This window comes from Cyrtonyx montezumae, unplaced genomic scaffold (genome assembly GCF_038088225.1).
Source record: "Cyrtonyx montezumae isolate F1298 unplaced genomic scaffold, pur_monq_1.0 scaffold_3, whole genome shotgun sequence".
NCBI lineage: Eukaryota > Metazoa > Chordata > Aves > Galliformes > Odontophoridae > Cyrtonyx > Cyrtonyx montezumae.
The window spans coordinates 126,717,390-126,782,308 of NW_027072034.1; the positions used below are offsets into that span (position 1 = coordinate 126,717,390).

Genomic DNA, 64,919 nt, shown 5'->3' on the forward strand with positions numbered 1-64,919 from the left:
CTTCTCTCAGCTCCTTGCCTCATGAGACACCCCACTGAATCCTCCCAGTTGCCTTATCTGGACAACAATGTCCATAATACTTTCATCTTCTCACCCATCTTTCCAGGCTCCAGTCTTCCCACATCCTCAAAACCCCTGTGGAACGTACCTTCCCTTTTTTTTCCTATTTAGTTCCCAGAAACCCATCAGTTCCCAACCCACTGAACTTCCCACCAAACCCTCTCAGCATTCCCCATTGTTATTCCTGTGTACCCAATATACTACAAGTTCTAAATTAAATTCTGCCATTCCAGAAGTAATTTATTTTCAAATTAGGTCTAATTTTGTGCATTACTGAAAGGGCAGGTATAATAACCCAGTTTAAGAGGAGAAAGATAAGTCCAGAACATTTTACAACCGTACTACAGTACCCAACACATAACACCGAAGAACTTTGCCTTGAACAAGGTCATGTTCCCACGCTTTCTGTATCTAAACAAATAAATGCTTTAACCTACTGTGGAGCAGAACTGACCTGTTCCACCATAGCACATGACAGTGTGCGTTGTCATACAGTAGCTCAAAATCTCTGCCATATGCAGATTTTGCTGTTTGCAAGATTGGAGAAGTGAGAGGCTTGTCAAACAGCTAGTTGTGGTTCCAGATTCTCTTGCTAATTCAGTGCTCGTCTGGACAGCTCTAAACTATACCAGCTGCTAACAGTCCCCCTTGGGATCATTTTCTAACTGCAGATTACCAGACACAGCAGGGCATCCCTTTCTTCTCCAGGGGTAATCCTTGTTCTGGGATAGAGGGAATGAGATTTATGAACCAGCCTCAGCTCAGAATTGTCTGCATAGTAGGGACAACTAATGAGCTGGTGAATGCTTGAGTGACTTCTGGTGCTTTTGTTCTCTTTCATACAGGGAAAATAACTTTTGCCAGGCTAAGAAGCAGCCTGTTAATTCAGCACAGTGGGTGTTGTATACCAGAAGGGCTTCATCACAGTTTATTCCAGTGATTGGTATCTGGATTTACACTAATTCAGGACTGAGAAGTTGTACCAAGTTCGTGCTTCTGTGTCATCACTTGTACTGAACTCACCCATCTGATCCTTCTCACTTGAGAAAGACTTTATCTCATGCCTTTTCCCACACCACAGATCTGATTGTGAGGTTCTTGTTGCTACCTGGACTCAGACTCAAAGAACCTGAAGCTCCAGTCTGTAAGCCTACGACATTATTTCAGATGGGAAAGTTTTAAAAGCAGCAGCAACCCTTTATATATACATATATTGCTATTGTCTTCTTTCATTTCTCACCAAAGATATTTTGAAGTTTCCATTATGTGTGGGACGCTAATTTTTCTTACCGATCTCTAGAAAGTGAAGAAATCCTGTATGACAGATGACAAAACACTGAGCAAGATTTCAAAAGCCAGGGTTTGTTTTGTGACTGGCTCTCAGAAACCACGGAGCTTCCAGAAATTCTTCCCTCTGAGACCCATCTTAAATGTATTTCTGTAGAGAGTCCTAGAGCACACAAAGAATTTTTCCCACCTGTCGCTTGTGACAGGATTTTCCTAACCTGTCACTAGAGGGCAACACAGCTACTCACATCGTTACACTATTTCCATCTACTTTCAAGTAACTGCTGGGATTCACAGGTGAGAATTTCACTTCAAAAATTTTATTTTCTTCCTTCAAAACTCATGCTCAAATGTTAGTATTAATAGTTGCTTGTCAAATAGATTTCATTGGATGATTCTGAACGTTTCTGAGAGGACAGCAGTTAATGCTTTTGTAGCAAAAGAGCTTTGCTTATCTTGCTTCATTATAGGGATCATTGTCCACTGCAGTGCTGGGACTGATACTGCCATCAGTTTTAGCCTTGACACATGGGGCTCCTGATTCTGACTACGTGAGATTTATCACTGACAATTTTACATGGTATTTGGTCTTTAGCACTGACTCTTAACAAGAACCTTGTAAACTGGTATATCACCTGCTAAGTTTGGATTCAACTGACCTTCTGAAGAGTGGTTCAGAAGCAACAGGTATCTTCAAGCTTTTCATTTCCTGTTACAATGCAGGCTGAAAGCAAACAAATAAACAAACAAAAATGGATTGTTACACCTAACTCATATAACACCCCAAAGGCTGACTTGTCTTATCTTGCAAGCACCTGGCATGGAAACAATCTATCATTTTGAAGTGTTTTTGAAATACCTAAAAACTGCAATGCTCTCATTAAACCCATGACTGTGTTGGCTACAGTAAAAAGTGGTGTGATTTCAAAAGGAGATAAGGCTGTGCAATTATCAAAGGTGGTTTTAGTAATTTCACTGAGATTAGTTTTTACAGCCCCCTGTCATTTCACAATGCTGCCAACACCCTACTCAGAGTCATAGTTCTCTGATTTCACATGATTACAATGGGATGGTTTCCAAGTGTGTATATGTTGGGTTACCAGTGGGATATATTTTCTTCCTGCTTACTCAAATGGTGTCTCCAGATCATCTTTCAAAGTGCCTATAAATAAATATATATATATATATATATATACACACATACACATTCAAGTCTCACATGTTGAAATGTAAAACTCATGTACTTGGCTCCTTCCTGCTGCTTTTCTGAACACATTCAGTGTAACCCAACAGCTTCTCTTCCATGCCATGTAGCAAATGCAAGTAACTGCTACCAACTATTAACATCTTATAAGTAAATACTATAAAGATACCCACATTTATGTCCTGCAAGAATGTTCTTTGACAAAAGGTGAGGGAAGGTCTTGTCAACTTGTGACTGTTAGAAGATGGTGGAGTTTGAGTACAGAAGAAGAGTTATGGGGCTGCCACCTCCTGCAAAAAGACAAGCTAGAAGTAACATCATTCAGCAGAAATCTAATGTTATGTATTCTGTTAAATCAAGTAGCCTTAAACACTGTATGCTTCCCCTGTCATATGTCATATGGTGGTTCTTCCTGTGAACTAAGACTGCTTAAGATGTTTGAACTCAGATCTCTCATCACTATTTTTAGTTGTATATGCTTTTGGTACATTGGGATACTACAAATACTTGCACCAAAATATAGTTTGATTTTTTTTTCTTAAAGCTTCTGGGTTAAAAAAAAAAGAATAAAAAAGAACAAACTGTTCTTTTTTTAGAGCCTTCTATCCAGAGTGCTGGATCAGTTGTTTTGGATAGGATCATACACTGGTGTGCTTTTGTAAAATCAGAAGGTGGCAGAGGACATCCTGCTGTGAGCTGTAAAGAAAACTGCCCTTTAGCTTGCTCGAAGTTCTCCAGAACGTATGAACACTTGTATTCCAGCATACAGCTAGAGCTACACTATATTTTAAAAGAAATCTTGATGCCATCCTGTCTTTTGCTGCAGTTTTTTCTTTTTCTTTCTCCCAGTCCTTTTCAGTCCTGGCAGACACAATAAAAAGTGATGAAAATAAGCCTGTGGTGAATCCCAACAACAGGATATCCCCAAGGCAAGCAGCTTCACTCTGAAGAGGCCGCGACACCTCCGCGCTGAGGGCAGCCGGCCACCGCTCAGGTGAGAGCCGGCGTCGGGGCGGGCGGGGAGCTCCCCCCTCCGCCGCCATCCTCCTCCCCTCCTCCCTCTGCCCCTGGGCGGGCCGGGGGGACCTGAATGGATGGGGCCGGCGTCAGTCAGGGGCAGGGCGAGGCCGGGCGGAGGGGATGGCGGCCCCCGCCTCGCTGCGGGGCTGCAGTTGTGAGGAGCGGTGGCAGCATGCGGACGGCCGCCGCGGTAAGGAGCGCTGAGGAGAGGCACCTGCTCCTGAGAGGGGCGGGCGGGTTCGCCCAGCGAGTCGGGCACGGCTCCGCCGGGCTGGGACGAGACTTACGAGCCTTCATCCGGCTCACTTTTGGTTCGTCCGCTTCTTTCTTAGGTGGGCGTCCTCTGCCTGGTCTCCCTGGTGGCCGCGCTGGACTACAAGTACCACCACAGCGAGGAGCTGGAGGCGTACCTGAAGGAGGTGCACGCCGCTCACCCGGCCCTCACCCACCTGCACAGCATCGGCCGCTCGGTGGAAGGTGGGTGCGGCGGGGAAGCGCCGGCTGGGCTGGCTTTGCTTGGGTCGGAGCAGCGCTCCTCTGCCGAGGAGGGGCCGCGGGGCGGGGGGTCCTGCGCTGTCCGCGGGCGCCGGGTGCTCTGTGCTTCGGTCTCTCCTGAGTTTCCTCCGCCTCTTGCTTGAACGCGAGTAACCAGCTCTGATGTCACTGCAGCTTGGGTGGAAGTCCTCCCGGCACCTCTCTCTGTCCCGATTAGGAACTACTGAGTGGCAATTTCAGAAGCGGGGCTGTTGTTTAGGAGCTTAAAACGTGTTCAGCCCGTGGGCTGAGTGCCCGACCCAGGTGGGGCTGTGAGGGAGTGTGTCTTTGTACCTGCGGGTACCTTCAAAACGCCCTCTCTCGGCCTTAGCTATTGCCTGAGTCAATCAGGACTGAAAAGAAAAAGGGTATCAAATACCATACAGAAATGAGATTATAAGTAAAGGTTTAGGTTTTCAGTCTTGAACCACACGAGAAAAGTCTCACTGAATAACTACCTTACCGATCTTACATATTTTAACTTTTTTTTTCCCGTCTATTTATGCTTCACTGCAATGGTTTTGGTGTTATCTTGTTTGTTTATTTTTGTCTGGGGGAAAGCTTTTTGTGTTCTTTAAATAATACTAATCTTTCTAATATCTTTATTAGAATACTTAATAAACACTTGCTTAACTTTGAGGAAAAAGCTGGGGGGGAGGCTAAGGAGATCAATTCAGAAAACAAATGTGAGTTATAAAACTAGATAGTTCTTTGGAAACATCTAATCCTACTTCATAATACTAGAATTAATGTATTTGAAGTAGGTTTTGGTTCAAATCTATTTTCTAGGTAGGTAACAGTGAAGAACACTGGCAGTTTATTTCTGCACATCCTTCCTTGTGTTATTGTAAATTCTGGTTGAAAAGAGTCTGGTCTGTTTCAGCAGGATAGCAAACAGATGTCAGGTAGCTATGGGCATGTGATCTCATCTCTGTGCATGTCTATGCTCATTTCTAAGGAAGTCTTTTTATGGGAAGGCTCAGACTAGACAAGGAATCTTGAAGTTAGTTACGTTGTCATGTCCTTGTTGCTTTCATCGAAGGCAGAATTACATTGGATTGTGTTATTCACTCAAGAAGTCTGTATGGTTCTTCATGTACAAACTAATTATCGACATCTTTGTATCCCTACCTTGTGGGGACTTTGGTTATTTTTTTATTATTTTTTTAGTGATAGAACTTGATTCTGACTTGTCTGGCACGATCTCTGCTGGTTTATCTTTCTGCTGCTGGGACAAAAATCCTCATTCAACCAGAGTCTGAAATTTTGGCTCTTTTGTATCTAGGCATCTGAGAGCAGATAACATGAAGTGTTCTGCTTGTTTGGCTGTCATTAGCATGAAAACAACCTGGAGCTGCATCACCTTTTGATTGTGAATGAGTGGTGCCCAGAAACTTTATTCATACTTAAGTATTTTGCCTTCTGCTTGCCAAAATGTGTGAGAGCCCACATAATTCTCCTCCCTCCCTTGCTCTGTCAGCAGTGCTTTGTGATTCCCAAAAAGATTATCAGTTACACTTCTTGCATTCCTTGCACACCTGCTGTATTCCTCTGAATGGAATAGATGGGCAGTAGAAGCATTCTCAATATCAGCTACAGTAAAGTGGCAATGGAAAATTAAAAAAAAAAGAAGAAATGAAGGAAAACAAATCAGAGAAGTTCTGAATATTTTTCTAAGCTTTAAAAAGATTCTTACCTCTGCTAAGAAATTTGCATTTAGAGTCCTGTGAAACACTGTAGAGGATGGAACTGAATTAGGATCTTTCATTTCTCTTGCTCATGCTAAAAGAAAGTTTTGTGACAGCAGTGGTTGTACAATTTTGGTTAAAATGAAATTTCAAGTTTTGGTCAACAAGATGAAATTCCATTCCTTTCTGTTCTGTTAAGCTGATGAAAGCAAGAATTCATATATGCATGTGCATGCATATGCACATGATGTATAGATATAATGCTGTTGTCCCGCTAATCAGCTAACTAAACTAGGAGTGCAAAGTCATAGATAAGAAACAGAATGTAAATGTTAGGAAACTGAGAACGTAGTCTCTTGTTATGGGTAATAAATATGAAATATTATGAATTGGAGTGGTGACAATAAAGCCAATAGACATAATATTACTGTTGCCATGAATGGCTATTGTTTTTATATTGTTACTTATTTAATAACATCATAATAAAGCCTAGATTATCTAGTATTATATACTGCCATTTAGATTTGAACTATAATGAATGTGAAGAGAAACTTTTTTTTTAATTATATATATTTTAAAATTAGTATTATTAATTTATCTTTGGCTTGAGTGGATCTGTAATTCTGCAAGGGTATAGAATCTGTTCTTGAAGCCTAGATGTGAAGGGCAATGGAGATCTATGTGTTACCACTTCAGGAGATGATTGCAGGTAGTTCTTTCACAGGAATAACTGAGCACTCTTTATGTCAGAAGCTGCACATGCTCCAGACAGATTATAGAGTAATTTAGGTCCTGAGGCCAACTACCTTAAGTTAGCCCTCATGGGCTAACTTAAAGATGTTCAGGGCATTCTCCATTCAGATTGTGACCATCTGCCAGGATAGAGATCCTATAGAATCTCTGAGTACCTAATCCAGCATTTAACTGCCTTTGTTACAAAAATATTTTTTCTACCAACTAATTAGAATTTGCTTTGTTGTGTCTTTTTGCCATGCACCTGTAAGAAGGGTCTGGGTCCATCTTCTCTGTAACCATAGAATGGCTTTGTTTGGAAGGAATGCTAAAAGTCATCAAATTCCCTCCTGTGGGTAGGGCTGCTAACATAGGAGGCCACCAATTGGTTTCAGATCACCTTCTTGTCTTTCATGTGCCTTATAATAGCTTCCAGGAGGATCTCTTCCAAGATCTTCCCAGGCACAGAGGTGATGCTCATCAGCCTGTAGTTCCCTGGATCTTCCTTTTTCCCTTAAAAATGAGTGATGTTTCCCTTTTTCCAGTCACTAAGGACTTTGCCTGACAGCCATGACTTTTCAAGTAGTGGCTTGACAACCAATAAGTTTCTTCAGAACCCTGGGATGCATGTCGTCTGGTCCTGTGGACTTGTACACATTCAGTTTCATGAGAGGGTCTCTTACTTGCTCTCCTTAGATTAGTAAAGATTTTGCTCCCCCAGCCTCTACTTGGAGGTTCGGAGACATTAATATATCTCCCTCTAGGTAGTGGAAAGTTGTAACTGTAACATCATCCAGGTCAAACAAGCCAGCCTTTATCAGCCTCTCCTCAGGTGTGTTCTTCAGCCTTCTGTTTATCTCAGTGGCTCTCTATTGGACTTTCCTTGGTCTAGCAGCATCCCTCTTGCACTGAGGAGCCTATAGTTAGATATGGTACCCTAGACACAGCTTCACTAGTGCTGATGGGGGATAATGATTGTTCCCCTCATGCTCCTTGCTATGTTCTTGCTGATGCAGCCCAACATAGAGGTTATGTTTTTTGCTGCAAGAGTACTCTGCTGGTTCATGTTTGTCTTACTGTTGGACAGCCTGTGAACAGCCCTCCAGGTCCCTGCAACCTAGGTAGTCAATTTGCAGCTGGTGGAAACATGGAGATATGGGATTGATAATCCCTGTATGAGGTGGTTCTGTTCCAGGAGGATGACTCTGTGTTTGCTTTTGATAAACTTCATGAACCTTCTGTTGAGAAATTCCTTGAGCTTGTCAAGGCCCCTCTGAATGGCAACTCTGGCCCTGCTGACAATGTAGAACAGTATCAGCCTCAGTACTGGCCCCAGAGAAATGCTGTTAATGACTTGATGTTACTTGAACTGCAAATTGCTCAGTCTAACAGTTCAGCCAGTTTCTGACCTTGCTGTAGGCTACTGATCTAACCTGTATGTCCCCAGATTGTTTGCAAAGATACTTGGAGGGGTAGTTCTGACAGCCTCACTAGAGTCAAGGTTAAAGAAATCCTGTATTCATGTCTCTCCTGCTGAGGCAGTCACTTATTCATGACAGCTAAGAAGTCAAGTGGAGGGGAGATTTAGAAAAATGTGTTCTTCACCATTTATGTATTTGTATGTTAAAAGTACACAACAAAGTCAGTACCAAGAACCTTACTGGAAAACAATGTAAAAGATGTTCAGTCTGTGGTGATTTACATCAGTGCATGGAAATTCACAGCTTCTCTTCCAGTTTACTGGGAAGAGTGTATTCTAGATTAGCAATGGCCTGTCCACTCTTTACATCTGTACAGTGGAAGAGATGGTATTTACTTAACTCATTTCACCTTGCAAGCTATTATCATGGAGTATGAGGAGAGGAATATGTAAATACAGTAAAAAAAAATTTAAGCAATAGTATCAAAGGTAATAAATGAAACCTCAATACCTGGCATGGATATCTGGCTCATGCAGGCTGAGCATTAGGTACAATATTCTGGGCTATCTCCATGCATGACTAATGATGGCCTTCTCTTTTACAAGCTGAAATTAAAAATAAAAAAATAAGCTCCTGAAACCTGGTATTGATGGAACAGGTTAGTCAATGGCAGCTGACAATTCTCATAAACACCATGAAGAATCCATTAATTATACAATTAAATTCTAGGAAGTACACATACCTCCCTTCTCAGAGACCCATCCATACGACAGTGACAGTATCTGCCAAAAAGAACTCTCCTTGCAAAGTTACATAAGGTCAAAGTGTGGAAATGTGTGGTGACTCAGAACATTCTCGTTCTTTGTTTCTGCATTGTTTCAATAAGCTTGTAAAAGACCTTTGGCAGTAGCTGTGTTTTCAGATCTGCACAGTATTCAGCCTGAGTACAGTATGTATGCTGTATGATAGCAGAGAAGACTACACAACTATGTCAGCCTAGAGAATGGGATGCAGTGTGGTCATAATTAACCTTGCCTGCCTAATGCCAGCCTAGTGGAAAACGAAGAGTGACTCTGTAGCAAATGAATCTTACAGCGTCTTAATAAAAAAGATGATATTTCAACATACGTATTATCTGTAGCTTTTTGTGGTTAAGGGTAACCTGCAGTTCTTTTTTAAAAGGGTGGGTGAAGGAGAAGGGTGGGACAGCAGATTTAAGGATGCCAGTTAAGTAGTCCTGATGATGATCTTATTTGGAGAGGACAAGCAAGCAATGTCAAAACAGTGGAGTAACTTTTGTAGCACGTTCATGCTTGTTAAAAACTTTCACAGATACACTCTGGATTCAGATAAAGTTGATAGCATAGCGAAGTTGATACTGTGGCAAAGATGTACTTGGCAGGGCTGCCAGCAGACCGGGTTTCTCAGTGGCTCAGAAAAAAGTGCCTGCTGGAGCTCACCATGTCCCTTTCTGGGTTTCCCTTCATGGATTTCCCTCCTCAGTAAATAGAAGAGAACACCACATGCCCAGGTCTGCATCTCATAAGTAACTGTCACTCAGCTGAAGGCACACCGGTAATGAGGGCTGTGTAGTGCAGTAGGAAGTGTGTGCCAAGCTTGTAATATAGTTGGAGAACCTAGACAGCTGTTCCAGGTGTCATTCTGTACAGATGTCAGTGGGACTTATGCCTGAGGTATATGAGGAGTTGATGCTGATCTGCTAACTGAGCTGAACTGTGTGGTTAATGCCTGTAGGTATTTAGGGGAGGCTATTTAACAGAGGAGTACAAACTTTTGGATTGTTGTATTGCATTGAAAATATTTAATAATAAAAGATCAACTACTGAATTTGCCTAGTCTATATACTGATAGGCTGCATGTGTTTCACACAAATTCTATCTACCCATGGGAAAAACAGAAAAGATATTTCTAGGCTATAATGTGGAAGGAGCCTGGGTTATTACCATCAGTACTATCATGAGCTGTAAACTGTATTGCATTTATATTAGAAACACTTTAGGTTCCAAATGCTCTTAAGTACTAGAAAACAAGTATTGCTGTTGATGGAAACAAGAACAATTCAGGCAGAGTACAAAGATTTTGTAGATACGTATTTCAGTTTGTGGTTAGTTTCTGGGGTACTGGCAACTGTACTAATAGAGAATGAGAAGGTTCCACCTAACCTAGTATACCTTTAAGTAAGTTTCTCAGTGCTACCCATTAATGTGTGAGAAGCACTGAATCTAAAAAGAGGAGAAAAACATAAAGGTAATAAAGACAGCTGTTAATTTTCAAGACAAAGAAAAAAGAAATCCACTGAGAGTATGATATCTTTAAATAAAATATTGTGAGGTTCTTGTGTAGTTACATAGTGGGGGAGATGTTTATGCATGTAAGTGTATTACTGTTTCTTCCATTTGAGAGACTGCTGCAAATGTCCTCCCTCCTGTCTCCATTCCTCTCCTCTTCCCCCAGCTTGTCTCCCACCCCACAAATTTCTTTAGTCCTATGAATCATAGGCTCATCATGCAAGCATGATGTGTGTAGATAATATAAGCATTGAGATTTTCAGTGTTCATTTTTAGAAACAAGAATGAATGGGATGTTTCCCACTCTAAGGGCTCCATTTAAAACACTAAAGTTATCTGGCTCAAGTCTAGAGTTTCACTTAAAAATGGGCATTCTAAAACTTATTGTGATTGTTACTTTTATCCATTCTTGCTTCTTTTCTATTTTTTTCCTCTCTCCCTACTCTCCTCTGACTGCTTCTTCTAGCAACTTAGTTACCAGCACTGATTTAACTGCGCATACTTTATGTGCCTGACTACAGGAGAAAAGCTGCAGTACTTCCACCTTCCACAGTATTGTGACTACTGTAATGTGACATCAGTAGTTTGTATGCAATTAATGTTCTGATAGCTGCACGTTACAATTTTTGTCTGATAATGTGACTTCATACCATTAGCAGTGGCCTGACAGGATGCCTATACTTCCTACACAATATTGAAGGGGCCAGTGTCACGTGTTTAGCTTGAAAGACAGATAAGACATTGAAGAAGTCAGTCTTACAGGTGTAGAAACAAACTGTACACATGTTCCTATTCTCTTGCAATGAAGAACAAATATCTTGCTTAAATCTTTCCTTTGCTGTGAGCTGGTCAGTCATACTTTTCTTCTGTGTGGTCTCCTACACCTAAAAATAATGATGAAAGTGTGTGTATAAAAATGTGCCTTTTTTGTGTGCACACAAATGAAACTCAAACACAATTCTTATAGAAAATCATGTCAGAATTGTGTTTTTGTTGTTGTTTTTTTTTTTCCTGTGAAATTTACCAGATCATAAACTCTTCCTAAGAGAAGAGGAGGAAGATGGAGAAAAGACTTTTAAACAACTGCTTGAAGGAAACCTGTCTTAGCAACGTGGTCCAAACACTTTTTGTATGAAAAAGCTTTTCTTGTACTGGAATCTTTCCGTTGTATCTTTGAAAAGGAAATGTGATCTATTTAAAAAAGTTACTGCAAGCAGAGTTTATAGCTGGTGCTGTGGGAAAAATCTCAGCTTTCCTGCCTCCTCTCTGCTCCCTGCTTTCTAGTTGGCCAGAAGCAGAATGTATTTGTCAAGCTTTTTTTCCTTTATTTAGAGTAGAAAAGGTCTTAAATGTACAGCCATCCTGTTTTTCCTTCCATGACTGCAGATTTCTACATTTGCATAGAAGTAGACAGAAGTGACTACTGGGTGTAATTACCACCAGTGAATTGTAGCAATGCAGGCTTCAGTTACACAAAATGCAGTTAATTTACTTTTTTTCTGTCTTTTGAATCATTGTGTATATATACAAGTTTCCAGCCATACTAATAAGAGGTGTGACCTTCACAGAATCATGGAATGAGTTGGGCTGGAAGGCAATCCTGATGATCATCCAGTTCAATCCTGTGCTGTGGGTAGGGTTGCCAACTGCTAGGTCATGCTGCCCAGGGTCTCTCCTCCACAACCTCACTGGGCAGCCTGTTCCAGAGCCTCACCACACTCTGAGTGAAGGCTTTCACTTAACATCAAACTTAAATCTGCCCTCTCTTTGTTTAAAACCTCCCTTATTCTATCACTATTGGACTGTGTAAAAATTTTGTCTGTATTTCCCTGGAAATACAGACCAAAAAAAAATGAGTGAATATAGATATTATTGATATTATAGATATTATTAATTTTATTATGAAAATTGAGTGAATATAGATATTAGCTCAGTGACATGAGCTGAATTGCAACTTACAGTATGATGTCCTAAATTCTTAAACAAATTCTAGTCTCAGACTTCCTTGAAAAGAAAGAAGCTTGCTCTCTGATGCCTGTGCTTTCCTCAGATGATCAAACTGTCTGTATTTTTCTCTTGTTTGCAAGGGGAGCACAGTAATGTAGCCCTCCTCTCCTACTCCAGGGAATGCAGCTTTGTAAGATAAGAGCAGTATGCATGGATCCTTCCTGTCCAGGCCTGAGCTGTAGGCACCTGGGGCTAACTGTTGCTGATTCCCAGGGTTTCCTAATTAACGCTTTACTATAGGTAGTTATGGTATAGCATACTCTGTTCGGCTAGTTCAGTGAGTACAAACTGTAGGCAAGATGCATCTTCTAACCCCAAAGCATTTCTTCCTTAATCCGTTCTTCTACATGTGGTCATGCACAGAAGAGATTTAGATTCATTTTTATAAAGCTGGCTTTCCTCTTGTTAATGAAAGTTGAATGTGGGCAATTGCTATTTCTGCTTTTTCAACGTCTTATGAATTAGGAAGTTAATTGAAATAAGGGGAAAAATGTGTAGGTGTGAGTGTAGCTCTCTTTTCCCCACCCAGTGAAGAGGCTGCTCTGCCTTTAAATGGTTCCACTTCAGACACGGAGACTATTCTCATCTGTGCAGTAATTCAGACCTGAGAGAGCTTTGATTATGCTTTAAGAAGAAAATTCTGTAGCTTGATGTCCAGGGGTTACTTGCACAATTTTTGTTGTTATGGGAAAGTTTGGTCTGTGGCAGATGAAGTCATTTAACTGAATGATTGTAGGTGCTGTGTTACATGGTGAGATCACAGTGGATTTAGGACAGTTGAGATGTATTGTTCCTAGCAGATACGTTCTGCATCCAAGGGTCTGCAGTTACCTGAAACACTGAAGCAGGGAGAGCTTGTGTGGATCTGAAAAAGTAAAATTTGTCCTAGGGCTAAAATAAAGCAAACTCTGTTTTCAGTAAGAAAGAGTCCTACTGTGTTGTTTTGAAAGTCCAGTCTGGTTCAGTATTCTTTTCTACAATAGCTAGAGAAAGTCTAGGAATAGGTTAAGCACAGACTACTTCCCCAGTATGCACTTCTGGCTGCATGCAAATCAGATGCTGCTGACAAAGCACATTTTCTAACTGTGATAACTTAAGACTTGTACTGTAACTTACTTTGCTTTGATGCATGGTTGCATTAGGCTAATCTTAAAATCCAAGAGGAAATAAAGATCACCAGAACACGCTCCCTTGATGAGACAAAGGATTAAGTTGCTTCATTTGCTGTAGAGAGTCATAGTGTGGATTTTATGTTCCTGTAATGTTTATTAAAATGGATTGCCTTTCCTAGAAGGCAGTCAGTAATATTTCTAGAGAGGCTTCTTTTTTTAATCCAATTTGAGATAATCTGGAAGTGGCCGGTTAAACTAAGGTAACTTATTAACTATACCAGGAACAAAGGTGATGATAACAAAAGTTGTTTAAAATAAATTAATTAATATCTTGCATTTTTCTTTTCCAGACAGTTTGATTAAGAAAAATAAAAGTGACTAATACAGTTTCTAGAGTGTGCCAAGGATGCTTACGGGGGTATGCCTAGCAAGTTTCTTGATGAGTATCTCAACACACTGAGGCTCTCCAGGTATTCCAGTGACTTTTGAGGCATCTAGGAGCAACAGCTTGTAGTATCTTGGTTTTCATCTCCCTCTCTAGGGCTTGAGTGGCAGGAATAATTTTGGCCTCCTCTACCTTTATATGGCCTAGTATTTTTGCCAATAAAACCATTTTATCTGGATAAATTACACTGAAACCATCCCCTTTCTTGTGCCTGGCTTGCATTTTAAGCAATTATTTTGCTTGTGATAATCCAGTGGTATTACTGTGAATTGACAGTATTTCTTTATTTTATGGAAACAGTTTCTTCCTGAAAACTACCAGAGTACACCAGTTTTACATTTCTCTCAGAAAATAATATAAAGTGTGTGTTTGTAAATTTGGTTTAAAAATCCTGTGCTAATAGAAGCAAGAGTTGGTGAAGAGGAAAAAAATTATTTGGTTTCTGGGAGTGAATGTGAGAGAAGGGAGTGTAAATAACAGAGAATGCCTGTTTAGAGTAATTCTATGTGCCTGTGGAGTTTTCCTCTTGGTGACCAATGCTGAATAGAGTTAGTGTATGTGAATTTAGAAATGGTATTCCCTTCTGGGTTGTTTTTGTTTGGATCTTTTTAAAATTAATTTGTGTATCTTGTGTTCAACTACAAGGTGCAATTGTAGAAACTGCTCTGTGTTGATTTTCCATGTTTTTATATATAACAAATAGGATCAGCCTGATTATGAGAACTGGAAATAGTACTGCACGATGAGTCACATATACATAGGAAATAGAGGACTGTTATCATAAGATACAATTCCCATGAAATTGCTTCAGCTATGGACGTCACAGTCAACTGAAGATATGTAAATCTTTAGGTAAATAAGCAAGAATTATGAGATGTTCTCAAATGCTTTGATTAGAAGTGGACGTATCTGAGGTCATTCTACAATCTTGCTTATCACATACTGACTCTAAATTGAATTGGCTGGTATAGTCTCTGGAAGCAGATACTTAGTGAATATAGAGAAATTATTATTTTTGTTCATATATTACCTTTGGAGATATGTATTCTCTTTAGATAAAGGTGGCCATAAGCCTGTATTCTTAGGGATATGAGGGAGGAGACCAGAAGCAAGAAGTCAAACAGTACCCTCAGCACAGTAACTGTCAATGTTGGTGAACCCTGTTGAACCTTTCTAGTCCTCTGTGTCTCAAGAAATACTGCAAGCTATTAGACATGGGATAGTCTACATTAGCACTCGAAAGTTGACAAATGGAAATACAGAGCACAGTGTAGTCCTAACACCTTGAAACAAAACAGCACAGGTGTAGTGCACCAATTAATCTCTTACTGTTATCCTCAAACAGGCATTTGCTTCCTTATCAGTGTTTTTTTCACTCTTGACAACAACCTTTTTAAGAGCACTGTGGCTAGAGTAGTTCTTGCTAAGTATGATCTCTTTTACAGTTTCTCTATTAATCATGGTACTTGGGAAAACAAAATAAGTAGTAAGGTGTTCCCCCCCCCCTCCCTCCCAGGTTAATAAGTGCTATTGATATTTGGGGTATGGACTGGGTTCAGTAATTTAATGTAATCTGAGGCTTTTTTGAAGGTTCTGCTTACATATGCATCACACTGAGTATTGTCAGACTTGCACAATTAATATAAGTGACCAATCCATCTTAAATAGTTCAAAACACCTTGAAGAGTTTCCTATGTTTTAAGTGTCCTAGCTTTTCCTAGAATACCAGTTTTGTCATTCATTGCAAATGGAAATCCAGTCCAAGTCTTAAGATAATCCTTTCTACCTCAGTAGACCATGAGAATATGGTACACTGACAGCCAGGATAAACTGATGTCCTACAGTTGCTTATACATCTGTCTGACCCAACTTCAGGTATGTAGGTTATTCAGAGTATAAGCTGTACACCTAGAACGTCTCTTTTCTGAGCAAACACAGCTGCCTTCTACTGGTTGATAATTTACAAAGTTTATATCCCTGAAGGTTATGTTTCTTTTTACTTACTGTAGTCTGGAAGATGCTTTATACAACAGTCTGGCTGGCTTAAACTTGCATATTTGCTCATGTCCATAAGGCTGCTTCTGCAGTACTGCTGTATCACTCATCCTGATTATTAATGTATCTAAAATCTTTCAATATGTTGTTAACTCTCAATTTCTGTTGGAATCTGAATCAAGCTGTGTGTGCTGTCAGGCAATCCTCTTGTAGACAACAAATTTCAAAATAGCTTTAGATTTTCCAGCTTGGATTGATGATGGCAAATCTGCGTAGTTAAAGTCTCAGAAAAGAGGTGTCTCATGCAGTTTGAAAGATATCTTCACACAGTTCTGCAATAAAAAGAAAGCTGTCAAGCTCTCTTAGCATCTTGCATGGTAGTAATTAATTTGGATTTACACTAGTGCTGCATACTAAGATGGAGTACCCAAAGATATAGCTGAAGGTTGCCAAATACGGTTGAGGAAATGTTTCCAATATTAGTATGCATTGTTAAAGTGGATTAAAGAGTGCTTGAGAGATCATGTGGGAACTGTGGTATATCTACAAAAGGACTTAGCAAAGGAGCAACTCATACCATCCCATCTCCCCTCAATGTTTTGGATAAGTAATGCTGATGGCAGTTATTTGCATCGTTTCTCTTTGTTTTGCCAAGCCATAATTACAGTAGTGGCTGCTTTTGCAGTGGAAGCTGTTACATCAGCTGGTATGTTTATTTCACTACTATTCTCACTGTGGGATCTAGACTGAAGCTCTTCTGCTTATACTGGGATTGAGTATGACTGATACAATACAAACTATGCCTAAGGTGTAGCCATCACCCTATTATGTTCTCATAGATCAAAACCTTGCCTATCTAGTCCCCCTACTTATTTTACACTGCTTTGATAGTATGTTTTAAGGAACAGGAACGTATCTTAAAGCAATTTGTGTGGTGCACAGTAGAATGAAGCCCTGATGGGCTAAGTTGTCAAGGCTGCAGAAATACTAGTAGTCAATAGTAATCTGAAGAATGATGATAAAGTTGTTTATACTTTCTATTTAACTCCTCTATACATACTAACATGGCCATCCCTAGAGCTTGGAAACATGTTTCTGGTTAAACTACCCTGAGGATTTGCTACCTCTTGTCAAACATGAGGAAAAAGTTACTGCTTCTGCTTAAGAAAGAGGATATGAATACAAAGAAGTGTAAATTGTTGCGGCTTATTTCAGATCTTAGGAGTATTGCTTGAGGTCCTTACTTTGATTTATATAATGACTGGTATCATACTGTCTTTCTTCATAAGCTTGCATCATGGTTTTTTTATAGGCAACGGAAATAGATCCACATAGATTCATACCTGAGGCTTTGATTTGGGCATCTAAAAATTCAATTTTCCAGACAAAGTCAGAACAAGTTTTGCATGACCTATGTTCAGTGCTGTACTACTCAAATAAGGTTTTAGTCAGATTTGGAGCCAGGGTGAACTGGTTTTGGACCTTGCATTCTAATTAGGAGGAAGATCAACACTCCCCCTGCCTTGTGCCTTTTTAGGAAGGGAATGCCTCATGGATAGGATCTGCAGTAATGCTGATCCATGCTGAGGTCGGTGTGTTGCATATATGTAGCCAGCCCGTATGCAGTCAGCTTACTACTTTTCCTACTCCTTGCAAACTATTAAGCCAGTTGGCTGAGTCTATGGGGTATGGGCAGTGCATTGTCCAGTTAGTTCACCTCACTTCTTAGCCACAACCACCTTTGAAACAACAACTCCTTTTCGTAAGTGGAGCTATAAAGGGCAGAGAGAAGAAAAGCAGAAGTAAATTTGAGGACAAACCAAGGAACGTAACCTGGACTACGAGGCCTACAAATAATTTGGTTTCTTTCTCACTTGATCTGAAGAGATCAGTTTCAATTCTCCATTTTAATTCTCTGTTTTTGTAAGCTTGTTTAGAATGTTGATACCATGTCATGCACACTGTCGTGGCAAGGCTAGAAAACTTATCAATAAAATCTGCTCACCCTACCAGAAGTTGTGCAATTGGGCTCTGTTCCAACACAATTACAAACACAAGTTTGTCTTGATTATTTGCAATACAGTTCAGTGATTAGGTGAGATCACTTCTGGTTTGGCAATGAAGAATGGTTTCTTGGTGCATGCTAAGCATGGGAGATGGCTTAGCTGTTCACTTCAGGTATGAAAACAGAGTTATCTAGGGTTTACTGATTAAAGGAAACTTTATCTCCTGAATCTTCTTACATGCAGTGAATTACTGCTATATGGAAAGAATCTTACATCATCCCTTATAGGTACAGTATCCAGTACTGCAGGCTGAGCAACCCAGGAATTTATTTTAATTGTTAATGGTAAGCTTAATGCTTCTCACAAGCTGGAAGTGCTAGAAAATTATCGATGTCTCAGTTCATGGGAGTGTTTATCATTAAGATGGCCTTCACACACACAAACTATAAACAGTCTAAACATTCATGCTGGAAAGACCAATTTAGAACTTAATGCTAGTCTATACTTAGCTCTTCCTTGTGCTTCCCATGAGGACCGTGAGGATGATCAGAGGGCTGGAGCACCTCTTCTACAAAGACAAGCTGAGGGAGCTGGGCTTGTTCAGCCTGGAGAAGAGAAGGCTCTGGGGAGACCTCACTGCAGCCTTCCAGTACCTAAAGGGGGCCTACAGAAAACCTGGGGAGGGACTCTTTGTCAGGGAGTGCAGTGACAGGACAAGATGTAACAATTTTAAACTAAAAAAGGGTAGATTTAGACTAGATATCAGAAGGAAATCCTTCATTCAGAGGGCAGTGAGGTGCTGAAACAAGATGCCCAGAGAAGCTGTGGATGCCCCATGCGTGGAAAGCCAAGTCAGGTTGGATGGGGCTTTGAGCAACCTCGTCATATGGGAGGGGCCCCTGTTCAGGGAGAATTGAATGGTCTTTAAGGTCTCTTCCAGCCCAAACCATTCTGTGACTCTGAGGCACTGGAAATGTGATGGGCTTTTTAAAAATCATTGTTTTGGTTTATTTTAAATCATAATATAATATTTACAGGAAGTCTAAAGTGACAGAAGTGGCTTGTAGCATTGATGGGTTCTTGTTGCTTTATAACTACAGTACAGTGCTAATGCTGCTAAAGATATGGTGCTGTTCTACATTAGCTTGCAAGACACCTTGAAAAGCCTATGTGCAATGGATGCATGTGTCAGCCACTGTTGCCCTTGGTCAGATTCGAGATAGTCATTATGGTCTTGTTTCCTTTGAAAGGAAGCAGAAGCAAATCTCAGTGTCTGGTTATTGGTAAGAGGATCCTATATGTTCTAGGGACTGCAGTATTGGTTAAATATGGTAACTGGTTGGGTATTCTATATGCTACGTAATTAGATACAAGAATGTAATTAATACAAACATAATTAATATATTGGTTGGCTTGAAGTCTTGATCCCACTTTAAGCTGCTTCACCTTTTAGGTCAGTGCTTTGTGTTTGTATGGAAAATGAATTTAAGGAAACTAATGCTTTTAATTGGCACTTATTTAATTTCCTCTGAGAGGGCTTTTGACATGTAATACACTCAACTTGCTGGCTCTTAAGTTTTGGTTTTTTTTTGAAGATCAGCTTATGTGCTTGATACTCACTCTGATAATAGGCAGTCCTGGAGCTGGATGGATCTGTCCTCTGATCTACAGCTTAGCTGAATTCACCTCTATCTATAACAGAGATGGGGCATGTCTCCTATATATGTCTTCTGCTTTCATGATCTTAGTTTCACTGGGGTCTTTTAGGTGCTGGATTTGTTTTTTGACACTGCTGCTTCACCTGACCAATCCCTGTCCAGGTGTGGTAGTTGCCTTTCCTTAGAAAGGCTGCAGTCAGAAGCAGGTATGTAGCTCCTAGTGAAGCAGTCTGGGTGGCCACCAAGAAGCTGGGGAGGAATATCAGGTTGTTTTATTTATTTATTTATTTCCAGTAGAGGAAAGGAGAAAATGGCGTAGAGGGCACGAGGACAGAGATCAATTAGGAGCAATCTGCAAAGACTTCCTTGGTAGCTCACTGTAGGTTACTTCTGAATATAACCAGGGAAAGGATAACACGTTACAGACATGGAAATTAGGTTCAGGCTCTCATGCGTGCTGGATTGCAAATAAAAGCAGCATGTTTTGTTTCAGTACTGCTGTTTTTTGTTTTTTTTTTCTTAGTTCCAAACATACTTCTGCAGTAAGACTTGTCCTGTTTCCACGGCGTTGCACAATGTCTGGGGCTGGAAGGGACCTCTGGGTTTTGGAGGAGAAGGGCTAAGGTTCTGGGGGCTGCTGCTTTCCTTCTCTTTTCTGTTTGAAGGAAGGTGTGCTTAAATCTAGTAGCTCTGGTTTTTCCATGTTGACCTTTTTTTAGTATTGTTATTATTAATGAAACAGTAGCTCTGCATAAGACAAAGTTGAATTGCTTCCTCACCAAAGCACTTACTGCAAACTAATTTCTGGATGTATGGACTGCTTGCTCCCGTTGTCCTTTGTAGTGGGTTTCAGTGGTGGCATCTCTCAGCCTTGTGTATGTAAGGATTGAATAACGGTGTCTTCTAGAGTGACTGTAGAACTAGGGCATACTGACAGCATGCCTTGTTCAGTCTGTCTCATTGCTTCCTCATCCTAATTAACCCGAGACTCCGACTCAACCTATGAAGTAAGCTTAGCTTGGCAACCACTGACTTCAGGTTTAGCTATCTCACAGTTATTTCAGTGCATCTTGTGCATCTGTTTTCTTCAATGTTTTTCTCCTGTTTGTTAAGGTATTACAGTTGGTGCAGCACTCCTGCTTTCTTTCTAGCTGTGTAACTGGCTCCTAGCAGCTAGACCATGAGGCTTAAGGAATGTTGTGCTCCTGAGTTTCCTGCAGACTCGATGGTCCACACTAGTGTAGGAAAGTAATACTTTTTGTAGTTATTCTCACCGATAAATAGTAACAGTTGGACTCCTCGGAGGCAGCTCATGGGTCCCACTGAGCAGTATGTGAGAGCCTATGGGCTGTGACTGCCTGCTACCAAGGAACTGGCCCAGTTTCCTCACTGCCATCTGCTGAAAGCAGAGCTGGCCCACCTCAGGGAGCAGCCTAGTGGGGAGCATGGTTCTGCAGAAGAGCTCTGAAATGCCACAAAATCACTACCAATAATAACAGCAGCAAAAATGCCCTCTCCCTCTTTAAATTAGGACTTCCAAAATATTTATTTACTTATTACTTAAAAAAGCTCAGCTTCCTGTGCATCTTTAGTGACCTTAATTAACATCCTTTAGGTTGCTGCTAATTCTTATGTTGCAAAATGTTGGGAAGTATTTCTGTGCATGCTGTCTTTTTTTTTTCCTGAGCAGTAATTCATGCATGTACTCTACCTTGTCTTTAATTATGGGGGGGAAAAAAAATGTTCTTCATAATAAATGTCACATATAAATACTGTATATTTGCTTGGTTTCTTCAGTTGACGATCTTGATCGTAAAATTTGATCAGAAAAATATTTTTTTCCCCAAACCTATTTTCTACTACTGTTTAAATGTGCTTGACATTTCAGGATTCACTGCACGCTTTCAGTTGGAAGACAGAACATTGGTTTCTATGACTAATTTAACAAGTACTCCTATAAATAAATCTACTTTAAAACACCATTATAGGATTGCTTGTGCAGTGATGAAATATGAGAGCTCATTGGTCTTCTTGACTACCAACTCTTTTGTACATTTTTTTGTTCTTTAAGACTTGTATAATTTTATACTTTGTTTAAAAAATTGTCTTTTCCCCTTACCCTCTTAAAGGTAGAGACCTGTGGGTTCTTGTTCTGGGAAGGTTTCCAACCCAACATAAGATTGGCATTCCAGAGTTCAAGTATGTTGCTAATATGCATGGGGATGAGGTACGTTTTCAACTTTTGCGATGTCACTTATATTCAAATATATTTACCAGAAGTTTAAGTTTAAGGTGAAATACTCTCAGGTGTGTGCTACTTATTATTGAAGTGTATTCTCAAAGAAGACCTAACATGTGTGTTTCTTGGAGAATTTCAAGAAAAAAAGTTACCTTGCTGTGGCAGGATTTTGGGAGTCCTTCCATTTAAGCTCTCTCAAACAGAAAGAGCTTTGTCTTCTCCATAAGAATAAACCCAGAGGCTTTAATTTTACTGTCAATGAATCAGATGTAATGGTTTGCTTATTACTAGCTGGGGATGTAGTATGACTGATGCAATTCTTCAAATCCATCCTAAGAGTGAATAATAATTCTTATGAACCACCAAATAAATTGCTTTTAGGGAGGCAAATTCTCTTAAGAACCTTAAGCTAGGAATAAGTACATTTGCATTCACTGTGTTATCTTAAGTAAGAAACAAACAACTTCAGGCTTAGCTTGCTTTGGGAAGAATGTTCATTTATTAATGATAAAAAAGGTAATGATGATTGTGAGATTTCCAGGTGTAATACGTGAATATGAAATAGACTGCAAGCTTCACTCTTCTCTCTGATCTTTTCTTGCCTTCTATTTCCCTTATTCTTTAGCTTTCCCTGCCTTCATTAGATATGTTTTGGATAAAATTAAACTACACAGTATATTCCTATGTAGACTTTAATGTGAAGGATTGAGAGTTCCATGGAGAAGTGGCAAAAATTGTTCTTATATGCCAGACTGAATTCCCTGCTCATCTATTTTCCTTGGTTTTTGAAGTGTATTCAATGTAAAGCACAACAGATCACAAGCCATTTCTTTTACCAATACTGCGTCTGAAAACTTGTACGCCTCCAGGCACTTGTAATGTTCCGTGCCAAGAATTTTCTCTGAATTTGACTAGTTTCACCTGGTTTAACAGTGGTTATGCTCAAAGTGCTGCTGGGAATCTGATTGCTTTGGGATTTAACTCTGTGTGGGAGAGAGCTGATTCATGGCCTCAAAAGGTACATGTTACTGAATGCCCAAAGCATTATCCACAGCTCCTGAAACCTGATGTGTGTCAGTGGGAGAGTGCAGGGTTCCTAGGGATTGCAGTTGTATGGGATAGTCCCTACTGGCTGCTGGAGGAAGCTTTGAGACTGTGGCTACAGGTGAGCCAGTTTTGGTGGAAAAGGATTGGAGGGAAGAATGCCGTCTTGTCCAGAGTGGCCTGCCTTTCAAATCTACTGGAACTGGACTGTAGAAGGGCAGATTCCCACTGTCACTCTTTAAAGCATTCACAGTGAGGTATTCCTGCCACTATGGCTGCTCAGAAGGATGTGCACAAGAAACTTTAGTTGTGGAGATGTGCAGTGTTGTGTGTTCACACAGTTAGGTGTTGCTAGAGAACAGGCAACCTGGCTTGCCATCTAGGATCTACTTTTTTTTTTTGTGTGTGAACTTCATAATAAATGAAGCAAGATATCAAAGTACTGTCTTTAGCTTGTCTGAGAGGGGTTGCTCCTTGAGCTAACAGTGCTGGAGCATTAGGTGCTGTATTATGCGACTTTCTAATAAGCTATGCTCTGGCTTGTTCATCAGACTAAATGCACACCTAGGAAAGGTTCCAGATTAAAGGCTGATCCTCCTTGTATGGCCCCCAACCTTTGCCTTTTTTTTTGGTACACGGATGTCATACACAGTTGGTGTTTGTTTTTTCTATCTGACTGTAAATGCGTTTCATATGGCAGGAAATGAATTCCTCATATAGAGAAGCATTGGAGAATTTGAATACCCATAATCTAAGATTCTGCTGGACTAGCCACTGGGGAAGGATTCAACTTCCCCTATAATAGATTAAGCAGATAAGTTTTTCATTAACCATATGGCGAGCTCCAACTTGTGCTCCACAGACTTTCATAATGTCAGATTGCAGGGTTACAGCCTCACTGATCTCTGAGTTCCTTCTGTGCTTCAGTGATGCTTTCCATAAATGGTGCATCACGAGCAAATTCAGTTCTCTTCCATTGCTGACACTCCCACTTTAACCTGTTTGATTCAGTCAGTAGGCTTCTCCTAAGAGCATTGGGAAGCCTGAACTGTGTGTGTGTGTGTGCAGGCTGTTCTCATGTGCTACTGGAGGGAAACCTGGGTTACTTGGGGGATTGCCAAACAGGGAAGCTCTATTAAAACAGTTGGAGTACATAACACTAGGAAGAGAGCACTTTTTATTTTGAAATTGGGAAGATTATTTTTAGAGCAGGTTAAGCTTTATATATATATATATATATATATATACACCATAAAACATGTCCAAGGCTGAATCATTTTGTCTTGTGATAGCCATTGCCAAATAGAGCAAACTTTTGCCCTAGATCCCCAGAGATGCAACAGGAGACTTCCCCCATTGTTTCTGTGCTCGAATGAAGTTGGACGGCGTTTTTAGCAGTACTTTGCATTTAGCCCAAGCCAAACTAGAACTGATGATTAGCGATAGTTCTGTCACTTTGAATTGTGCTGGACTTGAATCAAAACGGCACTAATAGGCTGCACAGAATGCATAGGCCTGTGAAATATTGGTGAAGTTTGCACCAAAGACAAGGGAGGGTGCCTGCTGATCTGGGGCAGTTCTTTAGGGTGGTAGCCCCCGTGTTTGGAGACCCAGATCCGTGCTTTGATTCGAACAGCTCAAAGCAAATTAGAGGTTTGTCTGGTTTGGTTTTCAGCTGTTCTTCTCTGTGGGGAGCAGTGATGGGACTTGCTGTGTTTTTGTTTTATTTTTTTTTTAGTTGCAGCTCATTGTGAATTAGTCAGCAGCCCTCTCTTGTGCCAGGGCTGGCTGTGCTCTCGCTGAAACAGTTTTGATTCTTTGTATATAGTCACACATTCCTCTCTGGGGAAAAACTCACTCCTTGTCACGCTGAACCCCCAGCTACTTTGAGACATGTGGCTTTTGACCAGTGTTACTGCTGACTGCACACCTAAGCTGTGGGATTTCATTAGCAGGCTGTTTCTAAACCATATGTATTTAGAAGAACTCTAAGGGAAAGCGCATCCAAGTGGGCTGTCAACTGTGTGTTTCTGCTTGTTCTGTGTAGTGCATTACCTAGACGTGTAGCTAAAGCAGCAGCACCAGACAGCACAAATTCATCTCTCTCCCAGAGTAATAGTACTCATACCATCCCTCTCTGAAATCATCTCCTTCTGGTAACTTAGAGCAGCAGTATTTTGGCTCTTTTTCACTATGTGGAGCTGAGTGGCCCTGGACTAGACCACGTAAAAGGATGTGTTTCTCTTACCAACTTGCCTCATAATTTAAGTTAATGCAGCTATACCCTGTGTTGTTACGGATGTAACCATCTCTACAGAAGGGTTTCCAGATCAATCAATTGGAGCTCTCAAAAACAAAACAACATGAAAGGAAAAAAACAAAACAAACAAACAACAAAAAAAAAAAAACAGTAAATCTTTTGTAGTATGTTGTGACTTCACTACCAAAAGTGAACAGGAGCTGCTTTTGTGCTATCAAAATGTCCCCATACAGTAAGATATTTCTTTTATCACTGGGTTGGGCAAAAGGTAGCAGATTTTATAGCATACAGATGCAATAACGAATTTTCAGGATGCATTCTGCTGTCCTTTATATGTATTGTACAAGATATATATACTTATATAGGGAGCTATTTTCTACCCGGTTTCAGTATAAGTCAATGTGATAAAAAGAAGGTTGGAGGCATGAGGCATTTCACAATTCCCAGCAACCAAATCTATTTTTTAACCTCACCTTAAGAACATTTGATGTTGCTGAGATCTCTTCCAACACAGGTGGGGCTGCTGCCTACCCTCAGTTACCTTTCCGATCTTGACTCTCACCCTCCTGAATGGGAGAAGCAGTGACCCCTGTCTCAGCCAGGTGAAAGCTGTGCAGATCAGAATTTGTCCAGGCAGGAATAACACGCCAACTGCTAGTTGAAAAGCAGGCTGGTGGTGTGCTGATACTAACTTCAGTTGTAAAACGAACTGCAGTCCCTGCACACGAGGTATTTCCATGGTGATCACTGCTGTAGAAAGAAGTGGCTATGTGCCAAATGGTGTGAGCAGTGCCTTGAAGACTGGTGGATTTTAGTAAAGTAGGGCAAACACAGTGGGGCGTGTCACAGCGTAATAATTAATGCTGTACAAGTGTTAAATAAGAATGCCTTACATGTGTGGCATCTCGGCGATAAGTCTGAGGGCTGCTGGCTTCTGTGCTGTGATGCTGCTCCCCAAGGTGGGGAGGTGCACTGTGCTGGGTCTGCATGGGAGTTGGGGCTGGAGCAAGGAGAGTGGTGGGGCTGTGCTCCTCCGAAACAGGTCCTACCTGATGGATTGGATCTCTTTCAACATAGTTGAACTGAAAAAACAGGCCATGTTTAAGGAAGGAATTTGGGTCTTAAACAATGGGCAGAGTCTATCCACCCATAGTCCCTGTGGCATTAGGTCTGTACCGCGGGGTAATAAAAATGATTTCAAACCAGAGGTGATGTAGTGAAGCGTTAGGGCGCAGGTACAGCCACAGTTAACCTTAATCTTTTAATGAGCTGCAGCTCAGGCTTCTTGAGAAGTAAATGCTTCAGAACCTGAGCTGGGTGCTGACCCAGCCAGGCCAGAAGTGACTGTCAGGTTTAAGGTGCGTGTTTACAGAAAGGGCAGTCACACCCTGCTCTGCAGTGCAGATCCACCTCCCAGCACATGCATGGCTCTGCACTGTGATCTGGGGATCACTGAGAGTCTTTTCAGCAACTTTCTTTCAATGACTTTCTCCCTCTCGGGCATGGAAAGAAACTCTGACATCTGAAAGCGCACAGAGGACCTTTATGTCTAACTGTGTCCCTAGAGGTGGGGAGAAGGGCTCATCTGAGCTGCAGCAGAGCAGCACTCCTGGGTGAGAGCCCATTGCTTATGGGATGCTGCAGTTAAAACCAAAGACATGAAATCTCATCTCATGGAGAGCAGAGGAAAGAAGCACACTGAGGTGTCTGTCCTTGATGTTCCTGTCAGCAGCCTGCCCCCAGCATATCTAGAGTTATTTGAAGTCCTTGAGGGAAAAAAATAAATGGCTTGTAGCTTTGTTCCAGAGGCACAGCTGAACTCCCCCCTCAGGGTAAAAGTTGGCTGGGCATTAGGAGCTTTCTGAGCCTTTGATCAAAACTTGAGCTAAAAGTCTCCCTTCCCCTTCCTTCAAACATCACCAGGTGTGCTTTGTCAAGAAAGCTGAGGTACTCTGGACCAAAGCAACACTCTTCTGTTATTCTACCAAAACTGAGTGGTAATGCACAGAGCTCAGAGCACCCTTTGTGACAGGTGGTAGCTGAACCGTTCCATGTACTCAGTACTTGCGTATGGCAATAGCTAAGCAGGGGACTCTATAAAATAGGATTGTTTGTCTAGTGTTCTATAACTTCTATATACTCTGAGTGTAAATAAGCCTGGGCTTAACTCTGAACTACCAAGAACATCATCCATGAAGCACAGCTGAACTTCCATTGTTTATGAATACTGTCTTTTTTTTTTCAGCTACCTTCTCTTTGTGTATCTTTTTTGCTTTTTCTTCTTTTCTACTTTTTCTTTTGTAATCTTGAGATTATCCTTCTTACCAGACACCGAGTACTGTAGGACCAAGGGCTCTTTCCCATTTCTTCCAGGGAGCAGCCCAGTCTTGCCTGCAGCTCAGCTCTCACTGTGGGAGAGCTGTTCTTGTTTCTCTGAGTCTCCTTCCTTTATCTCTCATGCCCAGGGCCATGCTCTGTCTGACATCTCTCCCCTCCTTTCTTCCCCCTGCCCTGCCTGCTTCCCAAGATGTCTTATCACCCAGCACTGGAGCTGAGCTGCCTATACAAGACAGGTTCTGTCACATGCCTTCTTATGCTTCACAGAGTAAATTTAGCAGACCTGCAGAGTGGTCTGCTCCCATGTGCTGATTTGAAAGCTGCCAGCCGCAGGGGAAGTTAGGGATTTCTTTCACCCCATCAAAGTCCTTTTGCTGTAGAGTACAAAAAAAGAACTGCTAGTTACTGGGACAGACAATGCATTTGTTAGTGCTGCTTCCCCCAGCAGACCGGTGGATGAGGGCCCTGCAGAAGATCTTCAGGAACTAACAGGTAGTAACCAAATTAGGAGCAAATCTATTCAGGGCAGGATGGGAAAAAGTCATTTCTCCTTATACAGCCAACACTACAGAGTTGATCAAGTACTAGCTCAGAGGCAGTAATCTTCTCTGAGTGAGACACTTCAAGTGGTGTGAGCTGCAGCTTAGTGCAGCTGTTTAGAACTGCTGTTCTCCCATTTTCTTCTGGGGATAAATGGCAGCTGCTGGATAACTGAGATGCAGTTTGCTCTCACCCTGAGCAGTGGTGCAGCTGTACCAACCTGCCTTCTGCAGGCAGAACTCCTGTTGGATAGTGTCTGTGTTCCCCCTCACCTCTACAAGTGGAGCCACTTAAAGTGAAAACTGAGCAAGATATTAGTGTGGCAAACAGCTGTGGACAGTATTTCCTTCCCTCTGATTTCAACTTCATTTATTTACCTTACCCTGTCCAGTCTGCAAGCAAGAAGATGTCAACCATTTCCCTTCAGTAATGTAATAGTGTGTTTCTCAGTTTTGGAGGAGGGGAAGGATCATTTGTGGTACTTTGGTCTTAGTGCTGCAGGACTCATTCTAAACAATACTGAGACTCTGTAGCTTGCAATTGGAGCCTGACGTGATTTACCAGGCTCAGTTCCGGAGCAAAGTAGAGATAAGCTATCTACAGAGCACATGTAGTTGCAAGTCTTGATTTGTTCCCATCCCAGCTTGAGATTAGTAAGCCCACAGCTCCCTTGAGGCATGGGTCATGTCGCTAGAGAAAGCGCTCCCGGAAAGCGTGGTGCAGTGAACGTGCCGTGCTGGTGGCTGCTGGCACAGAGCAACTTTGGTCTGAACTCACTGAAATCTGTCAGAGCAGACCAAAGGGAGAATGTCCCAATAGTTTTCATGACTTACTCAAACATACGTGAACAAAAACAGGTATTTAGCTTCCTCCTCCTGCTGCCTTTCCTTCATCAGAAGGTTGCATCAAAAAGGCTCTTCCATCTTTGGTGAAGGATCTGTACATACCTGTTCCATTTTCCCAATGCCAGTGTTTCTGACAACAAAATATCATGTAACAAAGAACAACAAAAGTGTCTGTGGGGCTTCTCTATTCCCTGTAGTGGAGGTCAGCCTCTCTTGGGCCTGCATTAACACTGACTTCACAGAAAAGGAGATAACAAAGAAGAAAATCTAGCTTTCTAGCACCCTGACGGATGGAAGGTATCTCCTTCCTGCTGCCTTGTAGTGATGCGCAGCACCAATGCCTGGGGACCCTCAGGCACTGACACAGAGCTGACTCTGCAGAGCCACTGTGATAATGCAGTGCTGTGTTTCCAGGCCCACGTGATCCATAACAGGCAGCCTCTGCAGTTTTAGGTTTTGATAAGGCTGTGCCTTATCTATACAGGATTGAAGTAGTGTAGCTGACACAGTCACTTTCCCATCACAGAAAAAGTTCTGGTTGATCTGGGTTTAAAACCCTCGTGAAAACCTTCCAGAGACTCCTTTTCATCTTTTGAATTACATTAAATGTAACAGGAGGGAGAGCATGAAACAAAGCGGTATTGACCAGAAGGCTCTTATATGCCTCAGTAATCCAGTTCAAAACAAAACCATACCAAAAAAACCCATCCATTTATGGATAAGGTGTTGGGGTTTGGGATGTTCTGTTTTATATTTTAAGTCTGCTGTAGAAAACAAACCTCTGCTTCTTTCCCAGACTGTGGGGAGAGAAATCCTGCTCCATCTGATAGATCACCTGGTGACCAGCTATGGACGTGACCCAGCTATTACCCGCTTACTCAATAATACCCGGATTCACATCATGCCAACGATGAACCCCGACGGGTTTGAAGCTACAGTAGTGCCTGACTGTTATTACTCACGAGGAAGGTACGGGGGCAGCTTAGGTGGGTGGGAGTGGGTAAGGGAAATGGGTGTGGAGTAATAATTGGAGATAGCTGGGAGGTTGAATCATACTGAGAGGAGAGCAGCCCTGTGGATGTGTTAGGGCTAAGTTTGGCCTCTGCCATTCAGAAGAGCCCCTGTTACAGCACAGTTTTTGGAAGAGTGAGTCAAGCAGATGTTTGTACGTGGTGTGGTTAGAGAAAATTAGTCAGAAGGACATAATGACCTGACCTTCTGGGCAGGAGACCTGGGCTGTGAATAGAAGCACACTGACCTCTTTAGACCTTTAGAGTACTACCAGAAAACAAAACAAAACAAAAAAAAACTGTCTGCCCACAGAGATCTTTTTCAATTGGAGAACTACATAACCCGTCTTTGTGTTTGCAGTTCATACTGAATGCAGATCTAGTTAGTCAGAGGGAAAAGCTATGCAAGCACAGCTTGCTGTAATAGGTACTGTGCTGGGGAAAAAGCCTCACACACAGGAAAATGTAACCTAGCATTGCATCTTGCACTGCTTTTGCTTTTTTAACATAACTTGCAGAGATCAGAAAGGGGAGGAAAAGTTTAACCAGCTAGAAGAGGGAAAAAGAGAAGGGAGTGAGAGGATGGGAAGAAATGCTAACTTGGAATATGAAGAAAAAGTAAACTCATGAGCATTCTGCATCTCAGTCAAATGTTTTGCTGTATGTACAGTGACAGCAGTACAGTGCTCTCTACCATCCATTAGTTACCTTTGCCTTCCTGTACAAATGAGAGAAGTGTGCCTTCTTTCTTTCTAAGGTACAATAAGAATGGAGAAGACCTGAACAGAAATTTTCCTGATGCCTTTGAAGATAACAGCAATGTCATTCAGCCGGAGACTCAAGCAGTGATAAACTGGATCAAAAACGAAACGTTTGTTCTTTCTGCAAACCTGCATGGGGGTGCCCTGGTTGCCAGTTACACTTTTGATAATGGCAACTCAGGTAAGCCAGTAGCGTGCTCGCTCTTCCACAGCTGATTCATTTTAGGAGTCTTTGCTGCACCAAAGCATAAGGTTTTCTGTGAGGTGTTTCTCAGCTTTTGAATTGGGGTGGATGGACTTTGATAAGCACCAAGGACAAAATAGGATGGTAAAATTCACTGTGTGCTTTGACTGTCTGGGGAATTCTTCCCCTGTATGTAAGACAGTGCTGTATGTTTTATTGGTGAAGAGAATCACACGATGGCTGTCTTTGCTCCACAGTTACTGGCACATCACATGGTTACAGCAGGTCTCCAGATGACGATGTTTTTATTCACCTGGCAAAAACCTATTCTTTCAACCATGCCAGCATGTACAAAGGGACTGGGTGTGACAGCAGGCAGACCTTCCCAGATGGCATTACCAATGGGTACTCCTGGTACCAGCTGGAAGGTAAGAATCTCTGTGCTGCTTTTTCAGCTACTTCCGATTCCTTCTTGCTTCTGCCACCTTTGATGCTAAGAGCAGTGATTGCGAGGGTTGATTGGAGTAGCTAATGAAATGAGTAAGCCAGCCCCAACCCTGATTGGGAAACAGGTTTGCAGACTCCTCATCAGCAGTGAGGAGAGTGAATGGGGCAGTTTTTGCTCTCAGGCTTCTTTTGTGTCCTCTCTTAGGGCACATATTGCACATGTGCTCCACGTGCCTACTGCTCCAGCAGCAAGGTGAGAACCTCTACTCTTTTCAGAAAGAAAACCTATGTTTTGTGCATGTATTATCCTTTTAAAATAAACTGATTACTGAAATAATTTCTGTTTACATGTGGCCAAATAGAACATGGGTCCTGTGAGCTGTGGGCCTGCGTGCTGCTTTGGCAGCTTTGGCAGTCTGAATTCAGCCCCTTTAAGGGCTCTTGCATCAGCTCAGATAGGCAGGATCGTTGCCCACCCCTGTATCAATGCTGTTCAAGAAGCATTTAGATGAGGTGCTAAGGGATTTGATTTAGTAGTTAGGTAGAGACAGTGATAGGAGGATGGTTGAACTAGATGATCTTGTAGGTCCTTTCCAACCTTATGAACCTATGAATGCATCTCCATTGGGCTGGGAGAGCCTGAAAAGCCTCCTGAGTTTTGGAGTCAGAGACCTACCCTTCTTCAACTGCAACCATCATCATTTCCAAGATAACACTGTGCTTTAAAAAACAAGCAGACTCTACAAGTTATTAAGCTACTTTTCCACAGGAAGCAGTATATTTACATGTGGTATTGAGGGATAATTTCTCTGCTTTTACATGCTGATTTTACAAGTGTGATGCAATTAGCAATGCTTTTCACTTTCTCTTTTTGCTTGACCTTTGGCACTTCTTGAGCACTTTGCTTTTCCTTTTAAGGTGGAATGCAAGATTACAACTACGTCTGGGGACAGTGTTTTGAAATCACATTGGAGCTGTCATGCTGTAAATATCCTCCAGCAGAGCAGCTGGAGAAATTCTGGAGAGACAACAAAGTTGCTCTGGTTGAATATATAAAGCAAGTACACCTAGGTGGGTACTGGCTGGGCTGGCAGCTAAGGCTGAGGATGGGCTGTTGGGCACAGGAAGGGAACATCTCTGTAGTTTGGGCTAGAGGTGGGGCTCACAGCTGAGGCACAAACCTGGAAGCTCCTGCATTCAGGGAAAGACCTGAATGATGAGTGCTGCGAGGCCACAGATGGTAAGAGAGGAGAGCTTCTGGCTGTGGTGGGTGTGGGGCAGCAGGTGCTCCTACAGCACTGCATGGGCTGTGTGTGTGTGCTTGGGGAAGAGTGAGGGATGGGCCCCTCAGGGAGCTGCCTTCCTGGGCAGCCCTGGGGTAGTCATTTTATTTTGAAGGTCTCTAAATGTGTATGTACACAAGCTCAATGTTCCGTGGATCTTTGCTGTTTGGAATTTGTATTTTGAAGGTCTCTGAAGCAGGGTCTGCACTTCAAAGCTGAAGAAATCTGCTTAGTGAATCAGTGGTTTTGCAGCGAGTTTTAAAGGGTTTTCATGAATCTGTTGCTGATATTGCATTTTGTTGCCATGAATGTCCAACTGCTTATTGACATTGCTCACTTTAGGGTGGTTTGTGGGAATGCATCTAACAAGTATGTATGATGCCTTCAGCAAGTGAGATTTAGAAGCAAAAGTTACTGGAACAGGTTGACCAGAGAGGTTGTGGATGCCCCATCCCTGGAGGCATTCAAGGCGAGGCTGGATGTTGCTCTGGGCAGCCTGCTCTACTGATTGGTGACCCTGCCCATGCAGGGGAGCTGAAACTGCATGATCTTTGAGATCCTTCTCACCCAGGCCATTCTATGATTACAGTGCTGTTTTCCAAAGTCAGGGGAAGCTACTAATGACAACAGAAAGGAATTTGTTTCCATTCCCTCCAGTAAGATATAAGTACTGGTGATATTATTAGATGTACTTGAAATCATTGAAGTGGCCCTTAAGTGCATCCAGCAGCAAACAGTCCGACTTCACCAGAGAGGGCGGCTTGTTGCAAGTACATGCTGTTATCTTTTCTCTTCCACAGGGGTCAAGGGTCAGGTGACTGATAAGAATGGGAATCCTATTCCCAACGCCATCGTGGAGGCCAAAGGGAGGCCTCACATCTGCCCCTACAGAACAAATGAGCATGGCGAGTACTTTCTTCTCCTTTTGCCTGGGAAGTATGTGATCAATGTAAGTGTGCTGCCTTCCAGAGTTATCCTAATTGCTTTGAATCCCTGAGATGAAGCTGAACCCATACAGTTGAATAAGCTGTACTTGCTTGAGTCAAATATAGCAGTCAGGACTCACTGGCAGACTTTTCTTCTGAAATAATCTTAACATTTGAGTCAGTAGTAAGGAGGTGTTAAGATTTCCTGTCCCTGGGATGTCCAGAAATAAGCACTCCAACCACCTGGATGGTGGAGCCAGGTGAGACAGCTGATGGATGGTGCTTTGGCTGGCCTGAGCTGATAGAAACAGAGCTCTGAGCTCTCACAGGGTGAGGAGACAGGGGCTGGGAACCATGTAGCCCCAGGCAGCAGCAGGCTGACAGGGCCAGTGGTGACAGCTCTTCTTAGGGTGGTGTCAGCAGGCATTAGATGGCATATGTACTGCATAATATTTGGCAGGTGCCAGCCCAGGGTCTGTCCTCAATGTGCTGCAGAATTCCCTCTCCTGTACATGTGGTGCTCCCATGGGCTTTGAGCCAAAAAAAATAGAAAATCACAGCTGGTTGTGATGAGACTCCTCCTCTGTCACCTTCCAGGGAAAAGACTTCCCTCCACTCAAACATCAATCTTGGCAACTCCTCCTTTGGGCTTGAACATCACTGGAGAGGGTGATGGAGCAGTGGCACAGCTGCATGGTGGAGTCTCCTTCTCTGGAGATGTAGGCGTCCAGGCGGGTCTGGAACCTGTGCAACCTGGGCTAGGGAGCTGCTCTGGCAGGGGGTTGGACCCAGTGATCTCTGGAGGTCCCTTCCAACCCCTACAGTTCTGTGGTTCTGTGAGCTTCCTCCAAGCATTTGACTTCCTGTCCCTTTCACCTTTGTGCTGCAGCCTGTGAAAGGAGTATGGCAGCAGTCCTTCCCTTAGCCTGCAGAGGCAAGCAATCTCCATCAACAGCAACACCTTACAAGGGGAACAACCCAAAAGAGAGACATTTCATTAAGCAGTTCAGTTGGTTCACCCACTGTGAGGCACTGACCCGAACAAAGCAAAGTTAGCAGAGCCTTGGGAACTGTGGAGAGGGGGAGAAAAAGCGTTGGGTTGCCATTCCCAGCTCAGCTTCTGTTACTTCCTCTTGTTGTAGCTCAATTTACAGTTAGAACATTTTTCCTATACCCTGAAACCGTAAACAAGTTTCCCAGCAGAACTCGGTGTTTAAAACCAAATAAGAAATCTTCTGTGCTTGTTCCCAGGCTACGGTACCAGGATTTAAATCGATGCTGAAGACGGTGGACATACCTGACAACACTGCAAATTTCAGTGCTCTGAAGCAAGACTTCTCCTTTCCTGAGCTCTCTGTCAAACCAGGAGCAGCTTCGTGCCCCAGAATTCCTCTGTACCAGGAGCTCGAACGTTCTTCAGCAGCAGTAAAACCAACTCTACACATCCTGGTTTTAGTGATTGTTACAACTGCAATTTTCAAATGAAGTCAGGAATTACACGATGTGGCAAAACCCTCCCACACAAATACAGCTTCAACAGGTCAAAAACAGAGGTCTGATGTCACAGAACGTATTTGTGAAGCTGAGAATTAGGTTTTTAATCGTGTTTGTTGCATTTTGTAAAATGCTGCCTTGACAATCAAATGTTTTACTTTAATTATGCTGTCACTTTTCTACAAAAGTATTTTACTGTACAGCCCACGGTGCTGGTAACTGCAGGTGTTGCTGCAGTGCTACTGACACACTTTAAGGAACTGACAGAGTTCAAAGAGAGTTTGGGATTGTGCTGCAAGTGCTCCCCAGTGGTGCTTTGCTGCACCAGCAGTCTGTGTGCCCACACACATGTAAGCAATTGGTTCCATCCTAATTTCTCATAATAAAGCCACTGCCACAAATGAGGAATGACACTTTTAACTCTCTTTCCTGTCTAGACAAATGAGACTGATCAGGACTGAAATAACATCAGCAACACATGTTCTAAAAAAGGAGTAGGTAGGGGGAGCTGTGTGCCAAAGGGTGGTGGTGCAGGAGGAACACTGCTTTCAACAGTTCTGGCTTAAGTCTCTGAAAAATACATAGAAGCAGTGTTCTACAACTGTAGAGCAGTGTTTATTTTATTTATTTTTGAGTGTGTCTCATGGTCTTATTCCCTTTCTCTTCATCCTCTGTGTGCCATACAGCAACAGCTTTGCCAGGCGCAAACACTGTGTGCACTGAGGGCTGTGCCACCTGCATGGCACTGCATGCTCCCAATGCAGACTCCTTTTGGCTGGGCAGCTGCAGCTCATTTCCAGGGCCCTTTGAAGCTGTGCAGGTTAGCTGGTACCACTCGATAGGTGTATTCTGAAACATTTTGCAGGTGCTGCAGGAGGTGACCCTGAGCTGCCCACCCCCAGGAATCCAGAAACCCCTGTTGTTTCACAACTCAAAACATGCATGAGAAACAAGAAGCACTGAGGAGGCTATAAACATCTTTATTTAAAGCTTTTACAGAGATACAATGTTTAGTTTCCTCAGAAAAGGGAAAACTTGAAACCCAAACACAAATGTAGTACACATTGGAAATCCCTCTCGTAAAGGGAACTTGTCCTGTGCGCACTGGGAGTGGAGAGCTGCACGTTCCTGAATGCAGCAGGCAGAAGTGGGCCCACTATGGCACTGGGCAAGGGACAGCGCTCCAGGAGCAGCCAAATTGCACAGCTGTGTAACCTCACACAAGTGTCTACTGAGCAGTGCCTCCAGCTGCACATAGACAACAAAGTAAGACTCCGCTTTTGGAAACACCCTTAGCTACTGTAGGTGTTACATCAGCAGGATGGTGACTGCCATTCCTTTAGCTCAGAAACAAAAACTGCCCCCTGAAAGCAACACCTAGTGGAAAGCACTTAAAGCATTAACAACTCTTACACATACAATATATATGGCAAATGTTTATCCTCCAGTGCACCTGCGGTAAGCAAGCAACACCATGAGACACCACCCTCAACTATTCCAGGCCCCCATCCACCCCCCAACCTGCACTTCAATTTAATGTTTCATTTTGTAATTTTCTACTCTCGCTCCCATAAGAACATGGCTTTCTGAAAATTATTCTTGTTGGTGCCCTCTCTAAGAAGAGGAACTGCTTTTGTCCTTATCCTGGTCTTGCAGGGGAAAAATGAGCCTTAAGTCCTCCATGTAGTTTCACATCCACACAGAAATTTCAGAGAATGACATTTAAACAGACGCACAGGAATTGGAACTCAGTGATAAAATGGTACCAGGCTGTCAGAAATAAATGCAGCACCTCATCAGTTATACTTCGCAGCGTATCTCCCCCCTGTGAATCAGTCACTGCTGATCAGCCAGAGCCTCAGTGTGCCCCCAGCAGACAATGCTCCATGGGAGCTGCTGGATAAAACCACTCTGCAGCACAAACTGATACCATCAGCAACCCCTCTACCTGCTTCGCTCCCACTAATTTCTAGCAGATAAAGGCAACAGACTTTTGCAGTCATAGAGCTGAAGATTCAGCATTATATGTTCCTGATTAACTTAACGTTCACCAGCCCCAGCATTTCTCAGTGTCCTGTACCAAAGCAGCTTTGGCAGCTGTCTCAGGTATTTCACTTCATACTTAGCGCTCTTGGCTAAGGGGAAAAAAGCGTTTAATCCAAAAATGGTTCTCTTGCAGCACTCTATAAAAACAATGGTGAGCTCCTGCAGCAGTTGTACCCAACTAATGCCTACCTGAAGTGCACACAGACAGTTACCAGAACTGTGCCCTTCTCAGTCCTGTGGCTCCCTCCGCTCCCCTGGTCACTTCCCAAACACCAGGGACATTCCTGTGCCGCCTCCCACCTTCCACACACTGCCCTCCAACGTTACCAGCACAGCAGAGCAGCATGTGGCTGCAGTGGGAGATGCAAAAGGTTCCAACAGAAACCACCACCAAAATTTTTCCCATGTGCATATCACATCAGCTTCCAGCTCTATTTAGTGAGCGTTTTACAGCTTCAACAGCGACGGCATGAAGGAAGAACAAAAACAAAGGCATACATCTTCCACCTCTGCACCTGAAGACAGACAGCCTCTGTTAGAATGCTACCATTTCTTCCATCTCCCTCCTGTAGCTGTGTTTATCTGTACAGCTACCAACAGGCCAATTCAATAAATTAAAGCTCACAACATTAACTATAAGCATGAGAATATTTACAAACTGCAATAAGTTAATGATTAAAATGTGTACAATATTAAATAACAATCTCAGTCTGCTTTCATACCACAGCACTGCCAACTGCCATCAGTAGCTGAGGATGGGCGCTGGCTATCTGCCACAGAGGCAGCACAGCACAGCGTGACCATGAACCCAAAGGCTGCAGCACTTCAGACCCAACACCGCTCCCGTTTGGGTGTGCCCCACACCACACACAGCCCCAGCAGCTGCTCCAGTAGGAAGTGAGACACACGCCAGCACTCCCTTATTTGTAAGGCACAAAGCAAAAGACAAGAACAAACAAACAACAAACCTCACTGGTTGTTCAATATTAAGCCAGAAAACATCACTCAAAACAAGAATTTACTCTGACCGAGTAGTATGACCAGGGACGCAGGCCCCAGAATGACCTACCTATCTCCATGGCACTGGATGGAGTGCAGGGTGTTTACAGGGCTGCTGTCCACAAGAATATGTGCAAAGGAAGACTTTAGAACATAAAGGGAAAAGTCACTTGTGCTGCACGCTCCCATTTTATCTTTTGCTAGTGCAGAAAGCTTCAACAGGAGGGAGCTGGAAAAGAACGCCCAGAGCAGGACAGCACAATCTGTCCCAGCAGGAACTGGGTTAACAACAGCCGCTCCCTACAACTGGGATTCCACAGCAACCACAGTGACTGCAGAGATGGTACCAAACTTAGAAAGACATTAAACACGCATCCATTGCCGTGTCTCTTCAGTTCACCCCCATTTCATCATTGCTTCTTCCAGCTACACAAGCCAGTTCTCTGCCAGCTGCACTCCACAGGCCAACAGGACCACCCAGCAGTCTGTGCAAGCTTCACTGTGCTTCACTTTATCAAATACAAGTGAAGAGAAACAAAGAGGAAGCAGTGTTAATGGAGCCACCAGTGCTGGCTGAGGAATTCCAACACCATCCAGAGGACTCCTCCATGTCAGGCTGAAGGATTACTAAAGGCCAGCATGAAAGCCTGCAACAGCTTCAGCAGCTCCCAACTGACGGCTGCCCCTTTACAAATTGCAAGGAACAAGAAACGTGCACATCAAGCAGTGGCTTCTTTGAAGAACCATGCAACTGAGTCCCCTGTTTGCTTAGTTAAAATGAACAGTGAAGCTTCAGAGTGCTTCTTTTAGCAGTAGCTCCCAACAGGCAGCTCAACTGTACCAAGTCCGTACTACACATTTTTTATTTTACACAATGAAGTACCTAGGAATATCAGCAGGTACTTCCCTGCATTACTGGTGCTTCCAGTCCTGCTTTCCAAGCATCTATACCAGAATAAATATTTCAGAGCTCTGATGTGGAGGCAGTTTTAACCACCCAGGGCTTTGTGCCAGCACACTTTTGTGCTGTTGCTGGTGCTGTGAAGGGAAGGCAGCTGCCCAAATGCATGACACAACAAAGTCTATTAGCAGACTTCTTAGTAAAGAAACTGATACATTACACAAAGTCTTTATGGAAGTACAGTGAGGACGTAAGAGCTGAAAGGACGGACGGATCCAATTGAGACAAAGTCTTACCTGGCCATAAACTCTGTGGTAGGTTTTGTGGTACAGAAGAGAATGGTACAAGTTAGAAAGCTGAACTTAACCATCTGGGTGAAACGCAATCACAGAGCTTCTCTCTGCAGGTAGAGGTGAACTTTTTATCTTACTATTTCTATGCAAGTGCAGAAAACTAAACACCTACGAACATCCCCTATTATTGCTGATTTGCCTTGCTTTGTAGCTAAGCTCTTCATTTATCTTTTCCGTTCACATCTTTCACACAGTTAAAATAATGAGGACAGCACAGACCACCACATCCACACAACCTGTTGGAAGTCTCTTTCTCAGGGTACTTAAGAGGAACTGTAACACTGTAACTGGGCAATGACTTCTCGCAGCTCATACAGCCCTGAAGTTTACAAAGTACATTATAAAAACTAAAGTCACAGAGCTCCCTCCTATTTCCAACACCCTGAATGTTACTTTCTACCACAACTTCCATGGTATCCTGACAAGCATCCAAGAAGATCTCCCTCTTGAAGGGATTTAATTTTTTGGGAGTGAGGGAAACAAGGCTCTATTCTGTTCTTTTATTGACGTACTCAGACAGTTCTAATTCTGCCTGGTGCTCTCACTAGGCAACAGAGAGAGGAATGTAGAGAATCTTCTTTCTTCTTAACAGACTTAAAATGAACTCTTCAAAATGTCCCTCCTCTGATCGCCACTGAACCGGGGCTTGCAGTATTTGTAGTCAGTACTATAATTCAAATATCACCAATTTATGTACAGTAAAATACCTGGAAAGTCAAACAGTGACCAACAGGAATTGGTTATTTCTATTGAGAGGGATTTAAAAACTTCAGTGTTAAGTTAACTAGCAAATATCAGGCTAAACTGAACAATTCCAGTGCATTTACTTCAGCAATGACTCTTCATACCAAACGTAAAGACACCCAAAATATTAACCTGCAATAAGCATATAAAAATAATTTCTTACTCTCTTATTTGCTCTACAGTTTATGAGTCCCTTTTGTTGCCTTCCATCCCCCTAGCCAAAATAAGTTAGCACAATCATTTGTATGGGCTGCCTGCACACCGGACAGGGTTTGTTCCTCTTCTTCAGTTTCCTTGCACATGTGAAACACGACATGAGATGTCCAGTTTTGCCGTGCACTATGCAGCCGTTCTTCGGCCTGCTCTGACATATGACACAGGGCTCTATGCTGCTAACAGGCAAACTGGACTCCACACTTTCCTCTTTGTCTTTCATTTCTCTCTTCTCGGGTTCCTTTAAGTCCTCCTGACTGCTGCAAAAGACGCTGCTAGACGTAGATGGCTGAGAGAAATCTTCACTTTCCTGGGACTCAGATATCTGCACGGCTTTATCTTCATTCTCCTCTGCAGCCGGTTCTTTATCTTCATTCATTTTCATCTTCTTACAGTCTGGAACATCAAAACCTTCTTCAGACTCCAGGCGGAAAGAATCTTCTAGCTTGCTCTTCACCAATTTGGCACTCTTCTCATCAGGAAGCCAGTCCTCGCGGAGGGCCCAACATCTGTGGCAATGCCGTGGAAGCGGAGGATTCATTTCGCTACATTCAGGGCACTTCCAGTAATCCTTCAGTAAATTAAAGGTTGAAACAGCTTAAGCTACTTGGAGTGCTCACAACAGGAGTATTCAGTGATCATTAAGAATTCATTACTGACAAAATAATAGTGATTTTGAGCTAACATTTTTATCTAAGAATTCCACTCAGCGTCCAGCTCCATTTTATGGCCGTGGATTAAGACGTCATTTTTATACGACTCTTTTTCTTCCTTCCTACAGTAGCCTTGTGAAATAGAAGCCTAATAGTAACGGCTTACTATTTCTTAGGTGATATTTAAGAAACGTCTTTCTGGCAAACGGCCGCTATTCCCATGAGTTTCAGCCATGAGCTCAACTGGAAGCCTGTGGACACGAAGGGACACCGACCCTGTGACGCAGAGCGGCCGGGAGAGGGCGCTCCGACACAGCCGAGCACCACGCGTGAGGGCACCGAGCAGCCGCCATTTAAGCGGGGCTGCATCGCTGCGTGTCAGAGCTCACTCCGTGCCACACCGAACTACGCCACCACACCTCAGGAAAGGCATGCTTCGCTTGTGCGGACAAACACCCTCCTCAGAATTAACGTGCACAGGTGGAAAATATGAAAATAAAGAACTGCTTATTTGAAATGACTTGAGTTCTGAATAGCAACAGCGACATCAACAGCATATGACACTAACTCTGCTCCCTAAGTACACAGTACAGGGATAGCAGCTCTAGCCCTGTGCTTTACACAGGCAGCAGGCCGTGAAGGGCCAAGCATTTCAGGTAGTTCTTGAAAACAGCATTAGTCAAGCTTCACCTATGATCAGCAACAAATGAAGATGCTTTTAAATTATAATGTTTTTTTTTCATGCCTGTATGCTTTGCTCTGAAATCCTGACCTTCCTCCCACACGGCAGCAACCTTCCCACAGAACCTAACAAAAGCCATCTAACAGTTGTACAGCACTGTTCTGCAAACAGGACTGCCTTCACATCTCTGCTATGGATTGGTTTGCTCAGGCTGGACAATAAAACTAGATATTATGCCTTAAAGGAACAGCTTTTTTATAATATATGCAGCTTAATGATTTTTCCCCCTTTCTTTGTTTTCTTTTTCCACTTTGTACAAGTCAGATCCAGGCTTGAAATAATTTCTCCCCATTAAGCCAATGAAACTGTAAGCCTGTAGTTTTTTTAATGTACTAGGAAACTCAAAGACATTTTTTAAAGCACCCACATCTCGGATTCATCTACATGCCTCAACCTACTGTTAGTTCACCCAACTGATGCTTTGCCAGTCAAGATTTTACTCACAGCTAAAGAAATCTCTGGATCTTCATTGAATGAATCAGAATCACTATCTTCATCCTGATAGATTGTCAGCTGATACACCTAAATTAAAAATATGGACATGTTGATGTAACTGACGCATGGTATTCAACTAAAAATCTGATTCTGATAGACTTCTTTAATTAAATGCAGCAACAAAAAAGCGTATATACTCTCTATTAAAAACTAACTCCACAAAATTCAAATCTTGTGAAAGATTCTTCCCCCATCCCCAAATTAGTCACACCTGGAACACATTTTTGAAGAAAAACAGTGTCTAGATAGAAGGAACTAATTCTAGAGAAGTGGTTCCACCCAAGACCGGCGGGGCTACATCTGGAGTACTGGATCTATTCTGGGCTCTCAGTACAACAGAGACATGGAGCTCAGGCAGCTCATCCTGGTGTAAAGGTGGCCCAGGGTGGGGATAGACTCATTAACGTGCAAAAATATCTGAGGGAGGAATGTAAAGATGACTAAACTCACTGTAAATCACTACATCCAGTCCCATTCCTCCCCTCCCAGGAATCACGTATGGCCCTGATTCCGCCTTTGGTACTTACCTGATCTTGCCACGAGTCAATTTAGCTCTTAAGTAACAGAACACTAATGAAAAAAAGCATTTTCCTGCTTCCCTCCTGACAGTCCAGATATCTAGATCTAGATGGCAATAGTGACAAGAGTGCTCTCTCTAAACCTCTTAATGAAAATTTCTAAAACTGCATTTAAGCATGCCTCTAGGAAACATGTATTCACTGAAGCAAATAACTTAGAAATGCTGCTTTACAAACTGTTATAAGGAATAGTTTTCATTCACTCTCACAAGTGTTGTCAAAAGCTCAGCAGGTGCTCCAAATGAACTCCTCTGTGATTAGTCATGTAACAGCAGTCTCAATCACACAGACAGCAATCAACCCCAGCTAGTGAGCTGGAATCAAATGTCTGGATGCCATCTGTCATGAAGCACACTTGAAGGATTGCTGCTGCTGCTTGCTGGAATCTCACTATTCATGTCATTTCCTTCCCTTGGCTTAAAAAAAAAAAAGTACCTCATCATCATCTGTGAGCTCCTGTCCGTCTTCATTATGGCTATAGTCTTCTGAATAAATAGATTCAACTTCAAACTCTACACTAAACTGGTCTGAAACAGAACCATGGTCAAACCAATCGGAGTTTTCACTTAGTGAGCTGGCATCAAGATCCTGAATGAAAAGAAAGAAAAAACGTTCAGCCTCACCGGTCCACATCTGTAACGACTGCTGTTAAGATGAGAAAACTCAAAACAACGTAGCAGCTATGGAAAAATGAGAGCAGCTCCTGGAGGTGGAACAGCACTTAGGAGACAAGTGGATTACGCTTCAAGACAGATAACTGCACCTGCGCTATCTGCAGATAGGATCACAAAGAACATATACTCACCGGAATGGAAACAGAATCCGTGGAATCGCTGCTATTGCTTCTCTCACGGCACAGCCCGCTGACCACGCACCAGGAGAGACTTTCATCAAAGGTCAAAGAGATGCTGTCCGACTTGTGACGTTTTCTTCTGTCACCGTGCACATCATCTGAAGAATTTTCTTCTGGGCACATTCAAGAATCTGTGTTACTCCAAAACATCTACGCAATGTGCAGCTTTGATTTTTATTTTTTAACAGCGGCTTCAAATACAATTCATTTAAGTAGAAATACAAGAAAACTAAAATTATCCAGAACTAAGTAAAGGCACCAGGAATAAACTTAGATGACACATGAAAAAGGTGAAATATTCCTGAAACCAGCAATTTGTGGGCTGGCTTTCCCTACCCGTGCCACCAGTACAGCTTTTAAATGGTGGTCTCCACATGCAAGAAATAAGATAACTGCAGGTTTGGAAGCATTTTTACCCCACTTCACATGTGACACTCATAATAAGCCTCTATTAACTTTAAGCAATACAGTCAGGATTTTAATTGTACTAATCCCCTGTACTGTTAGGGGACAAAGAGGCCTTCAGGGAGCTTACAAGCCCATCCCACAATGTGGAGGGAGAGGAGTAACTAGCTCCCAGATCAGATGTGTGAAGAGGACCTCGTGCTAAGTAAAATGTGGGTTCGAGTTTCAGACTCCTCAAGATATCTATCAGTTAAACTAAATGAAATTGTAATTATCTGGTTGTTTCTAATACATCATTCCGCGAATGCATTGGACAATACATGAACAAGAAAATCTACATGCTACATAAGAACAGAAGCATGAAAATACTTGAACTTGTACTTATTAAATACACTTAGACTGAAAGCCAAAAAGCAATGCTTTTTTTTTTTTTTTTTACATACATCATGTTTTGATACAACCACCTACAGCAGCGTAAGCAGTAGGGAGACAGCATTTATGGGGTAGGTAAGATGAAATTCAGCTCCACTGACTTTTAGCATGTTTGATAAGAAATCTTAAAAAGGAGTTACAAAGTCAGTATACATGTGCAGCGGAGTGAAAATTCCCCAAGAGGACTGACAACTTTGTCCAGCAGACCTCAGTAAGAACCTGCTGTCCCCTACAGGTACCCTCTGCTCACCCCCTCTGTTGCCCAACTTCAGCCTGGCCCTGTGAAACACACCAAAATCCACAAGTGTCCTTGAATCTTTCATCGTAAAAGAAAAGAGAACAAAACACTTGTACATACTTTGAGACTTCTCTTACATTCCCTTGGTGCTTCTTGGCTCAGCCCCTTTTCTTTTTCAGCCCTGAGAGCCCCACCAAATTTGGTGCCCCCAGGCCCAAGGGTTGCTCCTCTCCATCGTTGTCCTCATTTAGTTGCCATGGCTCCATGCTGTACTGATACTGTACCACCACAAGTTTTCTATACACTATGTAAGCGGCTCCAAAGGAGCCGCTACCATCACAGTTTAACAATAACAGTGGTTTAAAAGGAAGATTTCCTATAAATTAGAAAAAAAGTGTATATAAAAACACTATATTAAAAGAATTTTTAAGGTTGTAACAAACTAATAAACAGATGCAAAGGCAAGAGTTAATAATCAAACCTACAATAAGTAAGCACAACACAGGACCTTACGTGCTCTGGGTCATGCCTAGGTATTACAGGTGATGATGATTAACTGTGACTTTCCATCTCTTCATCAGGTTTTGTTGCAACATTAAAATTCTTTTAATTTAGTGCAAACCTCTTAGCAAAGCAGCACAGTTCCTGGACTGACTGATGATACAGAAGTCTATGCTGAACACACACAAAAAAACAAGAAACACTACACAAAAAACTGAGGAACTTTAAAATGTTCCCAAGCAAATGAAGGAAAAAAAAAAAGCCTATGCAATGACAGGAGGTTATCACTGCCCAAGTACAAGCATCAAGTCATGATGTAATAAAAGTAAGCTATGAAACATAGATGTGTAAGGATCTGAAAGAATGGGACAAGTTCAACTGTACAGAGCACTCCACTGAGCAGTTTAAAGCTACACAAGTTTCTGCTGGCCAGCTTGTTATTACAGAATGGTCAGGTTCCTAAATATATCCAATTGTATTACCAACTGAAATCCAACGAGAATTGCTTTTAGAGCAAAGAAAATGGAAGGTGTTGTGGCTCTCTACAGAGGGACCTGAAATGCATTTGACTGCACCAGTAGAAACAGAAGTGTTCTCATCACTGAGACAGCACAACTGATTAAGTCCAGCAGATGTGAGTAATTTGGAACGACCCACAAAAAAACCTGCTACCTCACTAACACTTCTAGTAATGTGAACTGAAGCAATGCAAAGAATTGGTTATTTCTTCCAGACCAAACACTCTGGTTCAGATAAGCAGAGAAACACAGAGCTAGCTAGCATCTCTGAAGGCCATTAAGGCAACAAGATGCACTTGTCTGTTTGCTCTAAGTGGTCACGACACTGAAAGCTCTGCATCACGAATGTGCACGTACCAGATTCACTGTGTGTTCTCCTCCTAGAGGACGTCGCTGGCTGGGAAGTCGCATTTGATGAAGTCTGCTTCTCTTCTAACTCTTGCCTGGATTCCTGTAACAGAAAACATGAATAAGCCCACATGTGAATATGGGGTAAGGGCTAGAATCACTCTAACTGCATCCAAACAATTGACAATATAGAAATGAAACAGGATTTACATCTCAGAACAAAAAAGATAGTATGAAAGATTACCTTTAGAACATCATCTTTTTCAAGATGAAATCTGGCATCATCCTCAGGTGGATCAGCAAGTGCAGCATCTGAAAACAAAGCAGTAAAGTAGCACTGAATTGTTTATTTGTTCCCTTCAATCAACAATGTACCTTAGCTGTGATTCTGTAGATGAAAGAATCGTATGTACAAAATATTTTTACATTTTGATTTAGTATATTTTACTAGCTATCATCTTACATGAACACTGAACTAAATGATATTAAATAGAAGAAAAATAAACCCTTGTTATTTATGCATCTTTACTACCAGGTAGACCATGAATTCATCAATTATCTTCAAAGAAAACAGATTAGCTAAATTTAAGTTTGCTACGATACTAAGGACTAATAATGACAGCCCTTAAAAAGACAACTCCAGCAGCGGAATGTGCGTCCTTAGGAAAACAAAAACAAAAATGAGTGTCACAGTATGGATGTAACTCCCACTCTCAACTTCTGCTACACTTCTGATGTTAGCCAGAAATTCCAGCTAACTTATTTCACACTGCAGAAAAGCTACCGATTTTTGAAGTATATTTTTGATTTCTTTCTTTAAACAGAGGACTCAGTCCTGACTCTGTGTCAGGACAGCATTACCTCCTGGTTCAGCTCTAAATGCACATCACTCAGTTTTGCGAATGAAAACTGAACGCTCACAGAACAGAAAGCATTTGCTCTGACTTCATTGTTGGCACGAAGTTTACTTCTGGAATTAAAGCCTTCAACAACACAAAGTTTTAGCCATAATAAATGCCAACAACTTTTCAATCGAGTCCTGTCTGCATTTCTTCTGGTTCAAATCCCACAGAATTACCCAAATGCAGATAACTCGCCTTCATCTGCGATCACTGCAGACACTAGTGCACAAGGCCCGACAGCTAATTATGGAGAGGCAGATGCTATCTGATCACTACATGAAAGATACATGAACATGAGTTATATTTTCTCGTCTACTACTTCCCAAAAGCAGAAGGCTCTTCCAAACCAGCTTACCTTGTTGATTGACTGCTATCAGATTTCTGGAAATCATGGAATATATTCTCCTTAGATGGGGATAAAGAAAGATGTTGCACGTTAGCTACTTTAGAGTTCATATATACATTCCACACTTTGATGGAAAGATGTTGCATTTTTTCGACTGCTACAATTGGAGATTGCCCAGAAAAGCAAGGCAACTCCTATGACAAATGGATAAAACAGTTACTCTGAAGTGCTGAAGCATTTTCAGCATTGTCTCCCTCAAAGGAAAAGGCAGAGATTTTACCCACGTCAATGGAGTTAAAAGAGCATGAGCTTCTAAACGCACTCAGTCAGAGAACAGAAAAATCACAATCCTTTTGACAAAGAGCCCCAAACAAATCAGCATTTATTTCTAAATTACTGGCTAGGAGAACACACTGTGATGACATACTCCTGTTCTCTGGTGCTTATTTCTTAAACCTATGTTGCTTCTTACAAAAATGAAGGAGTCTGGTCTTAAATGTTTCTGTAATCCTTTTGTAGCTGTAACGTTACAGAAGAGAATTCCTTTCACTTTGGGATGGTCTGCCTGAAGCTGCCACAACTCCTGCAAACGTGTGGAACCTTTGAGATTTCTTGGTTATGGACACAAAGGTTAATTTGGAAAAAAAGACTTCATCAGGTGACAAGTAATTATGAAGGAGAGCTTACCAATTTTCAAGCTAGAAAGAACTAACACAAGGCCACACAAATCACGCTCTCCATTATTTCACAACCAGATTCTCAGAAAGAAATTCCATTTTACCTGTGTTCTTTTACTGAAAAGCTTGTTACTCCAAATAAATCCCCAAGAAGATCATCTGCACAGTGCACAATATGTTGTTCTTTTTCATCATATAATTGCTTAGACATAATATATTGTCCAAGATAGAATATTACCTGTAAAATAAACCACAGACGTTATTACATACAGAGGTTTTGCTCTTTGAAGTTCAAATATGAGAAAACACGCCATTAAATTGTGACTTGCTCCTCTCACACTGACTGCTTGAAACTCCCTCAGGGCTGCTACTTTCACCTATCGTTCCCTAAGAACTCTGCCACTCCACAGACAAGCAGAAGCCTATGGAGATGCTGAGAAACTTGCTAAACATCATCTACCAAGTGAGCAGGAAAACTCAAGCCAACACCTTGTTTCACCACCATTTGTGAACCTCGTTGCCTCCCCATCACCCAAACCAGAAAAAAAATCTTCCTGCATTTACTGTAATCTACTGTTATTAATTAAAAGTTCTCACCTCCTTCATAGTAAAAGTGTCTTTTTCTGCGCCAGCTGACTTCAACAGCTTCAGCAACAGTGGCTTCGGTTTAACCTGTGTGGGGATGAAGCCAGAACAACAGCCTGCAGCAATCACTCACTGAAAAGCTCTACGTGTATATGCAGATTGGTTTCCTTCTTCTACATTTACCTGGCATAAAAGACATGCTGCTATACAATAACCTATCCAGATACAAGTTTTTTGCTTTGCCAAGTTAAACTTAAGACCGTTATGACTGTCAGGTCCAGAGTGCAAGAGACAAAGCAAAGATCGAGTTCCTGTGACATTGCATGAGGCAGCGGTTTCACCCTTGGCAGCCAGCTCTGGCTTGGGACAGGCAGACCTTGTCCTTCTCAACACATTTCAGTCACTCCTACGCCCACAGCAATGCCTTCCCACGTGCTGGGCCAGCACTTCCCTCCACAGCCGATCTGTGAAAAATTCTTGGGGCAGAGGCAAAAAAACAAAAAAAAAATCCCAAGTGACTCTTCCCCACCCCCACTTTCCCCCGGGCCCTGAACCCATTTACTGCACTGTCCTGCAACCAGCACAAAGCAAGGAATGCAAACAAGCCGCAGGGTTGTTACAACTGCGAGCAAGTTGCGTACGTGACAACTGCTGGGGGGTTCTCAGTGCAGTAACAACACCGCCACCTCAACAACAGCATAATGCTGTTGTAACAGCATAATGAGGAGGCTTAGTTACCCTAAAATATTCTCCGAATAAAATAAGAGTCAAGGAATAAATCTTTAAAGAAAGAAGCGTCCCTACATTCCATTTCAAATATTTGCTACAACTGACAGTAGTGCGTTAGCAAGAGCTCAGCTGCAGGAATTACATACGGAAAAGTATGTGAACAACACTGCATGCCTACTTGCTCCCGTTCTAAAAGCTTTTTGACTCTTTGGAGCACGCAGGACACCTCAGGGTGGAAGCGCATGCTCATTTATGGGGCAGAGATTAAAAGCATGGGAATGCCAACACCACTGGATCCACATCAGGAGCCGTGGGCGGAGACCATCCTCCCCGCAGCCCCTCCCTCCCCCACCACGTGCGGTGTACAGCATCACATTACGATTTCCAATAACAAGAAATACCAAACGCTTCATACAGCCTGCTGTTCTATTATTCGGCTATCCTATAATTCTCGGTCCACGCGTTCAGCTTTAGCCTCCTAGGAAAGCAGCGCAGAGGAGCATACCCCCATGGGTGGGGGGACACGCCGCTCCCCGCCCGGAGCGCAGAGCCAAGCAGGCGCCGCCTAGGGGCTCTCGTAAACGCTTCCTTACGAAGCCCAGCGTAACCGAAAGCGAAGACGGATTTTAAACCCTCAGAACGATGGCTTCCCACGCCCCGCACACCCCCTGCCCCCCCCGCGAGCACTGACCAGGGAGTCCTGCTCCGAGGCGCTGACAGGAGAGCCGTCCGTCAGGGAGGACATGTCGGTATTGCACATCTGCCTGCAGTTGAAGGGAGAACGGGCGTCCCGTCACGCAGCCCCCGGAACGCCGTCACCGCCCGCACAGCGCGGAGCCCCGGGGCCGGCTCGGAACGGCCGGGCCATGAGGGCCGGGCTGCCCTTATATAGCGCAGCCAGGAGGCAAGTCGGGGCTTGGCTGCGGCGCGACATGTCCGAGCATGACCCGGCGCGGCGCTGCCGAGTCACCGCGGGGCGGGCTGAGGAAGGGCCGCCCCGGTCCCGCACCCGCACCCCCACCCTCCGCCGGCCGCGCCTCTCCGCGAGCGCCCGCCACGCCGCGCTCCGGCCTTCCCTACCCTCACGCCCTCCCCCTTTCCCCCGGCTCGCACCGCCAGTCGCGCTCGCTTCGCCGCCCGGCCCTGAGGAGCGCGGGCCTTACGAGGCCGCAGCGAGCTCCGCGCCCCGCGCCGCCATGTTGGCCCCGCCCTCTAGCGCCCCCTAACGGCTGCGGGGCAAGGGGCGCGACGCGCGCAGCCCTCAGGCGGAGCTCCGCTTCGGGGTGCTGAGGGATGGGGCGCCGCTTTTTTAGTGACATTTAGGAAACTAGCGGGAAATACTGCTTCCCAAGAGAAATGATGTCCGCTCTCACTCTGTAATGTTGAACATCTGCCAAGTGAAGGGTATTTAGGAGCGTGGTGCTGGGACAGGCGCTCTCTATTTACCTCTTCAACCAGGACTGATTTGTTTTCAGTTTGCCTCTTTTCTCACTCTCAGGTTTATCTGCCCACTTATGGAGAGTGAAGAGGTCTGTGAAGCGACAGGAGTGCTGCAAATGATGTGCGAAGTCGGGCGGCTGCAGAGCAGGCAGGAACAGCCACAGCTCCGCGACGCTGCTTTCCCATGACAACTAACTTGTTCCAGCAAGTAGCGGGGAACTGCCTGGGCTTGTCCACTGGCCAAACATTTCCAGCAGCAATAGTGCCTCGTCAAAATTCCAACCGTGGTTTCCATCGAGGTGGTTGTGTGATGATGGATTTTGAGGGCAAGCTTGCTGTCCCTGTAAAGGTCTAGCAAAGGGCCGGCTGAGAAACTGCAGCAGGTCTGCTAAATGTGCTCATCCCTGTTAGCACCGGAGCATCAAGGCAAAGAGACGTTTGTTTGAAGTGCAGTGTCCTGCCATCGACAAACTTATCTCTCTGATGGTTTCGACACAGCATACTCAGATGCTTACTGAATTCCTAGCTTCGTCATTAGCAGAAAATGACTTCTACACAAAAAATGTGAAAGGATAGGACTTTGAACTGAATGGCTGCAGTGGGTAGATTTAACGCTGACTGCTCCATCCTGTCCTTACGTAGCAGACAAGAAACGTATCACTACACATAATGTATTTTAGTGAACTGAAAACAGTAGTTCAAAGAATTAATCATAGAATGGCTTGGGTTGGGAGGGACCTCAAGGATCACCAAGTTCCAGTCCGCCTGCTGCAGACAGGACTGCCAGCCACTAGATCAAGTACTAGATCAGATTGCCCAGGGCCCCACCCAGCCTGGCCTTAAACACCTCCAGGGATGGGGCATCAGGCTCTTCTGCAAATATATCACATTGCTGAACCGTGTTTTAAACATGATATCATTTTGCTCAGGCTGTGTGGTAATAAAGATTTATATATGCATCACATTTTCTACATGAATATAGCCCAAGATGTACTGAACTGGTGGCTATTATTTTCTTTTTCCACTTCATCTTGTTGGCTGTTGTGTAGCTGTGGTTGGGTTGTGAATCTTTAAGGAATAACTTTCCTTACAGTTCCATTAACATCTAAAAGGCAAAAAAAAAAACAACAACAACAAAAAAAACAGTTTCTGTCTAGAATTGTTATCTGGTTTCAAGGTCAACCTAACCTCTTTTCTGAGACAGACTGATCTCAAGGAAGGAGAGGCTGAAGTAGGTAAAATATGCTGTTTATGCTTTGCTAGAGAGATAGGGGGTATTTTCTGACCTGTAGTGCTGCACTGCTTTTGTCCCATTTACCCCTAATACTGCAGATGCTGTTTCACCAATGTGCACCATTATTTTCTTAAACCTCCTGATAGTTTTGGACAAGTATAACTAAAGGTTTCATGAAGGGTGTGTAATAAGCCTGTATGATTGTGAGAACTGACTTCCCACTATTTTAAGGTCCTAAAAAGAAAAGGAGACATTGCTGCAATAAATCTCCCATCTGCCACAGGTTTTCAATCTCTCTGTAATTTATTTCTAATGTTACAGATAATATCTGGAGCAGCTGTAGCCCGATCCCCTTAACTGAGGATACCCACTTCACATCATTGTTAGCTACCAAACCATGAGATGCCTATCACTACAAATTCAGGTTTGAACTGTAGGTGTTTCATCATTTAATGCTTGCAAACTAAATTATTTTTCTGAGATGGACCCAGTTTACCTATAAGCACATTTCCCAGAGGAAAGACGGTCTGCTGTGCTTCAGGGATGCCCAAATCATAGGAACAGATGAGCCATAAAAAAACTTCAATTTCAGATTGTTATTCCTCATCCCAATTGATTTCTTTTTCCAACACATCCTACTGACTCTTTCCTCTTGTACTGCCAAGGCATCATGCAGCACGTTCCTGAAATGGCCTGATGTTTTCATGAGATGGTCAGAGGCATGGGTGGGCAGGGCTCTTCAGTTCTCTGTAACCCGTTTGATGCTGCTATCCTGTTGCTAACCTCACATGCCAACTGCTCCCAGGCCAAAACCAAAACGATCTCTGGGGCTTCTGCTGATGGGCCCTTTCTTAAGCCTTAGTATCTCTGTTAGTGTGCTGGAAAGCAGTGGTTGGACTGTCAGGCACAGCAAGGTGAAAGGACAGAGGAAAAAGGATTCTGAGATGCAGCTGGGGCCTGCGTGGTGCATGCAGCAAGGCTCAGTGTGCCACAGCCATGACCCTGCATGCCTCTCAGTGGGTCAATGCACTGCTGCATAAATATCTGAGAAAGAATTCTATTGTTTCTTTCTTGACATTCCTGTTCTCTTGTGAAAGAAAAAGCACACTCATAGGGAACGCAGTGTAGGGAACTCACGCTAATACTTGCTAAGCCAAGACCTGTGCCAGCAGAGAGGTCTGTCAGTACCACCAGAAACTTTGTGCTATGAATGAGATCCAGATTTTGTTTAAATGAAAAGGAGATGCAGCCTTCTGTGGCCTAATTTTAAAGACAGTAATGCAATGTGGAAATCAAAGGAAAGGCCCAGCAGCTGGGAGAAGTCAAATAGCACATTCAGTGCTCTTGCAGCTGTTTAGCAGGGAAGGCTGTGCCGTATTTTGCTGTGAAACAGCAGCTGTACCCAATACAACCTTCTCCATTTTGAAAACTCTGGCACTGCTTCAGGGGGACTGGCAAAGGCAGCACTGAGAAGGTTGTTCTGACAGCTGGGCAGGAGCTCTCACCTCCTGCAGCCAGGCACCACGGCTCTTGTGAGCACTATGTGCAAGCAGCTCCAAAAAACACCTGGAACCGAACCAAGCCCACATCAGAAGACAGCAGGTTTTGCTTTTGCTTTTGTTTACTTGAAATACACATTCCTCTGCGCTTTTGGGAGACGCTGGTCGTGGCTGGCTGCCCGCCCAAATCTGATTCTTATTTGGTAGCAGCTCAGTCGGCCTGAAGCAAAATAAAACAATGTCTACTGTCAAAAACTGGCAAAATTATAAACCCATTATCTGCAGCTTCTGCTTAGCATCACCCAGTATCTAACATGGAATGAAAGTTTTTATTCTTCTATTTTTTTTTTCTCTCCAGTTTTTTGCTCAGTCCTCACTTTTGAAAGGAGCTCGTGAAGCGATCCTGGAGAACAGAAAAGGAAAAGCCTCAGGAAGGAGCTTCCCTGGCACCCAGCGAGGCGCACGCGGGGCTCGTGCTTTCAGGAGCTCCCTAAGAGCCCTGCAACGCATCCGCGGTCTTTAATGTGCTCAGAGAGAGCCTCGCTCCAGGAGAGGCTGCAGGCACAGCGAGCAGGGCAGGCGCCGTCTGCTCGGGATGCCGTGCACGGGCAGAACCACATACACAGACATTGCTACGGCTGGAGATGAGGTCAGCCTGGCCGCGCTGTTGGAGTCAGACTGCAGTTTGGGTTAGAGCTGGGGAAGAGAACAAACGGATCCTAACTACGTAGCCGTCCCTCCAGCTGCTCGTCACTAACTTAAAAAGGCCCGTAGGGCGTTATGTGACACAGGCAGCTCTTTAACCCTGTGGTCTGGCCAGAGATGTCCTACCGTTGCCCCAGCCCTGCCGACGTGTTTGTCCCCATCTCCCCTGCCTGCTTCCCTTCTTGCTTTCGAGCTGCGTATTACACAAAAAATAAGTCTTTATTTTGGAACTTAAAAGTGCTGTGACGCCCTCCCTTGCAGACCTGACCGTTCTGCCCCACACTGAGATGTTTGTTTGGTGCTGCCCTTTTGGATGCTGTATAGTTTTCCCTTACACAGAAGGAAGTACCCATTCCTTAAAATGCCTCCGCATTTCCCTTCTGCTAACAGCGGATGTGGCATGTGAATTAGTGTCACCGTTCTCCTGGTATCAGACTGATCTCTGCCTTTGAAAGCATTGTTTTACCACTATGGCCTTTAACATACAACTAGAGTGTATGGAATGAAACAATACCAGCTCTTAGTCATGTCGTTTGGAGCACTTACTAAAAGCCTTTGCCAGGAGGAGCCTAGGGCAGCTTCCTCTTGAAATCTTGAAGGTTAAAGTGAGTAATTTCACTCCAGGAGTCCCTAGCCGTCACAAACAGGCCACCTTATGAATTTTCAGTGTGCATTCCAATGGCTTTGTTGAGATGAGTTTGCTAAGAACATCCCTGAGATTAGGTCTCCTCCAAGCCAGGCATAGATGCGTATGTATCCTGAAATAAAATGTTGCACCTTGCTAAGTCATCCCTTTTTAGAGTCACCTTGTTCTCTTGGCTATCAAATCTGCATCTTTTTTCTGTATGTGCCCTCCCTTGATTCAGGTGCATCCTGATGGAATGCCAGCTCACCATCTCATTGCTGGATACAACTACTTGTTGCTGAGACGTTTTTAATGTTGTCCAATTGTCTGCCAGTGAATGAATACCTGCTTGAATGCAAACATGAGACAAACACATGTAAGTAAAGAACACCTCCACGCAACAGAAGTACAAAGGCTCTCTCTGGGCTGAGGGAGCAGTACCGTCACCGCAGTGTGTGAGAGAAAGGGTTCTGCAGTTCTGCTAGGAGGGGAGCTCTGTCGATGCTAGTTCAGTCACCTTTCAGTGCCAGTAGTGGTACGGACTTTTCTGTCTGATGTTTTGTTCAGCTTGTGAAACTTGCAAACAAACATCTGCAGACATCCTGGAACATCCTGAATCACAGTCAGAAAATCAACCTGAACTCCAGCTGAGACCCAAACCAAGAAGATGGCAACCCATGGACTGCTAATAGTGAGCTTGCACGCACTGCATTGCTTTCTTTGTCAACAAGCAAATGAACTATCATGTCGTCCTTTGTCCAGACAGTGGTTATTCCACTCTTACCCTTTTCCCTTTGAAGTGGTGTCTGTTTGGTCTGAAGGACTCTCCTATAGACCCAGAAAAGGCAGGCTTCATAGATCTAGAGCCAGTGTAAACACAAAAATAGCAAGAGGGAGAGTACAAAATAAATCCACTGATGAATCCTGGGCAGCTATAGACAAACTTGTACGAGGATTTCCCTCTGGCTAGCTGGCAAAGTAGCCTGTGATACAGTGCTTTGTACCCCGGGCATCTTGAGCTTTACACAGAAAGCAGGGTATACTGGAGAGGCAGTCTTCCTGAAGCAGTCTTTTTAATCCTTAAATTTGCACACCATAATGAATATGCAGTAAAGTATTATTATTATTATGAATTGTTATTATGTTTTCAATGGTGTATTCATGTTCTGATCAAAAGAAAGATCTGAAAGGGAAGAGATGTATACACAACTTCTTTGCCCTAACATTCACACAGCCTTGTTATCATATAGTTGCACTTTCACCTCAAGTGATCCTTTCCCAAATTTCTTCTCCTAGCAAAGGCAAAGGTTTATATTTCTGAAATCTCTTAGAACTTGCATCTTTCATTTTTAGTTATGGCTGAACATGTGGTTTGCTTATTGCATCCCACACGTACTTAGATCTTCACAAAGAACACAACTAATCATCTTGCTTCTGATAGTCAGAATCTGCCAGGATTGTCTAAGTCTATTATCAATATGATGTCATTGGATTAGTGAATGTTAAGGATGTGATAAAAATATTTATTCACTGATGGGAATTCACCGTTTGGGACCCCTTCCTTCCATCTGTCCTCAGGATTTGTCCCTTGCTCTCAAAAACACCACTAAAACACAAAAGCACCTATTTAGCCTCCACCTGAGTGTCATCTGCACCAATTTCCCATTCTGCAGCTGCTCACAGCACATCTCACAGTTCCTTTTTCTTATTCAGATGTCTGCTAAGAAAGAGCCTGGGAAGTAGGGAATAAACCTCATCTCCCAAAATTAAGGAACCACGATAGGTGAGGAAGAACAAACCAGGAAATACTTCTGTGCTGTAACAGAACATGCAGATGTCTCTAAGGATCTACATATTTCTGCAAAAATCATTTCTCCTTCAGCAGCAGCCTAACACAGAGTAAAACCATTTTCCTGCTGAAGATGTATAAGGCCACGTGTGAGGGGATAAGCGCGGTACCCAGGCCTTTCAGCTACAACTGCAGGGAAATGAGCTGGCCAAGAAGACAGCTGGGTGTTTCTGAGCGGGGTCCTGTAACCAAAGGGACACACTTCTGTTACTGCAGCCTGGATGATTCATCTGTTCGTGCCAACTTGGGTGACAAAGCCCTGGTATGTGACAGTCACAGGCTTCTCTTGAATCATGGGGAAAGCTTATATACATTTTCCACCTCAGAGCTCCAGTGAGAAACTAAGAAAGCAGGATTTGGGCATTCTGAAGATCAAGTGATCTTTTACATCCATCTCAGAATGTCTCCACCTGCCTCTGGTGTCTTTCCCCAGTGCCTGAATAGTCTTTGTGTTTTTCTTCCATCTGTGTTAACGCCCTTTCAATTTTGATACTATGCTGTTTTAAATGTATGCCCCCACAACCTTTAAAAAAGCGGTTTCATACAAAGGGCTTTAAGCTGTTCTACAACTCTTGCACGTCTCAATTTTTCTATAGTTACATCTGAAAACGTTTCTGCAATTGGATTAACACAGAAGCACATTGCAAGGGGGGGTTTATTCTTTTTTACTGTTTTAATATTCATATATTTGACACCCTGCCTTTATTTATTTATTTATTACTGTAGAGTCTTCATAGCTCCTGTCTGAAAGTCACCTGGTGCTGGTTGCCACTACGTGGTGTGTTTTAGTTCGGGGAGGACTCTGATAAGCCCAGCTGCACTTGAGAAACTTGAACAAGGTGGGTGGTTCTTGAAGGGGGCTTGGTTTTGTCCCAAAATAAGTTTTTGGTTTTGACTGAATATGAAACAGGAAAATGAAGGGGAATCCCCACCCTTGCCACTCTACAAACATGAAACTTCTAAGCAAAAGGATAACATTCACAGTCTTTATCAGCTAGGCAAGGTTTGCGGGGAAAGAGGATGTATAAATCCAGGTGCATTTTTGAAGGCTGTCATCAAGCTCGTTTTTCTGCCGTCTCTGGCCGTATTAGCTGATCTAACAGACAGGGCTCTGTTCACAAACCTTGCCTCGCCTTTCTAAGTTTTGTCTGGAATGGTTTCTGAGTGATTCTGCCATCTGGTGGAGAAAGGTTGGTTGTTTTTTAATTTTTTTTCCATTTTAAACATGCAAAGAAAGGCTCTTAAAAATAAATGCAGAAAACTTTGACAAATCCACTGGTGCCACTGTAAAAACAGGACACAAACTAAACTCTGCAAATGAAAAACAAATGATATTTGTTCTGTGCTTTGTTTGATTCCATTAAAGACTTAATGTCTCAGTTCACCCTTGCCTTCCAGGGTGAGCACATCTGTGGACTTTTTGGTATTCTTTCACTCAGTTGGTTTCACAGAATCTATCTCAACACCCAATTTAGATCAGCCATATCATTCTTTTTATCTGTGGTAGCTTTGATTCTGTGATTTTTTCTTGTCAGCTCCTCCTGCCTTTCTTGTGTGTCTGGAGAGATATGTGAGCACTGGACTTTGGCTTTTGACCTGTCTTACTTGTGTTAAAATCATGTCATTCTGAAACAAAGCAAGGCCAGAGAGGACACAGCATGGTAGAACATTCTGAGAGAAATGAACCATGGTAGTGTCATTCATGAGGGAAAAATCCCAGACATGCCTGTGTGGATCTGAAAGAGATCCCTGCATCAGGACTGACTTGGCTGTCAGAAGACAAGCCACAGTTTCCTTGCATAGGCAGAACACACCTCATAGGTAGAATACAGACCATCCCTTTTGGCAGTTACTTTGCCTTTCCTGCTCTTTAACTCTTTCACTGCAGGAGATGCCACTATATTTAGATGGGGCAAGTAGAGCTGCAGGGAACTACCGACTTGGGCCTGTTGTCCCTGATCCCTCATCAGCATACCTGCTCTGTTCATCCTATTATGTTTCAGTTAGATTGGATCCCTGAGGTAGTCCTGAGTAGCTCCACAGTGGCTGGGCCAGGCTGCCACTGGGATGGTAGCAGACAGGTGGGCAGGGAAAAGGCAGGATCTGCTTCAGCTAGCTTAGGCTGTAGTACTAGTGCTTCCAATATACAGACAGCTCGATTGACTTCAAAGCATACCTCTGCAAAAGAGAGCTGCCGTGTTCCCTTCCTCCTCTCCTCACTGCTGGCTGCAAGCTCTGCTGGTGAGACCATTTTGGGAAGCAGGGTATTGTTGGATTGACTCAGCTATCTTGCTTAGTTAGGTGATGCAAGTGAGAACATCAAATACCTCACTGAAAACATGTCCTGAGCTCATTTAACACTCCACTGAAACAATGGTCTTGCCAGGAGCTGTGAATTCCCAACCAAGTTTTCCTTGGAGCTTTAGCTCATTTGACCACAGAGTTATCTGATTGAGCAGCAGGGTATTTACTTTTATTTGCCACCAGTATGTCAGCTTGCTTTACCTTGCAGTCAGATGGGCCCGAGACATCACAAGGAACACACAGCTGGAAGCAGAGACCCAGAGATGGAAATGGGGCCCAGGAATAACCCCCCTTGTACCTCTGAAGGCAGAGAGGCATTCAGTGATCATTCCCTTATCATCTCACCACACCCTGGGTGTCCCGCCACTACCTCTGGTAACAGCCACTGGGGCTGATAATCCCTGCCGTATCTCACGTGGTAGAACCAGATTCCCAGAAGCTGCCCTCAGGTACTGAATAGGGAGAAGAATACACACTGCCACTGATTACTTTAGCTACCTCTACCCAGCTATTCCTGTGTTGCAAGGAAAGCTTTCTTCACAAGGAATGTTGGACTGATTATATCCACAAAGACACTTCTGATGGGAATTTGCACAGTTCTGTTCTATAGTTCATTTACTCTGTACTTCAAGCTAAACCTGTTCTCTTCTGTGAGAGCTTCTTCGGCAGTGCACATTCTGACACCAAGAGAGCACATCTCAGCTGTGTAGTTTACATTTCACTTGTGCTTAAGAGAATTTTCTTACTGATAGCAAATGCATACATTTCACTGCAGCAACTTAATAAAACTGAGAAGGGAGGCTCTCATCACACAGCTAATCCTTGCATCCTCTTCAAAGCTTTCTCCCCACACAGTTCCAAAATTATGATCTTGATATTTCTTTGCCTAGTAGCAGGCAAGATTTGCTGTTGTTAATATAGCTTTGATCAAGCAGCTCTGGCAAGTAAAGCTGTTCCAGTTCCAGACACCACTTCCCTCTGCTGATTACTTTCTTAGCAAAGCTTACTGCCCCCACAGCACACAACAGTGTGGGATCATTGCCCACATCTCAGTGGGCTCAGATCACAGTCTGGCACGTTAAGCTCTTGCTCCAGTGGCTGCATCCAGATAAGACTATGGCACTGGCACACGTTTATCTGTGCCGACATGGATGGGAAAGGACTATGGTCTCCGGGAGAGGAGAAGTCACAAGCAGCTGGGGAGCAGTAGTCTCACATCGCTGTCCTCTTGGTCCATGCAGCTATACAAGTATTTTAAAGAAGACCACAAATATAACTTCAATAAAACTAAGAAAACTTTGTAGTGCTATTTATACTATATATGGATATCAGCCCTCCAAAACCTCCTAGGTTTTCTTTCCAGTTTTCAACACAAGCAGAGGCTCCCAGAGCCCACTGTCAGTGGCTTCCTCCCCTGCTAAAACCCAATCCTAGCAAACCACTTTTGCAGACGCCTTTCCTAAAGTTTATTTCATGCATCCATAGCCCCAAGATGTTAAATTCTGCTACTAAGTAAGGATATCATGTCTTAAAGTAACGTCATTAAATATTGTTGTATATATTGACCTGAGTGTATTTTTAGAAGGAAACTTCTGAGTGCAGGGGACTGCTTCTTTTGCTTTTACAGAGTTCTGAAAACATGGAGAATACTGTTATAAAAGATATAAATCCCAGCTTGCTCAGGGACAAGTAACAGTGATTAGAAAATTAACCAGCCTTTGAAAATAATATCTCATTGACTTCCAGCTTGTGTGACACGCTGTGAACTATTATAGGCCCTCAGATGAGTAAAACTGTCTTCAGGGAAGGAAAAGCAGCTGATGTAGCACAGACTTGTTCTGATAAAAGGAGCAGGCCGAACACCAGGACCAGCATCAGAATGTCTCGAAGATCTTTCCTTTACACAGGGGAACAGAGATGTGTCAGTGTCTGGGAAGTCACTGGCAGATGAGAGCCAGCCATAGCCTAACCATCACAAGAAATACATTTAACAAGTAAACCAGCCTGGATCCCGGAAGACCATAACAATCCCTTTGTGCTCCTTGGACAGTAGCATTTTATCTTACGACAGCTGATATTCTATAGCACAATGGGCTTTTTCCACTCAGTCCAGGAATAGAAACTTGAATGGAATCAACATATACATGTGTAAATAAATTACGAAGTCTTAATAAAAGCTTTTCCTATGCAACTCTGGTGTATTGTAAAATAAAGCCTATCCAGTCACTGCATTTAGCTACCCAACAACAGAAAAGAAGAGTGCTTTTCTCCTCAAAGAGTAAGAGAGTAAGGAAGAGCTAGAAAGAAAAAATACTACAGAGTAAGGAAGCAGAACAAGGACTCTGCCTCACTGTTAAATAGCATACCTCACTGATTTGGAGACCAGAAAAATGCCAAACTCGACAGCTATGCAGCTTCACTTCTGGAAAGGTTGAACACGTACCATTCTCCATTAAGTACAACAGAAAGGGAAGAAGTTCACCCCAATAAATCCAGCCCTGCTATTCAAACTCCTAACGGTGGAGTTAGGTATCTAAACTCAGATTCTTTACTTAAAAACCTGCCAACATGTCTGTATATACAGCACACACACACACACACACACACACACACACACACACATATATATGCTGTAAACTTCTCTCAGTTATCTCCTAATCCAGTCTTGTTTTCTTTTTGTTATTATTATTTTTTCAATACGCAGCCACTCCGCTCTGGGCGTCCCAGGGCTGTGACTGCTCTGTGTGCTCCACCCATCCAGCAGGCAGCTCCTTAAAACAAATGTGCCCCTCGGCCTTAGTTTACAAAGAAGTAAAAATACAACTGTTTTCTGTGCCAAGGTCATTAAAAAAATACATTCTTACACTACACTTCAACCAGAGATCTCCTCTCTGCACTTCCTGGATGTGACACAGCCATCTAGAGGTCTAAAAATAATCCTGGCCGTTCTAACACACTGCCAGCCTGCATGCGTACATGCGTATCTTGTAGTTATGTGAGCTATGAATACAATTTCTGTCTCAATTGCCAATTCCCTAGAAGATGGCACAGCTACTCCTTATACCAGAAGGGCAGACTGCAGCAGGAAAGGGAGTTTTCTTACACATCTACTAAAGGGAAATGGCAAAGACTGCATTTTGAGAAGATGACGAATAGCCTTTCAACAAAACCAATGAGGAGGGAATGTGTTTCCCCTTTCCAGTTACACCGCAGATTGCAGCGATGACCCTGTGGGTGGATCCCCCACAGCAGGGCTGACTGGACACTGAGTATGTTGTATTCCTCAGAAAAGATCCTTCAGCTATCACAGGAAGATACCAGCAAGACCCAAGTCAGTCAGATGAAAGTAGAAACAGAAACTTAGCCGGACAAACTAATACGGAGACGAGACGTTTTCGCTGGACCAGGCAGTGTGCCTGAAAAGGCAGAAGCCAGCTCTCAGGCACACAAACCCTCTTCTGTACTCACAGCACCACCGAGCGAGCAGGAGGTGGAACAATAGCTCCCTTCTCTCAGGAAGGTTATCCACCTCTGCAGGAGTCTGGCAAAGATTTGATACTGACTGAACCCAGCTATTTATTTCTTGTTGCATGGCATTCATATGTTCCAAGTATTAGTAACAATTAGTTTAAGCTTCATATGTAAACTACTACAGCACAGCAAGAATTCATACAACCCAGAGAGGTGGTGGAGTCTCCTTCTCTGGAGACGTTCCAGACCTGCCTGGACGCCTACCTGTGCAACCTGGGCTAGGGAGCTGCTCTGGCAGGGGGTTGGACTCCGTGATCTCTGGAGGTCCCTTCCAACCCCTACAATTCTGTGATTCTGTGATTTCATTTTTGCAATGCCTGCCTGGAGGTACCGACAGCTACCCACAGCTCTCCTCCATGCTTAGCGTGGGTCTTTCTGGTAAAATGACTCTGTTTTACTACAGGATTTCTCATTAGCCAAGACTGTATTTGCTCCTGGAGATGGCTTTTCACTTCATGTTCTTCACCTTCTCTTCTGTATCTTTGAAGCTACTGAGCTGTCAAAGGGAAGGCTGAGACTGCTATGAGAGAGAGTACCAGCAGGAAGAGAACTTGTATGCGACAGAAATGCGGTGCTTCTTTGCATCTACATGATAATACTGGAGGAGCTGACAGAACCTGCATGTCCGGTTAGAGAGGGGATTTGCAAAACAAAGAATATCTTCACCACTTATCCGCTCTACCTTTCATTTACTCGGCAATCCTCTCTTTTGTTTCTAATTAAACACAGAAGGTGGGTTATGAACAGCTACCAAAAAATGTTAAGAGGGAAAAAAACTCCAACCAACCCAAGCAAACACCGCAATCTGTAAACCAAAATATGCTTCTTTTAAAATCGGAGTGAAATCGGAACTGCATACCAGGGAGCAGAACAGACATCTGGGGAGAAAAAGCTTAACACAAAAGGTAAACTGAGGGACAAGCAGGCTTGTTCTCTGAATTCCCTTAAATTGCAAACCTCAGGTCGTCAAATCCCAAGAAGATACACCAAGAGCTCTCACCTATCAGAAACTTCTTTTTTCCTTCTTGAGCACGCTGGTGAATTGCAGGAGGATGCTGGTGCTGGTTGTTTCTAAATTACTGCTAAGTTCATGGACTGTGTGCTGTGTGCCAGTCTTGGGTAGCACAGTACTGCTCAAGAGCAAGTCTCTCCTCAGCAGCTCAACCCTATAAATGCATGCAGCCTGCTAAGAGAGCCATCATTTCCTTGTGATAGATTTTGATGACAATACAAACTAGGCATTGGTTAGACATTACCTGGACTCCAAAATGCTGTAAAACTTTCTTCTGAAGCTCCTATTACATAGGTCACTAACAAGATCAGTTTTTTACCTCAATTCTGCATCGATTACCACTAACACAAAAAAGTTTACTAAAATCCATGGGGAGCCCAAACAAGGCTTTTGAGTTGCTTTAGCTGTCACTGGGCATTCATTTCATGAAAAGAGACGGAGAGAGGCAGCATTCCTGCTGAACTGAAGCTCTGCCTTGAAGGTGGATTTCCTGGAGAACAAACCGCCCTTTGATAGGGTTAGCAGCAGCACACCACCCTCCTTCAACCTCATGCCTGAAAGAGAAGCTGCTCACCCAGCAACAGGAAAACTCCTCTGGCACAGTGCCTCCCAGAGCCTGCAAGAACACACACGAAACCAGAGGCAAAATCTGTCAGCAAAGCGCTGAGTTACCAAAGCTAGTGGTAACACAAAGCTTTGTACTGAGAGCCTGTCCCTCGCTGAAGGCACGTTTCCTGTTTCTATGGGGAAAATGAGAAAACTTGGCATCTGCGTTTGCAGTATTTGCGGGGAGCAAAGAGAAAATAGGAGTCGCTGGTGGGGTAAGCTAATTGGAATCATCTGCATCTGCTCTCATTTTAAATGCCACCCTGATATCTAAGCTAGTTTTCCCCCTGCAACTACAGCAGTGTAACTTTTTAAAAGAGAAAAACGTTAACATAAGCAGCAAAGCAACTGATAGGACCAAAGTGCAACTTGTACCTGCAGTCAGTTATTTGTAGAACATAAAAACAAGCAGAAAGTCAGTACCACAGTCTGCACCGTATGGCTCCAAATGTGCAGGCACATGTAGGGTGACACTGTGCTTTGTTAAAGATGCCAAACTTTGGTTTCCCTGTCATGAAAGCCAAAACTGAATTAAATACGTATAATTAGCAGGAAAACAATGCAGTAAAATCCAGAGCAAGTATCTCACCCTGGGTAAGCATCAATGCTTTTTCTGCACCATTGTTCATCAGCACCATCCAGAGAGCGTGGAGCCAGCTCTGCTGTGGGATGAGGATGAAGGCTGAGCCGCCAGGAAAGCACACACAGCATCTCTGCAGAACCTCTGCACTGGGGATGCTGGTGCAGGACAGAAGGGAAGAGAGGATGTGGAAGGGACTGGGGCATTCAGAGAGGATCTGGGGGGAGATATTGAGGTGAATAAAAGCATGCAGGCAGCTTCTATGTGTGCAAGCACGTGCATACATGCGTGTGGTCTGCATTCTTGCACACGCAGCCTCCCTCATGTGCCATGAGCTCAGTCCCAAAACATGCAAGACCCCTTGAAGTTACTCAGCCAGAAACCCAAGCAGCACTATTTTGTTTTACACACACCTGTACTCTTCGAGC

The 64,919-nt window shown here is 43.2% G+C and overlaps 2 protein-coding genes across 5 annotated transcripts; one reads left to right on the top strand and one right to left on the bottom strand.

The window, feature by feature from the left end:
* Positions 1-3,662: 3,662 nt before the first annotated feature.
* Positions 3,663-34,883, top strand: CPM (carboxypeptidase M). Of its 3 annotated transcripts, XM_065743329.1 has the most exons (9): positions 3,663-3,761; positions 3,904-4,048; positions 21,608-21,705; positions 29,540-29,712; positions 30,511-30,695; positions 30,956-31,126; positions 32,064-32,216; positions 33,229-33,377; positions 34,606-34,883. In XM_065743329.1, exons 1-9 carry the CDS (start codon positions 3,744-3,746, stop codon positions 34,837-34,839), a joined length of 1,326 nt encoding a protein of 441 aa, XP_065599401.1. In that variant the 5' UTR covers positions 3,663-3,743; the 3' UTR covers positions 34,840-34,883. The 3 variants fall into 3 exon arrangements, with proteins under 3 accessions (XP_065599401.1, XP_065599403.1, XP_065599402.1); XM_065743330.1 differs by lacking the exons at positions 3,663-3,761; positions 3,904-4,048 and adding an exon at positions 4,133-4,215 and having other exon boundaries at positions 21,614-21,705; XM_065743331.1 differs by lacking the exons at positions 3,663-3,761; positions 21,608-21,705 and having other exon boundaries at positions 3,965-4,048.
* A 4,239-nt stretch (positions 34,884-39,122) lies between these two features.
* Positions 39,123-50,092, bottom strand: MDM2 (MDM2 proto-oncogene). 2 transcript variants are annotated; one of them, XM_065743320.1, is made up of 10 exons: positions 49,798-50,092; positions 48,390-48,464; positions 47,897-48,030; positions 47,125-47,174; positions 46,112-46,179; positions 45,877-45,970; positions 43,378-43,535; positions 43,008-43,160; positions 41,944-42,021; positions 39,123-40,675 (listed from the first exon to the last, which is right to left on the bottom strand). In XM_065743320.1, the coding sequence occupies exons 1-10, from the start codon at positions 49,864-49,866 to the stop codon at positions 40,106-40,108; spliced, it is 1,449 nt and encodes a 482-aa protein (XP_065599392.1). In that variant the 5' UTR covers positions 49,867-50,092; the 3' UTR covers positions 39,123-40,105. The 2 variants fall into 2 exon arrangements, with proteins under 2 accessions (XP_065599392.1, XP_065599391.1); XM_065743319.1 differs by having other exon boundaries at positions 43,378-43,538.
* Positions 50,093-64,919: the final 14,827 nt, after the last annotated feature.

Excerpts from the sequence above, each read along its gene's own strand:
- CPM (XM_065743329.1), top strand. Across the intron at positions 4,049-21,607 it reads CATCGGCCGCTCGGTGGAAG|GTAGAGACCTGTGGGTTCTT; the intron begins GTGGGTGCGGCG and ends ACCCTCTTAAAG. Across the intron at positions 33,378-34,605 it reads CTGGGAAGTATGTGATCAAT|GCTACGGTACCAGGATTTAA; the intron begins GTAAGTGTGCTG and ends GCTTGTTCCCAG.
- MDM2 (XM_065743319.1), bottom strand. The coding sequence starts at position 49,866 with ATGTGCAATACCGACATGTCCTCCCTGACGGACGGCTCTCCTGTCAGC. Across the intron at positions 46,180-47,124 it reads GATAGCAGTCAATCAACAAG|ATGCTGCACTTGCTGATCCA; the intron begins GTAAGCTGGTTT and ends CTTTGTTTTCAG. Across the intron at positions 40,676-41,943 it reads ATCCAGAGATTTCTTTAGCT|GATTACTGGAAGTGCCCTGA; the intron begins GTGAGTAAAATC and ends AATTTACTGAAG.